This window comes from Phacochoerus africanus, chromosome 4 (assembly GCF_016906955.1).
Source record: "Phacochoerus africanus isolate WHEZ1 chromosome 4, ROS_Pafr_v1, whole genome shotgun sequence".
NCBI classification, from domain to species: domain Eukaryota; kingdom Metazoa; phylum Chordata; class Mammalia; order Artiodactyla; family Suidae; genus Phacochoerus; species Phacochoerus africanus.
The window spans coordinates 63571955-63639724 of NC_062547.1; the positions used below are offsets into that span (position 1 = coordinate 63571955).

A 67770-nucleotide genomic window follows, 5' to 3' on the forward strand; every position below is an offset into this window, starting at 1 on the left:
TCTAGCTTTGGAAGCATACCACAGTTAGAATATCACCACTGTTCTTTATTTCTGTGGGATTATAAGTAAGTGATGTCACTCCTTGAGTCCAAGTTTGTCTGCGAAAAGGCGTTGATAATTATTGCTGCCTTTCTCTCAAGATTGTTATTGTGCACCCTCTAACATCCCAAGTCTTGATTCTTTGTCTGAATGGGTATCCGGTACACTCTCAGTGCATCCCTCACAGAATGGCCCAGCTCTGAGGCAAAACTGCTTCAGTACAAAATCTTCTATCTTCCTTGGTCAGTCACTAACCTCTGCTTGGTCATTTCTGGTGGCGGGAGCTTGCAAATGACTTCTTTTGACAGCCTGTTCTGTGTTCTCTCTGTTAACCAATGTTATAGGAACAGAGATGGGTTGAAGGTCTCCATTTTGCTCTCCTTATCTGCCATTAGAGACAGGTTTACTCATTCCTGGCATGTCTTCTTTCCTTGATGATCTCAGTAGGGGTAACAGTGAAGCTCTTACTGATGTTCCTTTGAAGTTTTGCTCTGTTCTGAGATTTCACCATTGGACTCTGAGGCTTCTGCCAGTTGGCACTGAGGCAGTCTTTTTGTGTTCTCAGTGCCCGGAGTTTATGGACAACTCCTGGGATAAGTTTGAAAAAGAAATATTTAGGGGGTAGCCTTAGGGAGTGTGACATACATCATTTTCTCTTTCTTTCAGCAAATTTAGACACAAATAATGGGATTGAGTTGATCAGTTTTACCCTTCACAGTTCATCTTCTCCATCAGTACAGAGGTAACCCTTTATTTTTTAGTCTCTATTTTATTTCCCTCCACTCCTAATTATACATATTCATATTGTGTGTTCATTGAATTGACCATTTAAATTGCTGTATACCTGTTTGTATGTGTGTCCATGAGAATTAGTTTTGTTTAATTTGGTTTTTTAAAAAAATACGTAAATGATATTATGCATATATCTCTTTCCATCTTCTTTTTTCCATGACATCATATTTTCAAGGTCTATTAACAGCTGTATATGTAGAATTCATGTATTCATTTCAACGTGTACATATTATTGCATTGTATCCATGTGTCACATTTATTTTTCATGACACTCTGGATGGGTGTTTTGGTTGTTTCCATTCCTTTCTCATAATAAACATCTTAGGACACACTGTGGGGAGGTCAGCTTCAAAACAAGTACAAAGGAGCTTGGCTTACATTGTGTTCACAGAGATATTCCTGAGTTATCTTTGGGATCTTATTGCTATTATTTGTGAAAGCTACTTTCAGTTTAAAACCAAAGATAGGGAGAAACCCAACTAAATAGTGAGTGAGAGAGAGAGAAAGGGAGAGAGGGAGAGAGACAGAACATGCAAGCATGAGCCCCACTTTTGCTACTGTCCATGGTCTTGAGAAAGTGTTTTATCCAAAGAAATGATAGGACATTGGTTGTCTCTCATCCAAATTTTCTCAGAATTTTTTTGTTTTTTGGCCTCCCTGTGGCATATGGAGTTCCTGGACCAGGCATCAGATCCAAGCCACAGTTGTGACCTTCTCCTTAGTTGAGGCAACACTGGATCCTTTAACCCACTGTGCCAGGCTGGGGATCGAGCCTGTGTCCTGGAGTTGCAGAAGTGCCACAGATCCTATTACGCCACAGTGGAAACACTTGCCTTTTGTTTTGATATAATTTTATCAAAAAATTATCAGGTGTTATCAGAAAATAACATTTTTTTTTCCCCTCCTGAGAACTTGGTGTGGGGTAGGGTTAATCCTACACTCCTTTCTATTGCTCAGTTCCCTAGTCTGTGTCGGATTGGAGTCCAGTGACTGACCAAATTGGGAGCATCTTTATGTGTCTTTATATGGCACCAAGCCTGGTACTATTCTAGTTCATACTATCCTTTCAATGACTAAGATCCAAACCTCTACTGGAGTCTTGAGCTTCAGGCACTCTTCACTTATTTGTCTAAGCACATTTTTTTTTTTTGTCTTTTCTAGGGCCGCTCCCGCGGCATATGGAGGTTCCCAAGCTAGGGGTCTAATTGGAGCTGTAACCACTAGCCTACGCCAGAGCCACAGCAACGCGGGATCCGAGCCGCGTCTGCAACCTATACCACAGCTCACGGCAACGCCGGGTCGTTAACCCACTGAGCAAGGGCAGGGACCGAACCCGCAACCTCATGGTTCCTAGTCGGATTCGTTAACCACTGCGCCACGACAGGAACTCCACATTTTTTTTTAATCTAAATTTTTTTTTTGCTTTTTTTTTATATGGAAGTTTCCAGGTAGGGGTTGAATTGGAACTACAGCTGCCGGCCTACACTACAGCCACAGCAACGCCGTATCTGAGCCACATCTGTGACCTACACCTCAACCCATGGTAATGCTGGATCCTTAACTCGCTGAACAAGGGCTGGAATTGAACCGAAACCTCATGCCTACTAGTCGGATTCATTTCTGTCGAGCCATTCTGGGAACTCCCCTTGGTTTTCTTTCTTGATTAGAAGAATTAGAAGTCAATTCTTGAGGGTCCAGGGAGTGGCAGGGACCAAGTAAAATTGTCTTGATTTGGGCTCAAGGCAGGCTCTAGTAAAGGCTTGAGTACAGGTGGTTTATTGGGTGGGGAGTGGGGAAAGTGAAGCAGGGAAGGGAGTGTGTTAACAGGCAGATTGCCTCTGTGGGCTACAGGGCTCAATCCTTCAGGGACTCACTGAAATATCACACAGAGGATGCCTGAAGAATTATTCCTCTGAGGGAAGGGGTGCCTGAGTATTTACCACTGAGACTCTCATCTTTCATTTGTTGAAGGTGGTCCCTGGGGGTTTTAAGTCCCCTGCTGTTTGGCTTCTTCACATACTGGCCGGACAGACCATGTCCGGTCTCTAGGTAGAGAAGAGAGGCACAGAGTGTTGAATCCTCTGCTGCTGTTTGGAGAACTCAGACGTGAGCCCAGGGACCATGAGGAAGGGCATATGCAGCATCTTCTGGACCTCCCTCAGCTGAGGACAGGGGTGGATGTTTCTCTCCCTCTCTCCTATGGTAAGAAGACTTAACGTGAGCTCTATCTTCTTATATTTTTAGGTGCACAACACAGTATTGTTAATTATAGGCACAATGTTGTATATTAGATCTATAAAAATTATCTCACATAGCTGAAACTTTATATCCGTTGAACAGGAACTCCCCACTTTCCCCTTCCCCAGCTGCTGGCAGCCACCATTCTACTCTGTTTCTCTGAGTTTGACTTACTTAAGATGCCTCACATTAGTGGAATCATGCATATTTTTCCTTCTGTGGCTGGCTTATTTCTTCCTTTTTAAAATTTTATTGAAATATAGGGCTGGTGCAACCACTATGGAGAACACTATGGAGGTTCCTTAAAAAACTAAAAATAGAACTACCACACGGCTTATTTCATTTAGCACAACGTCCTCCAGGTTTCATCCATGTTGTTTCACATTGTTGGATTTCCTTATTTTTTAAAGGTGAATAATATTTCATTGTATGTATAAGTCATATTTTTTAAATCTATCAATGGACATTTATATTGTTTCTGTATCTTGACTATTGCAAACACTACTGCAGTGATCATGGGGGTGTAGATATCTCTTTAAGATCTTGATTTTAATTCTTTTGGATATATACTCAAAAGGGAGATTACTCGATTATATCATAGTTCTCTTTTTTACTTTTTGAGGAGCCTCCATACTGTTTTCCATAACAGATACATCATTTTATGTTTCCACTACAGTGAACAAGAGTTTCAATTACTGCACCTCTTTGTTATTTCTTTTTACCTTTATCTTTATTTTATTTTACTTTATTTTATTTTTGCTTTTTAGGACCACATCTGTGGCATATGGAGGTTCCTAGGCTAGGACTCAAATCGGAGCTACCGCTGCTGGCCTACGCCACAGCAACGAATCTGAGCCACGTCCTCAACCTACACCACAGCTCACAGCAATGCCAGATCCTTAAGCCACTGTGCGAGGCCAGGGATTGAACCTGAAACCTCATGGTTCCTAGTCAGATTCGTTTCCCCTGCGCCATGATGGGAACTCCTCTTTTATATTTTTAATAATAGCCATTCTAGCAGGTGTGAGGTGGCAGATATCTCATTGTGGTTTTGATTTGCATATCCCTGATAATTAGTGATGTAGTGATGTTCAGCATCTTTTAAAATATTTCCAGGAATTTCCTTATTTATCGGCATATTTATTAATTTGCATATTCATTAATCAATTAATTGTGGCAGAAACAATCATATTAATGACATAACATTCATGAAAGAACTATCTATATATGTAATTGGTCCCACTTCAATATCTGTCTCCTTTGAAATCAGAATCAATCTACATCTTCAATCTGCCAGTTCTTTATAGTTCTCTCTATTCTTAAAGCATAGCATTTGGGATATCTCACAGAAGAATGCATAAAAATAAATTTGAAAATAAAAATCATAATAATGGTTTATATAATTAAGTTTATGAAAGTGACTTGAGAGAATTTTTCCAATCCAGATGAATGAGGTTCTCAGGGAGTTAGTACTGTAAATATCTAAGTATGAGAAAATGAGCAAAAATGAAGTAGTCATAATAACTCCCTTAGGATTTATTTTGAATATCAAGGAATTAAAATGATCTTGGAAGAAAAGTAAATTCTAGAATATTATTGCACAATGATTTTGTTGAACATCTTTTGACATGCCTATTGTTCCTTTGTATGTCTTCTTTGGAGAAATGTCTATTCAAGTCTGTTACCCATTAAAAATCACTTATTAAAGTATGATTGACACATAAAAATCGTTTATATTTAATGCATACAACTCGATGAGTTTTGGGGCAGGTATACACCTGTGAAACTATCACCAGCATCAAGGTCATCAATATATCCATTCCTTTCAAAAGTTTCCTCCCACCTACTTTTATTACTGATACTATCACTACTAGTTCATTTTAAAAGTAGATTATTTGGAGTTCCCATTGTGGTGCAGCAGAAATGAATCTGGCCTTTGTGATGAGCTGTGGTGTAGGTCCAGAGGTGCCTGGGATCTGGGATTGCTGTGGCTGTGGCTGGCAGCTGCAGCTCTGAGTTGGCCCCAGCCTGGGAACTTTCATATGCCGCAAATGCATCCCTAAAAAGACAAAAAAAAAAAAAGAATAAAGAAGAAGTATGTTATTTGTTTTTGCTATTGAGTTGTAAAGAGTTCCTCATATATTTTTGATACTAACCTCTATTCAGACTTAAAGGGATGAGTGGTTTCTTCTTCCATTCTCACTTCAGGCTATATTTAGGCACTTCTTTGACCCCTTCAAGTTTCTATAACTGGACCCTGTATTAGTCTACTAGTGCTACTGTAATAAAATATTTCAAACTGCGTGGTTTATTTTTATTTATTCCTTTCTTTTTTCTTTTTTTTCTTTTTGTTTATTTTTAGGGCCACACCTGTGGCATATGAAAGTTCCCAGAGCAGGGGTCCAATTGGAGCTGCAGCTGCTGGCCTATGGCACAGCCACAGCAACAAGGATCTAAGCTGTGCCTGTCACCTGCACCACAGCTCATGGCAACTCTGGATTCTGTAACCCACTGAGCAAGGCCAGGGATCTAACCTGCATCCTCATGGATACTACTTGGGTTCATTATCCCTGAGCCTCAAATGGAACTCCTACATATATATATATATATATATATATATTTTGTTCTGGGTAAAGCATTTATTGCCATCACATGGTCCCACTAGGCCCACCTGCCCGCCCACCCGTCCTGGGCCTGCACTCACTCCACGAGGATGCACAGGGGGCAGGCGGGGGCCCGCAGCTGCAGTAGGTGTGCACACAGCTCCCGCACAAGGCTTGCTCACACTGGCAGCACGCTGCCTTCCGGTCCACGGCTCGCATGCACGACGAGCAGGCACCCTACGCGGCCCCAGCTGGCTCAGCCTCGGAGGCCTGGACTCGGCTCCTGGTCAGTCGGCGGTCGGGCCCATTCAGCGTCTGCCCCCGCTATGCCCGAGGAGGTTCCGTGGGACCCGGCTTCGGGGACTCCGGGAGCTCAACGGTGGCACAGCCTTCCCTCCACGCGTGGTCCGTGTATGTCTGGGCCCTTCGAAAGAGGAGCTGCATGATCTTCTGGAAAATCTCCCAAGTGAGGCGCTTGGCGCACACGCTGCAGCTCAGCTTCCTCTGGCCCACACGCACCTTGAGCTGCAGCAGGGCCGCCTGTGCGTCCTATTTTTAAATTTTATTTTATTTTTAAATTAAAGTATAATTGATTTATAATGCGTTAATTTCTACACAAAGTAATTCAGATACACACACATTTTAATGTTTTTTTCCCCATTATAGTTTATAGCAGGACATTGAATATAGTTCCCTGTGCTATTCAGTAGGACCTGATTGTTTATCCATTCTATATATACTAGTTTGTATCTGTTAATCCCAAACTCCCACTCCATCCCTCCCCCTTGGCAAGCACAAGCAGACAATGTGATTTAAAACAGCAGAAATCTGTTATCTTGTAGTTCCAGAGGCCGGAAGTCCACACATAACTTTCTAAGTCATAGCCATACCTGGCCTGAACAAATAGCTTCAATCACAGGAATGGCTCAAAGAAAGGAGAATCCTGGGAAAGAATGACTCTTGGGAGGGCTGTTAACGTCCTCCAACTAGAGATCACCTGTACCACTAGAAACCCGCCTGTGGTTGGACAGATAGGCTTTATTGTTCACTGCAGCGAGAGAGAATGCACAGAGTGGGGAACCATAGAGTCTTTCAGTAACAAGGTCTTAAAGAAGGACTTACAGGATTTGGGTTTGTGATAAGTGATTTTGTGGAGGGTTTAAGGAAGCATGGTTTTCTCAGACATTGGGATAATCCCCCCCCCCATGCTTGGGTGTCTTTTTTTTAGTTGAATTAAAAAAAATTAAAGTGTAGTTGATTTACGATGTTTTGCCAATTTCTGCTGTACAGCAAATTGACCCAGTCATACATATAGATGCATTCCCTTTCAGATATTGCCTTCCATCATACTCTATCCTAAGAGAGTGGATCTAGTTCCTTGTGCTGTACAGTAGGACCTCATTGCTTATCCATTCTAAATGTAATAGTTTTCATCTGCTAACCCCAAACTCCCTGTCTATCCCACTCCCTCCTCCATCCCCCTTGGCAAATACAAGTCTGTTCTGTATGCCTGTGAGTCTGTTTCTGTTTTGTAGAAGGGTTCCTTTGTGCCACATTTTAGATTCTACATATAAATGATATATATGATATGTATAATTAATCTCACCTGGAGGAGAGAAGACTAGAGCAAAGCTAAAGCTTTAATTGGTAATGCATCATTTACTCATACTTAACCAGGAGACAAGAATGTCTGGTCACTTTTGTGGCTTGGACAATGTTCCTGTTTTTTCTGTGCTTAGGCATGGTGATGAATGGGTCTTGTTTTCATTTTGCCCCATCATGGGGCTTATCTGAGGTTGGTGTTTGTGGAATTGTTTATGTTCAACAGGAGAACACCAAGGCTCTGCTGTGAGATGTCAAGGCTGCTTCTTTCTTTTCAGTGCTCACCGTTGACATGAGAGCATGCTATCTCCAGGAGAAACGTAAGGCAGAGAGGGCCAGGGTGACACTGACCCAGTTTCAAAGACATTCCAATGACTAACTTCTCTGGGGATGGCACAGAAATGCCTCAAAGGGGAAATTCAACATGTTTGTACTTTTCCAACAAGATCTTTGATACTTGCAAATATATAGGCAAGGATCCAAAACCTTGACACAGCAGCATTGTTTAATGACAACAGTGAAATCTGGGATCACTCAGGCCAGGTCCTGGGCTTTGATAAGGCTGAAGGTTGGGACATGTGCATTGTTTGTGGCTAATTAAGTCTCACCACAGCAGTGTGCATCCACCCAAACCAGGGCCAGTTTCTGCTTGTTGGTAGAGAATATTCATCACTCTGGCAGAGACCCATAAATAACGATTGACTTGAGACATACTCCCCAGATGGAAGGATGAAGATAGTACCTTGACAGGAGGAAGTTCCCAAAGATTCTTATGGCTTAATTTTCAGAAGCAGGAGCAACATGCTGTCTGGAGAAGAGCAGGGTGAAGGTGAACACTGTGAGGGAAGAGGGAAAAAGATAACGAATGGAGAATGGAGAGACCAAGTAGAACAGGACTTGAATCTTACCACCACCACTAACTCAGATGTGATTCTAGAAAGTTCATCCTTATTGATAATAAGAGGTGCCATTAGACTGAGTGATCGTGGTGATCCAGGCATGCTTCATCCTTTACCTCTAACTCTTATAATTGTTCCTCAATGTAGCTGTTTCTTTTTTCTTTTTTGCTTTTTAAGGGCCGCACCCATGGCATATGGAGGTTCCCAGGCTAAGGGTTGAATTGGAGCTGCTGCCTCCGGCTTATGCCACAGCCACAGCAACGTGGGATCCAAGCCGTGTCTGCGACCTATACCACAGCTCACAGCAATGTCGGATCCTTAACCCACTGAGCAAGGCAAGGGATGGAACCTGCAACCTCATGGTTCCTAATCGGATTTGTTTCCACTGTACCACAACGGGAACTCCTAAGTAGCTATTTCTAACACCCATTTTGCAAACACAGAAATGCAGGCTTGTTGAGATAAAGTGATGTCCAAGGTCATGTGACTGGGAATCGGAGGAGCCAGGTTATGAAATCCAAAGTCTGTCTGATTCTCAAATCTTTGTTCTCCTTATTGAATCTTACTCTTTAACCTCAATTCCCTCAACTGTAAAATGGGAGTGATAATAATGTCTATATTATAGGCTTGTTGGAATGATCAAGTGATAAAGAAAGGATAAGGAAAAAAAAGTGCTGTGAGAAACATGTTTTGTGGCTATTATAGTGTAAAGTGTATATTGTGTCATTCAGTTAGGTGATGCTTGTCACTGTATCTTGAAGTGGAATGTTTAGGTTTAAACTTGATTGTTTGGAGTTCCTGTTGTGGCGCAGTGGAAACAAATCTGACTAGGAACCATGAGGTTTCTGGTTTGATCCCTGGCCTTGCTCAGTGGGTTAAGTATCCAGCATTGCCGTGAGCTGTGGTGTAAGTCCCAGATGTGGGTCGGATCTGGCGTTGCTGTGGCTGTGGTGTAGTTCTTTTGCATCTACTAACCCCAAGCTCCAAGTCCATCCCCCTCCCCTCCCCCTCCCCCTTGGCAACTGCAAGTCTTTTCTCTATGTCTGTGAATCTGTTTCTGTTTTGTAAAGGATCATTTGTGCCATATTTTAGATTCCACGTGTGATATCATACAGTATTTTTATTTCTTTTTCTGACATTTCATTTAGTATGAGTATTTCTATTTGCATCCATGTTGCTGCGAATGGCATTATTTTGTTCTTTTTTATGGCTGAGTAGTATTTCATTGTGTATATGTACCACATCTTTTTAATCCCTCCATGTGTCAATGTACATTTAGATTGTTTCCATGTCTTGACTATTGTGAATAGTGCTGCTATTAAATACAGGTGCAAGCATCTTTTTTTTTTTGCCTTTTCTAGGGCTGCTCCCTTGGCATATGGAGGTTCCCAGTCTAGGGGTCCAATTGGAGCTGTAGCCGCCAGTGTATACCACAGCCACAGCAACGCATGATCCGAACAGAGTCTGCAACCTACACCACAGCCCACAGCATTGCTGGATCCTTAACCCACTGAGCAAGGCCAGGGACCAGACCTGCAACCTCATGGTTCCTAGTCAGATTTGTTAACCACTGCGCCACAACGGGAACTCCTGCATGCGTCGTTTTGAATGAATGTTTTGTCTGGATATATCCCCAGGAGTGGGATTGCTGGATCATGTGGTAGTTCTATATTTAGTTTTCTGAGAAACCTCCATACTGTTTTCCATAGTGGTTGCACCAGTTTACGTTCTGGAGACATTTTTTTTTGCCGTCACTACTAGCAGGCTGAGGGATGCTGCTGACATGTGATGTGTAGAGGCCAGGGATGCTGCTCAACATCCTACGGTACACAGACAGATCTCACCACAACAAATAATTATCCACCCTCAAATGTCAATAGTGCTGAGATGGAGAAACCCAGGTACAGAGTAAGGAATGATAGGATACACAGGAAAAATCTCTTTTTATCTCTGGCATCTGGGAATCTTGGATAATCTTGATTTTTATTCTTCATGAGAATCTATTTTTTTCTAAAATTTAAAAATCAGTTAACTTGTATTTACTTAATAATAGTTAATATACCCATAAGAGATATTTATGGGAAGAAATACATATGTTGTTCATGCAAGATATGATATGCCAGGTGGAGAACCAGGGGATTTGCACAAGCAGGTGCAAAAAGGCTAGAGTTTGATTGTCCACCAAGAGCACTGAAAAGAGAGAAATAATAATGATAAACACTCAACACATTTATTTCTTTTTTTTTTCTTTTTTTCCCCACTGTATGGCAAGGGGATCAAGTTATTCTTACATGTATACATTTTTTCCCCCCACCCTTTGTTCTGTTGCAATATGAGTATCTAGACATAGTTCTCAATGCTACTCAGCAGGATCTCCTTGTAAATCTATTCTAAGTTGTGTCTGATAACCCTAAGCTCCCGATCCCTCCCACTCCCTCCCTCTCCCATCAGGCAGCCACAAGTCTATTTTCCAAGTCCATGATTTTCTTTTCTGAGGAGATGTTCATTTGTGCTGGATATTAGATTCCAGTTATAAGTGATATCATATGGTATTTGTCTTTGTCTTTCTGACTCATTTCACTCAGTATGAGATTTTCTAGTTCCATCCATGTTGCTGCAAATGGCATTATGTCATTCTTTTTTATGGCTGAGTAGTATTCCATTGTGTATATATACCACATCTTCCGAATCCAATCATCTGTTAATGGACATTTGGGTTGTTTCCATGTCCTGGCTATTGTGAATAGTACTGCAATGAACATGCGGGTGCATGTGTCTCTTTTAAGTAGAGATTTGTCCGGATAGATGCCCAAGAGTGGGATTGCGGGGTCATATGGAAGTTCTGTGTATAGATTTCTAAGGTATCTCCAAACTGTTCTCCATAGTGGCTGTACCAGTTTACACTCCCACCAACAGTGCAGGAGGGTTCTCTTTTCTCCACACCCCCTCCAGCGTTTGTTATTTGTGGACTTCTTAATGATGGCCATTCTGACTGGTCAACACATTTATTACTACTTATTTCTGGGTGGCAACACCTACACCGTCTAAGTTGTTCTCACAACAATCCCTTTGGGGTAATTTATATAACTAGAGATATGGACAAAATGTAATGTGTAGGAATGTTCATGGACCTGCTTTTGAAAAGCTGAAAAGCATTTAAATGTCCACTGAAAGATTGGTTAAATATATTATGAAACACCAAAAAAGGGCTATTATTTGTCATAAAAGAGACTTAGAAATGGCAGGGCATATTTTTTACAGTTTTTTTTGCAGTATAGTTGACTTACAATGTTGTCTTAGTTTCAGGTATATAGCAAAGTGAATCAGTTATACATATAAACATATACTTAAAAATAAAAATTATTTCATTGTAAGCAGTGTATTAGATAACAACATTCCAAGACAACCCATATATGTATGTATATATTAATACAAATTCATGTGCAAGGTGATTTTTAAAATATGAACAGTAACTGGATAGCATTTCCACACTTTATTAGGACTGTGCCATAAATACTTTCTACTTTGATGCTACTCATATATTTTTGTCTCCTTGTCCCACTATATAGCTATCCCCTTAAAGTAATTATTATCAATGACATTGTGTGTCCTGGTGTTTTCTTCATATCTGAGATCATGCTATATATATTTCTCTAAGATTTTGCTCTTTTAAAAACTTGGCAGTGTGTACATCATAGAATTCCTCCAGGTGAATAGATAGACATCTAACTCATTATTTTTAATAGCTACATAATATCCCATGATAGGTGTGAAATATGATTATTCACCCATTCCATCTTTGAGGACTTGCAGGTTATTTCTAGTTTATCTGTTATTGTCACTATAAACAATTCTTTGGTAAAAATATTTCTATAGGGTGGAGTCCTAGATATGGAATTTCGAATAGATATTGTCATAGTAACTTTCCAAAAACACAATAGTTAAGTCATATTTCCACAAACAATAGGTAGGCGTGCCATTTTTCAACATATCTTTGCAAGCACAGGGTCTTATTTAAAAAAATTGCCCATCTGAAGAGTGCAAGTACAAGTCATTTTTTTTTGTCTTTTTTGCCTTTTCTAGGGCCGCACCTGCGGAACATGGAGGTTCCCAGGCTAGGGGTTGAATAGAAGATGTAGCCACCGGCCTATGCCAGAGCCACAGCAACTTGGGATACAAGCCGTGTCTGCGACCTACACCACAGCTCATGGCAACACCAGATCCTTAACCCACTGAGGGAGGCCAGGGATTGAACCCTCAAACTCATGGTTCCTAGTCGGATTCATTAACTACTGTGCTACGACGGGAACTCCTATTATTGCTTTTATTTCCATTTCCCTGAATGCTAGTGAAGTCGTATTGCTTTTCATTTGTCTATTTGATTTAAGATTTTCTTTTCTGCAATTGCCCTATTCACATATTATTTGCATATTTGTACACATTTGGGTTGTGTTTTATTTGCAGGACCTCTTTACATGTTATAGATATTGATCTTTTAATTGATTCAAGTGTTCTTCGATTCCAGAACTGTACAAAATGTTATTAACCCCACACAACTACAGTATTTTTAATTAATTAATTAATTAAAAAGGAATAAAATAATGTCATTTGCAGCAACATGGATGGAACCAGAGGTTCTCATAGTAAGTGAAGTAAGTCAGAAAGAGAAAGACAAATACCATATATCACATGGGAGGAATCTAAAATATGGCACAAACGATCCTATCTGCAAAACAGAAACAAATCATGGACATGGAGTGTAGACTTGTGGTTGCCAAGGGGGAGGCAGGAGGGAGTGGGATGGACGGGGAGTTTGGAAACAAACTATAATATTTGGAATGAATGGGCAATGGGCTCCTATGGTACAGCACAGGGAATGTGTGATTGGGTCACTTTGCTGTATGACAAAAATTGAAGAAACGTTGTAGATCAACTACACTTTAATAATAAAAAATAAAAAAATAAAAAATTTAAGTATAGTCAATTTACAATGTGTTAGTTTAAGATGTACAACAAAGTGATTCAGTTATATGTATATATATACACACACACATATGTATATATATTTCAGATTCTTTTCCATCATAGGTTATTACAAGATATCGAGTATAATAGGCCTATGCAATAAAAAAGGACCTGTACAGTAGATCCTTGTTGTTTACCTATTTTATATATACACACTTAACTGGACTCTAGACCTCCGATCATCCCCATGCTAATTGCACATTGCAGTTACCTAGGGAGCTTTGAATCCTGATGCGGGGGTCTTATTATATCCAGAGACTTGGATTTCCATCACTGAGGTGGGGCCCAGGAATCAGGATTTTAAAAGCATGATAAAATTCACTTAATATAAAAGTTGTCATTTAAGCCATTAAAAAATGTACAATTTGGTGACTATTGGTACAGTCACAGTGCTGTGCAACCACCACCTCTGTCTAGTTCCAGAACATTTCCTCACCCCAAAAGGAGACGCCATACTCATTAGCAGTCACTCTCCATTCCCCACCATGTAGCCTTTGGCTATACCACTAATCTGCTTATCTACGGGTTTATTTATTCTGGACATTTTACGTAAATAGAATCATACAATGTGTGGTCTTTTGTGTCTGGTTTCTTTCACTCAGGATAATGAGGCTCATGGATGTTGTAGCAGGTGCCAGTGCTTCTTTGCTTTTCTGGCTGAACAATATCCATTGCATATTAGTTAGTCAGATGGTGAAAGACAAACATCATATGATATCACTTATATGTGGGATCTAAAAAAAATGATACAAATGAACTTATTTGCAGAACAGAAGCAGACTCACAGACTTTGAAAACAAACTTGTGTTTACCAAAGGGGAAGGTGGTGGTGGGATGGACTGGGGGTTTAGGACTGGCATATACACAATGTGGTACACGGAATGACTAGCCAACAGGGACCTGCTGTATAGCACAGGGAACTCTCCCCAATATTCTGTGATAATCTATATGGCGAAAGGATCTGAAAAAGAATGGATGTGTGTATATGTTAAAAAAATAATTAAAAAAATGTCCATTGCTTGGATCACCACATCTTGCCTATGCATTTTTCTGTTCATGGGCATTTGTGTTGTTTCCACTTTTGGCTATTGTGAATAGTGCCTCTATGTATAGTCATATATAAGCTTTTGTTTGAACACCCACTTTTGATTCTTTTGGGTATATTCCTAGGAGTAGAATGGCTTGCTCATAAGATAATTCTATGTTTTACTTACTGAGGAACTGCCAAACCATTTTCTGCAATGGCTGTACCATTTTACATTTCCATGGCATCAGGAAATTTTAAAGCTCCCAAGGTGATTCTAACATGCAGTCAAGCTTAAGAACGTCTCTCTTAGTAAATTTTTTTTTTGGTCTTTTTAGGGCTGCACCTGTGGCATTCGGGGGTTCCCAGGCTAGGAGTCAAATCAGAGCTGTAGCTGCTGGCCTACACCACAGCCACAGCAATGCCAGATTTGAGTCACGTCTGTGACCTACACCACAGCTCATGGCAACACTGAATCCCTAACCCACTGAGTGAGGCCAGGGATTGAACATGCACCCTCATGGATACTAGTCAGATTTGTTTCTGCTGAGCCACGATGGGAACTCTTCTCTTAGTAAATATTCAATAATTTTCCCATCTCTATCACAGGAATCACACCAGTCATTTTTGGGTCAGCTTTGCTAATTTGTATTTTGTTAGGAAATCACCTATTTTATGTATATTTTCTTTCTTTTCTCTTTTTACCTGCAGCATATGAAAGTTCCTATGCTAGGGACTGAATTGGAGCTGCAGCTGCAGGCCTATGCCACAGCCATCTGCTATGCAGGAACTTGCAGCAATGACAGATACTTAACCAACTCGGAGAGGCCAGGGATTGAACCAGCATCCTCACAGAGACAGCTTTGGGTCCTTAACTTGTTGAGCCACAGTGGGAACTCCTATGTACATCTTCAAAAGTCTTGCCATAAGTTTTATTTAATATCTCTTTTTTTTACTCCTAATCTCATATGCCTTTGTTTTTCTTTAGCCAAATTTATGAGGCACTTATTTTTAATTGTTTGTGTACGTGTGTTTCTCTGTGTGTTGTTTTAGTCTAGTTTTAATCTTTTGTCTTTTTAGATTCCCACTTCTTATTGGATTATGGAATGGCCCATCTGTTTGGCATGAAATGTTCTCCTTTTCAATTTTTTTTGACAGTTTTAAAAAGAGGAATGAATAAAGAAGATGTGGTGCATATATACAATGGAATATTACTCAGCAATAAAGAAGAATGAAATAATGCCATTTGCAGAAACATGGTTGGACCTAGAGATTCTCACACTAAGTGAAGTAAGTCAGACAGAGAAAGTCAAATATCATATGATATCACTTATATGTGGAATCTGAAATATGCTATAAATGAACTTATTTACAAAACAAAACTGATTCACAGACAGAAAACAAACCTATGGTTACCAAAGGGGAAAGGGAGAGGAGGGATAAATTAAGAGTTTGGGGTTAGTAAATACTAACTATTATATATAAAATAACAAAATCCTATTGTATAGCATGGGGGACTATATTTAATATCTTGTTTTATATATATAGCATATAATGCCAATTTCTGATATACAGCAAAGTGACCCAGTCATATATATATATATATACACATTCTCTTATATTATCTTCCATCATGGTCTATCCCAAGAGACTCATTTACATCATGTAAATGAATGATGGTGACCGTGTGCCAATAAAACTGTTTTACAAAAAAGGAATTGGGCAAGATCTGGTGAGCCACACACAGTATGTTGACTCCTGCTCTAGGTCAATACCCTACTCAAACAGGAAAATTTCTGCAATACCCAAGACAGATGGAAAGATTGGGCAGGCATGGAACCACTCTTTTCCTCTAAAATTGCAGACACTAGCATGTGTGCACCCACACATCATCACATCACATCACATCACATCACATCACATCACATCACATCACATCACATCACAATCACATCACATCTCCCTGCCAGAACATGTAACAAAACCTAACTTATCTCCAAATTAAAAAATGGAGGAGTTCTGGTTGTGGTTCAGCAGATTACGAACCATACCAGTATCCATGAGGATGTGGGTTCGATCCTTGGCCTTGCTCAGTGTGTTAAGGATCTGGTGTTGCTGTGAGCTGTGGTGTAGGTCTTAGACAAGGCTTGGATCCAGCCTTGCTCTGGCTGTGGTGTAGGCTGACAGCTGCAGCTCTGATTTGACCCCTAGCCTGGGAACTTCCATATGCCAAGGGTATGGCCCTAAAAAGCAAAAAAAAAAAAAAAAAAAAAGGCAAAAAAAAAAAAATACGAAAGTGTAGCAGTTATTCTCAATGACCTGGACCTGTCCCCCCCTGCCCCTGGGGGTCACCTTCAGCTTTGAGGGATGAATCCTGTACATGCTGATGGCTTCTTACAGCTAACATCTGCATCTTTCAGCCCAAGAAGTTTCATCAGATGCTTAAGTGTCCTTGCTCTATGCCTGAAAAGAATTGCACATGCCAAGGGATTGAAACCGAAGAGAAACCCCAAACAATGATGAATGAGAGAGGATAGATAAATACTCATATCCTTTGCTGCCTGGTGGGACAATTATGAGGAATATTCTATTTAGTTTTCCACATGTCTCAGTAGGCTTGCGCCTCAATTCATTAACCTTCTCTTATGGGGTTGTTTCCCATCTCATCTCACTTCTCAGCTCTTTTATCAGTCTTCCTGGAACCACCTTGCACCCAAAGTCTTTTCTTAGCATCTGCTTTTGGAGGAATCCAAGTTAGCAAACCAAGGAACCCAGATCTCCACCAATTTAAGATGACTCTTTATTTTGGCAGTTTTATCTGTCCATTTCTCCATGAGGTCTACAGAAATCTGTGAAGCCCCTTCTCTGCAGATATATGTATAATTTGCCAGATATTTAATGAGCTCATAGCCTGAGAGAGAATACAGGCACATAAAAAAAAAAACAACACAAAAAAATACCACCTCTCCAATACAGTGAGATGTGTTATAATATGCATCTGAGTGCCAGGGGGAAGAGATTGGGTCTGGTTACTGCTGTATTTTCAGCTCTTGGAAGAATGTTAGTGTTCAATTGATATTTGTGGGATGAAAGAATAAATAAACAGAGGTCTCCAAAGTGTTAGACAATGGAGGAAGGGGCAATTCATATTATCCGAAAGGGCTAGGGAATGTAATCACAGAAGTGGTGAGGTGAGCCACGTGTTGAAGGAGAAGGGAGTGCATGTGTTCATGTGTTGTGTAGGCATATGTGTATGTGTGTATAAAGCTCCCCGGGGCTGCCATAATAAAATACCACAGAATGGGTGGCTTAAACAACAGTAATTAATTTTCTTTTTCTTTTCTTTTTTGTCTTTTTAGAGCTGTGCCCCCAGCATATGGAAGTTCCCAGGCTAGGGTTTGAATGCCACAGCCTCAGCCATGTCTGCAGCCTACACCACAGCTCATGGTGACACTGGATCCTTAACCCAATGAGCAAGGCCAGGGATTGAACCCACATCCTCATGGATACTAATTGGGTTTGTTACCACTGAGCCATGACGGGAACACCAGAAATTAATTTTCTTGACTTCTGGAGGCTAGAAGTTTGAGATCAAGGTGTCAACATGGTTGATTTCATCAAAGGCTTCTTTCCTTGGCTTATAGACGGCTGTTTTCTCTCTGTAACTGTGAACTAATCTCTTTCTCCTCTTCCTCCTCTTCTTCTTCTCATTCTTCTTTTATTTTTAAGGCTGCACCTGAGGCATATGGAAGTTCCCAGGTTAGGGGTCAAATTGGAGCAGCAGCTGCTGGCCTATGCCACAGCCACAGCAACACTGGATCTGAGCTACATCTGTGAGCTATGCTGCAGTGTGCTCTAATACCAGATCCTTAACCCACTGAGTGAAGCCAGGGATTGAACTTGATTCCTCATGGACACTATTTTGGATTCTTAACCCAATGAGCTACTCCCTAATCTCCTCTTCTTATAAGGACAGCAGTTATGTTGGAGTAGGACCCATTCCAATGACCTAATCTTAAATTAATGTCTTTAAATACCTTCTCCAAATGAAGACATATTCTGAGATATTGGGGGCTAGGACTTTAATATATGAATTTTTGGGAGGGCATTATTCACTCCATAACATGAATTTTGTTAAGCACATTAGTATCCATGTGTGTATGAATCTGTACTTAGGTGTGTATATATGTGTATGTGTGTCTATGCATTGGGAAGGCATGTTTATATATGCATATGCATGTGTACTTATATGTGTCTAAGTGTACTTAGGTATGCATGTACTTAAAGTATGTATGTGTACTTATGTGTGTATGTGTGTGAATGTGTACTTATGTGTATGAATGTGCATTGTGTAGACTTATGTTTATGGGTATATATAAGTGTATATGTGAATGTATGTATGTGAATGTATGCCTGTGCCTGTGTCTGTGTGTGTGAGAATATTCTAGGTATAGAAAACAGCATGTGCAAAAAAAACCCATGCTATAGTTGGAGAATTTTGCACTGTTGTTTTCCTTCTACACTTGGCCCGTATGCATGTGTATTTGCACTTAGTCGAAATGTATTGTTTTCCCCTAAACTCCTCTCACCTAACATTCTATGATCACTGTCCCCTCTATTGCCACATGTTTCCTAATTACCATGTCAATGGCTGATGAACATTCCCTATAGCACATAAATAATGACTGAAGTTTTTTGCTGCTTTTAAAGCAACTTTTTTGTTGCTTTTATTTTTTTCTTCTTTTATTGAATGATACCTTTATGACAAATTTTGGAATTACTGGGTCAAGGAAGAGAACATTTTTACAGCTCTTGGCAAAGCCAGTGCTTTCCAAAGGTGGTAATGATTTATGCCGCCACCAGGAGTTTTATTACTAGCTCATAAAACTCCATGCTAATTTGTTAGGGTTTTACAGGTCCCTGCAGCGCTGGTGGAATTTGCTTTCTTTTCACTGCTAATGCAGAGGCACTCTTCCTACGCTCTTGCACTTGTGTTCAAGAGTGGTAAGCCTCTTTTGGGGATGTTATGGGTGAGCTCTGTATAAATAGCTTTGGGGTTTAGGGTTGCAGGAAGGGAGATCTTGAAATTTAGAGCTGGATGGTTTCAATGGGGGTAGTTACAGTGCTAGAAGTTTCCTGAGGTTAAGGCAAGATCTGCTTCCTCAACATTTCTGCCTGGGGGTTTTCCTTGCTTTCACCCTAAAGTCACAAAGAGTGGTATTCTCACTTTTTTTTTGGCCACCCTGAGGCGTAAGAAGTTCCCCGAGCCTCAGTTGTGATCTATGCTGTAGCTGTGGCAATGCTGGATCCTTTTACTCATAGTGCCGGGTCAGGGATCAAACCTGTATCCCAGTGCTGCTGAGATGCCACTGATCCTGACTGCACCACAGTGGGAGCTTCTGGCCTTATCACTTTTAAAAACATAATGTTTTCAAGGTTCCTTTGTGCTATTGTGTAAATTGCCAAAAAATATTCTCCTGTCTGAATAACGGTTGACTTTTAAATTAAAAAAGAATTATTTTAAAGAAAAATAGGAGGAGTTCCTGTTGTGGTGCAGTGGAAACTAATTCAACTAGGAACCTTGAGGTTGTGTGTTGGATCCCTGGCCTTGCTCAGAGGGTTAAGGATCCAGTCACCGGTGAGCTGTGGTGGAGGTCGCAGACATAGCTCAGATCTGATGTTGCTGTGGCTATGACATAGGCTGGCAGCTACAGCTCTGATTGGACCCCTAGCCTGGGGACCTCCATATGCCACAGTGCAGCCCTAAAAAAAAGGCGAAAGACGCAAAAAAAAAAAATAAAGAAAAATATGAGTAGAATAATAGTTCAGGGCTCTGTATATGCAGGGTGAAGATAGTATGCAAAGACCATCAGATCTTCACATGGTTCTCATTCGCTCTTCCTTCAGCTATATCTCTGCTCAAATATCACCTTCCTGAGCATGGGGTTTCCTTTTGCGGGGAGGGTGTGAAATGATCTGGAACTAGATGTAGGTGATGGTTGAATGATATTGTGGATGTACAAAATTCCACTGATTCGTACGTTTAAAACTGGCTAACAGGGTACATTTATGTTATGTGTACTTTACCACAATAGAAAAGCATCTTTCCTCCAATTCTTTAGCCCCTTACAATGTTTTCCCCTCACCTCATTGCACTTGGCACCACCCCAAATCCTATTGTAGTGTTTATCAACAGTTTCCCCACCAGAATGTAGGTTACATGATATCAGGGGCTTTGTCAATCACATTATTTCCAGTCCCTAGAACAGTATTTGGCATCTGGTAGGGACTTGTTAAATTATTTTAATGCAACGAATGAGAGAATGCATGGAAAATAAAAATGCTCATGCCTTTTACCTAGTGATTCTGCTCTTGGAGAAATGTTTATACAAAGAGGCAAAGACCAGGATACTGGTCATGGTATCAAAAGGCAGTATGTGGACCTAATACTGGTGATGTACTGAAATGACTTTTGGTGGTTCATACACGAGCATTGAAATTTTTAATTTTATGTATGGATTAAAGACAGAGATATAATTGATATAAAGGATTGTGTAAGTTTAAGGGGTACCATGTATTGTTTTGAAACATTTATGTATTGCAGTACAATTACCACCACAGCATTAGAACACCTCTATCGCATCACATAATTATCATTTCTTTTTTTGTTGTGAGAGCACTTAAGATCCAGTCTTTTAGCAACTTTGAAGTATATAGTACAGTATTGTTGACTATAATTAATAAACTGTGTATTAGATCTCCAGGACTTATTCATTTTATAGTTGCAAGTTTATACCCTTTAAAACATTTCCCCAATCCCCCACCTCCTTAGCCCCTGATAATCACCATTCCACTCTCTTTGTCTGCAAGTTCGGCTTTTAAAGATTCCACATACACATATATACAATGGAATACTACTCAGCCATAAAAAGAACAAAATCACTCCATTTGCAACAGCATGGATGCAACTAGAGATTCTCATACTAAGTGAAGTAAGTCAGAAAGAGAAAGACAAATACCGTATGATATCACCTATACGTGGAATCTAAAATAGGGCACAAGTGAACCTATCTACAGATCAGAAACAGACTCACAGACATGGAGAACAGACTTGTGGATGCCAAGAGGGAGGGCAGAGGGAGTGGCATGGACTTGGATTTTGGAGTTGGTAGATGCAAACTACTACATTTAGAATGGATAAGCAATGAGGTCTTAATATACAGGACAGAGAATTATATCCAATCTCTTGGGATAGAACACAATGGAATATAGAGTGAGAAAAATAATGTGTATGTATATATGACTGTGTCAGTATGCTGTACAGCAGAAATTGGCACAACACTGTAAATCAACTATACTTTAATAAAAAAAGATTTCATGTATAAATGATTTCATAAAGTATTTGTCTTTTTCTGTCTGGCTTATCTCAGCAGAGTGTCCTCATGTTCCATCATCATTGCTGCAAATGCAGGATTTCCTTCTTTCTCATGGCTGAGTAATATGTTTATGCCTATCTCCTATACATGACAGGTAATACTGACTTTCTACTTATAATGGGTAGCCATTTCCTTTTAAAAATAACTTTACTGATATATAATTCACACATAAATTCACTTTTTGAAAGTGTAGGATTCAATGGTCTTAGTTGTATTCAAAGAGATGTGCAACCATTGTTACAATCACCATTTAAAAATCTTGGTTAAGGTAGTTTTATTCACTGCAAAGCAGCCATGTTATTATTATTATTTTTTAAAAACAGCTTTATTGAGATATATTTTACATACCATCCAATTTACCCATTCGAATTGTTCAATTCAGGAGTTTCTTGGTGACCTAGTGGTTAGGGATTTGAGGTTGTCACTTCTGTGGCTTTTTGTCACTGTGGCTTGGGTTGGATCCCTGGTGCAGAAATTTCTGCATTCCACGGGCATGACCAAAAAAATTGTTCAACTCATTGTCTTTTACTATATCACATTATTTTAAAAAACTTACTTTATTGAAGTACAATTGATTTACAATATTGTAGTAGTTTCTGGTGTATGGCAAAGTGATTCAGTTATACATATATAATAGTTTGCATCTGCTAAACTCAAACTCTCAGTCCATCCCTTGTCAACTCCCCGTCCCCCTTGGCAACCATAAATCTGTTCTCTATGTTTGTGTGTCTATTTCTGTTTCATAAATAAGTTCATTTGTATCATTTTAAATTTCATATTTAAGTGATATCATACAGTATTTGTCTTTCTCTTTGACTTACTTCACTTAGTATGATAATCTGTAGGTTCATGCATGTTGCAAATGGCATGCTTCATTCCTTTTTAAGACTGAGTAATATTCCACCATATGTGTGTGTGTGTGTGTGTGTGTATATATATATATATATTACATTATTAATTTAAAAAGTGTGATAATATATATATTTGACATAAAATTTGCCATTTTATCCATTTTAAGTTGTATGACTCAATGGAATGAATTACATTCATCTGCACAAACAACACCACTATTTCCAAAACTTTTTCATCACCCCAAACAGAAATTCTATAATCATTAAACAATAGCTCCTCACTCCCTGTGGCCTCCAGCTCCTGGTAGTCTCTAATCTACTTATGTCTATATGAATTTGCTATTTTGGGGACCTCATAAATGGAATCAAACAATATTTGTCCTTTTGTGTCTGGCTTATTTCACTGAGCATAATGTTTTAACATTTTATCCATGTTGTAGAAGTACTCAAGGTATTTTTTTCCAGGTCTGTCTAATTTTATTTTATTATTATTTTTTAAATTGTTAAATCTCTAAATTTTTTTTTTGTCTTTTGTCTTTTTGTCTCTTTAGGGCTGCACATTCGGCATATGGAGGTTCCCAGGCTAGGGGTCCAGCTGGAGCTGTAGCTGCGGGCCTACGCCAGAGCCACAGCAACACGGGATCTGAACCATGTCTGTGACCTACACCACAGCTCACTAGCAATGTCGGATCTTTAACCCACAGAGCGAGGCCAGGGATCGAACCTGCATCCTCACGGATGCTGGTTGGGTTCGTTAACCATTGAGCCACAACGGGAACTCCCCCCAATTTTTTTTAATTATAGTTGATTTACAATGTTCTGTCAATTTATTCTGTACAGCATAGTGACCCGGTTTTATATATATATAAAACATATATATACATTCTTTTTCTCACATTATCCTCCATAATGTCCCATCATACTCAAGGTATTTTAATGGAGAGAACTTAACATGAGCATTGATTAAACAGGTCGTGGGGGACTGGAAAGGCGAGAAGGCAATTTGAAGTTTAAAACAGGGATAGTTCTTGTGGGGAATCAACTGACCAGCCTGGGCTTGGCAAGCAGAGGGCAGAGCTGAGGTTATCAAATCCTAGAAGCTTAGAGGAGGGAGGGGAGAGTGCCATTTGGATCTGGCACCCATACCTCTGAGGAGGATTTGCTGACCAGCCTGGACTGGTGTATTTCAGGGGTCACAGTAATCCTGGTTATGCACATGGGGTAAAACAGTTGGAAATTGGAATGATCTGGTACTGCTGGACCCAAGCAGGCAGATTCAAGTCACATATCCCTTCTCCTCCTTCCTGTCTCCTTCTTGTGTCTCATCCAGTCAGAACAAAACAGAAAAACCCACTGGGCATAAGGAGTCCACCTGGAGGCCCTGGGTGTGGACAGTGGGCAAGGAGGTTAAATTAATTGGCCAAGATGAGGGTGACTTCATTTCCTATCATTGATCATCTGTTAGAACAATTTCATAAACCACTGAAATGTTTTATTCCCCAAATAATGCAACCAATCAGAATGAAGGCAGACCAGTTGGTATTCCAAGTTCTCAACACTAGACATCATGTGGCTTTTCTTTTCTTTTCTTTTTTTTTGTCTTTTGTTGTTGTTATTGTTGTTGTTGTTGTTATTGCTATTTCTTGGGCCGCTCCCGCGGCATATGGAGGTTCCCAGGCTAGGGGTTGAATCGGAGCTGTAGCCACCGGCCTACGCCAGAGCCACAGCAACGCGGGATCCGAGCCGCGTCTGCAACCTACACCACAGCTCACGGCAACGCCGGATCGTTAACCCACTGAGCAAGGGCAGGGACCGAACCCGCAACCTCATGGTTCCTAGTTGGATTCGTTAACCACTGCGCCACGACGGGAACTCCATGTGGCTTTTCTGGTGTCTTGTGCTGAGCTGGAGGAGCTTTTAAAATGGCTTAGGTCATTGATCTTGTGCTTCCCTTGCTGGTGGATACACTTTTTAAAAATTAAAAAAAATCATTAATTTTTAATAAAAGTTTTTATTAAAATTTTAAATAAAAATTAAACATTTTAATTTAAAAAATTCCAGCTTTATTGAAGTAGAATTGATATAACATTGTATAAATTTAAGGTGTACAAAGTGATGATTTGATACACACGTATATTGCAAAATAATTAAGTGGATAAACTTTTCACATGGTTCAAGGTAAACTACTCATAGATATAGAAAGTGGATTTGTTTTTATCTTATGGATTCTGTGAATTTCGTATTTGGTTGCTGGAACCCTTAGAGCATCTTTCATTATAATTTGCTTTTTTTTTTTTTCTTTTTAGGGCTGCACATGTGGCCTATGGAAGTTCCCAGGCCAGGGGTCACATCTGAGCTGCAGATGCTGGCTTACACCACAGCCACAGCAATACCAAATCTGAGCCACATCTGTGACCTATGCTGTAGCTTGTGGCAGTCCTGGATCCTAAACCCATGGAGTGAGGACAGGGATTGAACCTGCATCCTCATGGATACTAGTCAGATTCTTAAACTGCTGAGCCACAACAGGAATACCATAATGTGCACTTTTAACCTGATTCCTCCACTTTATTTGATTTTTATTTTTTATGGCTGCACCTGTGGCATATGGAGGATCCCACTCCAAGGCCTGAATCTGAGCGACAGCTGAGACCTCTGCCAGATCCTTTAACCCACTGAGCTGGGCTGCAGATCCAACCAGACCTCCACAGTGACCCAAGCTACTGCACTTGGATTCTTAACCCACTGCATCACACAGAGGGAACTCCTCTTCCACTTAAAAAAAAATTTTATTTTGTCTTTTTGCCATTTCTTAGGCTGTTCCCGTGGCATATGGAGGTTCCCAGGCTAGGGATCTAATCGAAGCTGTAGCCACCGGCCTGCGCCAGAGCCACAGCAACGCGGGATCCGAGCCGAGTCTGCTACCTACACCACAGCTCACGGCAACGCCGGATCGTTAACCCACTGAGCAAGGGCAGGGATCCAACCTGCAACCTCATGGTTCCTAGTCAGATTCGTTAACCACTGAGCCACGACAGGAATTCCTCCTCTTCCACTTTAGACCTTCAATATTTTCTGGTGTTTCATTCAGCATAGGTTAGATTACACTGCAATAACAAATGACTTATAACAACAGAAATCTAGTCTTAGAGCAAGTGGAAGAGCTAGATTTTAAATAAATAATCACAAAACTAAAGACATTATGTTACTTTATTTATTATTATTATTATTATTTTTTGTCTTTTGTTGTTGTTGTTATTGTTGTTGTTGTTGTTGCTATTTCTTGGGCCGCTCCCGCGGCATATGGAGGTTCCCAGGCTAGGGGTTGAATGGAGCTGTAGCCACCGGCCTACGCCAGAGCCACAGCAACGCGGGATCCGAGCCGCCTCTGCAACCTATACCACAGCTCATGGCAACGCCGGATCGTTAACCCACTGAGCAAGGGCAGGGACCGAACCCGCAACCTCATGGTTCCTAGTCGGATTCGTTAACCACTGCGCCACGACGGGAACTCCTACTTTATTTATTTTTTATTCTTTGCTTTTTAGGGCCACACCTGTGGCATATGGAAGTTCCCCGGCTAGGGGTGGAATCAGAGCTTCAGCTGCCAGCTTATGCCACAGCCACAGCAATGCTGAGTGAGGCCAGGGATCGAATCAGCATCCTCATGGATACTAGTTGGATTCGTTTCTGCTGTGCAACAATGGGAACTCCTAAAGACATAATTTTAAAGTATGACTATGGTTTGAAGAAAAAATCTCAAAGAACAGTAAAAACAGATTTTGTATGGGTTAATGGACAAGGAAACATCCCTGAAGAAATGATATTTGAACTGTAATATGAATGATAGAGAGGTGACTGGGAGGAATGATCTAGACAAAGGGACTTGAGGTGGAAAAGAGTCTATTTGGGGAAAAAGGAAGGCCAAAATAACGGGGGCAGAAAGAGGGAAAGACAGCATGGGACCTAGGGGTCAAATTAAGATTTTTTTTTTAACTTATCCAAACAGCGCTGGGAGGCCACTGAAAGATTTTAAGAAGATGAGCAGCAAGCTAGATTTTAATTTTACTTCTTATTTTTTAATTTATTTTTTATTTTATTTTTTGCTTTCTAGGGCCTCACCCATGGCATATGGAGGTTCGCAAGCTAAGGGTCAAATTGGAGCTGTAGCCGCGGGCCTATGCCACAGCTACAGCAATGCAGGATCCTTAACCCACTGAGCAAGGCCTGGGATTGAACCTGCATCCTCATGGATGCTCGTAAGATTCATTAACAGCTAAGCCATGATGGGAACTCCTAGATTTTAATTTTAAGTTACTGTTCGTACTGCTGGTAGAGAATGGCTTGGAGAACAGGTGGTGGACAGAGGTGGATTTCCTATAATAGGAACACAGCATAAGTTGTAGGACCCTCTCTTTATAGGTCCCTCCAACACCCTGAGAGAGACCTGACAGTGTGCTCACATGGCTGTACTAACTCTGTGTGAATATTTTTGTATTTTTCTTGAGGAAATACACCTCCTGCATCAATCATAAGAATCCTCCTGTAGGAGGGATCAGGAGCTTGGGGTTACCAGACACAACTTAGAATAGATTTACAAGGAGATCCTGCTGAGTAGCATTGAGAGCTATGTCTAGATACTCATGTTACAACAGAACAAAGGGTGGGGAAAAAATGTGTACATGTAAGGATAACTTGATCCCCTTGCTGAACAGTGGGAAAAAATAAATTAAAAAAAAATAAAAGGCCAACTATATGAAGATAACCTCCAAAACAAACAAACAAACAAACAAACAAAACAAAACAAAACAAAACAAACTGAAAAGAAGAAAAAAAAAAAAAAGGAGAATTCTCCGAAAGCTGGGTCTTCTGACACGCAATAGGAATAAACTTCCAGGATAAACTTTCAAGCATTTACTAAATAATTTCAGGAAAGTGTGAATCTGGGATCTTGAAGAATTAAGCCATGATTCTCAGCCCCTTGTTGTCTGTTGTATCAGGCATGGTTCTTGGTGGTGGGCAGCTCTGGCTGACTTCAGTAAAATGGGAATTTGTTGGAAGGATATTAGAGCAGGGGTTGGCACACTTTTTCTGTAAAGGGTCAGAGGGTAAATATTTTCAGCTTTGCAGGCCATGGGTTGTCTATTGTAACTACTCAAGTCTGCCATCGTAAGGTGAAAGTAGCCATTGACAATATGTATTTTTATTTATTTTTAAAATTTATTTCTGCCTTTTAGGGCTGCACTCACGGCATATGAAAGTTCCCAGGATAGGGGTCCAATCGGAGCTAGAGCTGCTGGCTTACACCACAGCCTCAGCAATGCCAGATCTGAGCCGTGTCTGCGACCTATACCACAGCTCATGGCAATGCCGGATCCTTAATCCACTGAGCAAGGTCAGGGATCGAACCCACAACCTCATGGATCCTAGTCAGGTTCTTTAATCACTGAGCCATTATGGGAACTCCCCACTGACAATATGTAAATGAATGAACATGACTGTGTGCTAATAAAACTTTATTTATAAAAATAGCCTGCAGGCTAGATTTGGAGGGTAGCCCACAGTTTGCTGAGCGCTGTGTTCAGATACTCTAGACTCTTGGGCCACTGTTTAGACCACAATTTGCACATGGGTGGGGGCTCAGAATTCATTATATCATGTACATTGCCCCAGATCTACTTGATTGTACACTCACCCTTGTCTTAGCCCCTTGCGCTGCCATTCCCATGAGCAAAGCCCTGACTACTGCCATGGCTTTTACTGCACCACAGAATGAAGAGCTCTGGGTCTACTACTTAAGAACTTGGTGACCCTAGACATGTCACTCCCTAATGAAGGGGTTCAACTGGATCAGGAATGATCTATGTTTCCTGAGGGGCTGCGAGGAGAAAGACTGGCTATACTCGAGTTTGGTAGGAAAGATGGTGTGATTGATGAGTTATGTCTGCCATGGGCACCAAGATATAGAGAGGTAGCCACCAGCCAGAATGGCCATCATCAAAAAATCTACAAACAATAAATACTGGAGAGGGTGCTGAGAAAAAGAAACCCTCTTACACAGTTTGTGGGAATGTAAATTGGTGCAACAAGTATGGAAAACAATATGGAGGTTCCTCAAAAAACTAAAAATAGATCTGTCATATGATCCAGCAGTCCTACTCCTGGGCATCAATCTGGAAAAAAACATAATTCAAAAAGATACATGTACTCCAATATTCATTGCAGTACTATTTACAAAAGCCAAGACAAGGAAGCAACCTAAATGTCCATCGACAAGGGAATGGATGAAGAAAATGTGGTACATATATACAATGGAATATTACTCAGCCATAAAAAGAATGAAATAATGCCATTTGCAGCAACATGGATGGATTTAGAAATTACCATACTAAGTGCAATTAGCCAGACAAAGACAAACATCATATGATATCTCTTATACGTGGAATCTAAAAAAGGATACAGGAATTCCTGTTGTGGCACAGCAGGAACGAATCTGACTAGGAGCCATGAGGTTGCGGGTTCAATCCCTGGCCTAGCTCAGTGGGTTAAGGATCTGGTGTTGCTGTGAGCTGTGGTGTAGGTCGCAGATGTGGCTCGGATCTGGTGTTGCTGTGGCTGCGGTGTAGGTTGGCAGCCGTAGTTCTGATTAGACCCCTAGCCTGGGAACCATGGGTGTGGCCCTGAAAAGGCAAAAGACAAAAATAAAATAAAATAAAATAAATAAAAAAAGGATACAAATGAACTTATTTGCAGAACAGACTCACAGATTTTGAAAAACTTGTGGTTAGCAAAAGGGACAGGTGAGGGTAGGCAGGTTTGGACGAGGAGGGTGGGTTTGGGATTAGCTTATGAACACTGAAGTATATGGAATAATTGTCCAATGGGGACCTGCTATATAGTACAGAGAACTTACCCAATATTCTGTGATAATCTATATGGGAAAATACTGTGAACAAAAATGGATGTGTGTAGATGTATAACTGAATCACTTTGTTGTACAGCAGAAATGTTCAAAGCTTTGTAAATCAACTATACCCCAATAAAACTTAAAAAAAGAGAAGTTGTACACTTGCTAAATATTTGCGACCCTGTATTTGTGATCTCCAATGTCCCTTAGGGTTCTGAAAAGCTGTAGTTCTGTGTCTGGGTACTTCCTTGGGGACATTCTGGAGGTGGAACAGGGACATAAAATATTGTCACTTGGCATGGAAGTGTGGTCTCTTACTTTACAAATTCCCAACACGTCTGTTTTTTTTTTAAATTTAAAATTAAATTTTTTTTTTTTTTTTTTTTTTTTGCTTTTTAGGGCTGCACCGTAGCATATGGAAATTCCCAGGCTAGGGGGTCCAATCAGAGCTGCAGCTGCTGGCCTATGCCACAGCCATGGCAATGTGGGATTTGAGCCACATCTGTGTCCTAAACCATAGGTCACAGCAACATTGATCCTTAACCCACTGAGCGAGGCCAGGGATTGAAACTGCATCCTCATGGATACAAGTTGGGTTTGTTAACCGCTGAGCCACAATGGGAACTCCACACCTGCTTTTATGAAAGGAATGAAGCTTCTGATTCTCCACTCATGATAGACATACCTAGGATACAGATGGCTGTCAGGAAAAATAAATTAAATCATAATGCCTTTCACATCAGTTTTACTATTTAAGCACAAAAGAAAGATTCCAATACATTTTTTTTGCTTTTTTTTTTTAACAGCTGAACCTGTGGCATATGGAGGTTCCCAAGCTAGGGGTCCAATGAGAGCTACAGCTGCCAGCCTATGCCACAGCCATAGCATCAGATCTGAGCTGCGCCTGCAACCTACACCACAGCGCACAGCAAAGCCAGATGCTTACTCCACTGAGGGAGGCCAGGGGTCAAACCTGCAACCTCATGGTTCCCAGTCAGATTCTTTTCCACTGTGCCATGATGGGAACTCCGTCTAATACATTTTTTTTTAAAGTTTAACAACTGTTTATTGAACATCCATTATGTTGATCAAAGACTTTTTCCCTGCTCTGGAGAAATTGTAATTTATGTGTCTTATCCTGGATGAGAGAGTAGAATCAACTAGAAAGAATATTAGGAATGGCTTTCTGGAATAAGTAGGAGTAGGAGGTAGTAGAAAGAGGTGAAAGAGAGAGAGGTGGGGTACTCAAGCTTGGGGAAATGGTCATGGCAAAGGCTTAGAGGCAGAGATCAGTGAGACAATATTAGTTTTGATGGAAGAGTGAATTCATGGTGGGGAAGGTGGGAGAGGAGTTTAGCTGATTTCTAGTAGGGGGTGGGATTGTCAGGGTGTGAGTAATCAAGATATGGAGCTTGGCCTTGATCTCTATATAATGAGGCACTGTTGTGTCTTCTTGAGTATTCTAGGGAGATCAAGAATTGTGGATGGTATGGAGGACAGAGGAAGGATGAGATTGGCAAGCACAGAGGCAAGGAAGGGAATGTGCAAAGATGCAGACAGGAGAGGATGAAACTAGAGAGTGACATGTAAGGGAAGAGAACAAATTCAAAGTGGGCCTGGGCTGGGCATAGTGGCTGGTGACCACTGAAGAATGCAGGAAGATGGGAGTCATAGATAACTGCAGAGGTTTGAGGTTGAGGGCTCCAGGGAACACTTGAAAGATGGACCAGGAAGAAATGACTCATCTTTAGCAATGAGTTTTCAATGATGGAGGATATGACCACAGGTTATTTCAGTGGGAAAGGTCAAATATACATGTGCCATAGACTTGGAATTCTCTGATCCAGCTTCCAACCTAGGCCCAGCTTATGGAGGTAACCTGCCTTGACTCCTGTCATTGAGCATTTTTAGAAGTCTTCCAGTGAGCTCCTACCTCCAAGGTAAGAATAACTTTATTAGTCAGCTCCTTCAATTAGAAAAGAAATTTGATGGATCAAGGTTTAGCAGGCAGTGGAAAGGGGGCTGAACTGGAAGCCAGAACTTGACTATGTCACTGACTTACTGTGTGGTATTTGACAAGCTATTTTTAACCTCTCTGGACTTGCATCAGATTGTCTGAAAGATAATAAGGCAACACTAGGGTATCTGCAATAGCTCCAACATGCTCTGATTCAGAGTGGTTGAAAGTTGAAACTCTGAGAATGGGTGAATGGATGGATTATTTTGGACAAAATGATAGAACCTAGTGCATTATGTGGGGGGCTGGCAGCATTAGTTAGAAGGGAGAGACCAGAAAAGGAGGAAGCAGCTCTATTAGCCAGAGAGAGAGAAAGCCCATGAGGAGAGTGGATCAAGGAAGAGGGATCTTGGAGAGAGAACAATTCTTGTCTCACTGAATTTCCAGAGGTTGAGAAGGAATCACTGGGAGATGGGAATGGATATGGTTTTCAGAGGAGAAGTTTGTAATTTCAGGGGAAATTCCAGAGCCAGTGAAGATCTGATTAGGGTGGGAGGTGGTGAGTGGGCATTGATTTATCAGTGGAAGATCTTGAGTATTATTCACTTACATTTGTGGGAGCATGATTCATGGCAGAAAGAAGAGGGCTTCAGCTGAGCATGGGAGCAGAGAGTAGGATAAGTGAATGCCCTCTTAGGTTGCATTAATAGAGGTAGAGAGGCCAGCCTGAGGGAGGTGATGTTAATGTTACCACCATGCTTTGTGCTCAGTTTTAGCTGGCTTGCTCTAAGAAGGACAGGGATAGATTGAAGGAGGACCTGCATGAAGGGTGTGATGAAAGAGGTGCTAGATGCTGTTTAGCTTTTGGAAGAGAAGATTTTGGAGAAATGATGAGTGCTGCCTCTAAATATCTGTGGGACAGAGAGAGCACTGGAAAGAGAGCCCCTCCCTACCCTTTCTACTTCTATTGCAGATAGAGACGTTTCCGAAGGGTACTGTAGATTTCAGGGTTCACTTTCCTCGGCTTCCCTTCCTGGAACAGCTCCTCTTCTGCCATCCGCCGGGTCACCTGCAGCAACAAGTGTGGTCAGCTTGTGGCTGGGCCTTTGGAGGAATCTTATTGGGAGGTTAAAGAGCAGGGCAGGTGGGTCTACATGTCCTAAAATGGGAGACTTTTGTCTCATCCTATACCATAATCTCTATACAATCATTGGTCGGATATTACTGTTATATGTTTTTTTTTTCTAATCTGCCATAATAACATATAACCATCAGATTGCCCCAACATTTCCTAAACATTGGTGAAACTCAAGGGCTTTGTTTACAGAAATTTATCTGAATATCATCTAAATTATCTCACATACCATGGGCTTTGGAATTCCCTGCATTAGAGAAGGTCATTGTTGGGAGAAGGGCATCTTAGTTTCTACGTCAGGACTCAGGTTGGACTTGGAGCTGGGGTGCAGGAGAGGGGGGAAATGCAGTTTGGAAGAGGCTCAGCCCACTCTACTTGCTCCCTGCTTAGGCTGGGTGAGGGTTCCAAGGACCTTGTTCCAACTCACCTCTGTCAGAAGCTCCAGGATAGGTCCTCTTCTATTCATGAACACATCAACAAGGGTTTGGATGAAGTAGGAACCTTCCTGGTCATGTCTATAGGCAATGTACCCTGGGAATTTCAGAGAAGGGGGCTCAGGGGAGCTCCAGTGGGTGTGTATGCGTGTGTGTGTGTGTGTGTGTGTGTGTGTGTACAAGAGACCCTGGGCAAGGGTGGGTCCTGGAGGAGTGTCTCAGGGGTCAGGATGGGTGGGCAAGGCAGAGGAACAGGCCACCTTGGGTCAGCTGGGAACTCATACCCTCCACGGTGGAGTATACATGGAGGATGTCTGTGTATGTGGGAATGGTTTCAGGACCGCTTTTTGCGATCATCACAAGATCTTCTCCACCTATTGGTTCACCGGGGTCCCTTTGTTCTGAAATATCAAGAAGAGGAAAAGGCAAAATTACAGAGAATTATGAGGACAGGAGAAGGCCAGAAGACAGATGGACAAACCTAGGCTTAGCTGGATCTCTGGATTTGGGATGGGGGCTCTGTGCTCTTGGCTTTGTCCGTACCTCCTCGACAGGCCTGCACGATGTACACCTTAGGCCTGGCTCTCAGGCCCCGGCAATTCTTGTTATTAAGCACCTGGAAGAGGTCCTCCAGATCCACCATCTTGCCATCTTCTCCTTTGAGGCGACCTTCTAACCCATGTGCCATGAGCACCACAAAAGCGCAGCTGACAAAGTCTTCCCGGGCATCTATGGCCTGCTGAAATTTTTCCAGCTCTTCATAGAATTGCTGGAATGAGAGAAATGGCCAGACTCAGGTGTGGCCCCAGAGCCCACCTTCCTGTCCAGTCCCCTCTCCTGCTGGCCTGGAGCTGGCAGCACAGTACCTGGGCAGTGGGGTCCTTCTTCATCGTGCTCTCAAACCTCAGCTGCTGGAACATGCTTTCTAGGGCATCCAGGTCTGCCTGTGAACCTTCCCGGGCTTTGGTGACACACAGCGTCAGGGCTAGGCGGGCACCTGACATGTCATATGCCTCCTGGGCGAAGAGATGACAAATATCATCAAAGGAGTAGGAGGTTAAAGAGATGAAGGAGATGTAGTCCAAAGAGTTTAGGGTTGCTGAGTAAAATATAAAATGCCAAGTACACTCATGTTTAAGATGAAAAAAACCCAAGGTTTTAAAAATTTGTTTGTTTTTTGTCTTTTTAGGGCTGCACCTGTGGCATATGGAAATTCCTAGGCTAAGGGTCAAATTGGAGCTGCAGGTGCCAGCCTATGCCAGAGCCACAGCAACGTGGTATCTGAGTTGCGTCTGCAACCTACACTGCAGCTGGCAATAATGCTGGATCCTTAACCCACTGAGTGAGGCCAGGGATAGAACCTGTGTCCTTATGGATACTAGTTGGATTCGTTACCACTGAGCCATAATGGGAACTCTCAAAAAAACCCAAGTTTAAGAAAATTTTTTTTTATTTAATGGCTGCACCCGTAGCATGTGGAAGTTCCTGTGCCAGGGATTGAATCTGAGCCATAGCTGTGACTTGGCAATGCTGGATCCTTTAACCTATTGCTGGGAATCAAACCTATGCCCCTGCAGCACCCTGAGCCACTGAAGTCAGGTTCTTAACTCACTGTGCCACAGCAGGAATTCCCCTAAAATCCCAAGTTTTAAAGAATAAGTATGTACCCAATGTTGCATGAAATATACTTACACCAAAAGATTATTTATTGTTGATTTGAAATTTATATTTAACTGGGCATTCTTCATTTTCATTTGCCAAACATGGCAACTCAACTTGGAGGGTTTCATCTCTGTTTTAGCCCTGTGTGAACTTGGGTAAGTCACTGCTCCTATTTGAACCTCAGTTTCCCAAAGAGACAATGAGTGTGTGTTTATGTGCGTGCTTTTGAAAGTCCTTTCCAGTTGTCACATTTGGTGGCTGTGTCTCACTCTCCATCCTTCCCAAGAATTGAGCGTTACTTCTCACTTGCAGAAATCTCAGACTTTCTGAAACTAATTCTGAGATTTTATCTTGTCCCATCAGAGGGAGGAGAATATTGGAGCCACAGTTCTTTTAAGAAGAGAAGCAGGACACTGAGTACCATAGGATAAGAGTTTTCCATTTGGGACAAATGTAGCAGGGGTGCTCCTTCCTTCCCCTGGTTGTCACAACTTGGGTTCCATCTCGGAGTCTTTTCCCCCAACTGAATGACCATAAAGCATGCTCTAGTTTTGAATTCATGTCATGATTTTTCACCCCTCCACTGTGTCTGAAGCAATAAGCTCCTCACCTCCCCTCTTGCCAGATGCTCCCATCCCTCTCTCCCAGCTTACCTCCTCCAAAGGTTGGGGATTGCTCATGTCTTCTGATTTGGAGTCTGGGTCTCACCACCCTTGGCTGATCCTAGTAGGAGAGGGTCAAGAGAAGATAGGTTGAAGGTCTTCAAAGGAAGGTAGAGGAGCTCAGGGGATGGGCTAGGTTGTCTATCTGGATTTTTTTAAAATTAAAGAATAGGTGATTTACAATGTTCTGCCAATTTCTACTGTATAGCAAAGTGACTAAGTCATATACATATATACACATTCTTTTTTCATATTGTCTTCCATCACTGTCTATCCCAAGAGATGGGATAGATTTCCCTGTGCTGTATAATAAGACCTTGCTTTTTTCCATTCTAAATGTTATAGTTTGCATCGACTAACCCTGGACTCCCCATCCATCTCTCTCCTTTCCCCCTCCCTCTTGGCAACCACATGTCTATTCTCTATGCGGTACAAATATACAATGGAATACTACTCAGACATTAAAAGAACAAAATCATGTCATTTGCAGCAATATGGATGCCAACTAGAGATTCTCATACTAATTGAAGTAAGTCAGAAAGAAAAAGACAAATACCAAAATGATACCACTTCTATGTGGAATCTAAAATACAGCACAAATGAACCGATCTACAAAACAGAAATGGATTTCTTTTGGATTTTTGAGACTGAATAGGGGGCAAGAGATGATAGTCCATGAAGTATATCTTCTCTAGTTTGATACTCTGGGGATAGAGGCACCCTATGTTCACTGCAGCATTTTCTTCTGGCTTACATTAAATTTTTTTTCATTAGAGTATAGTTGATTTACAATATTGTGCCAATTTCTTCTGTACAGCAAAGTGACCCAGTCATTCATATATATTCCCTTTCTTGTATTTCTTTCTTTTTTTAGGGCTGCACCTGCAGCATATGGAAGTTCCCAGGCTATGGATCAAATTGGAGCTGTGGCTGAGGCTGATGCCACAGTCACAGCAACACTGCATCCAAACCCTACCTGCAACCTATGCCACAGCTTGTGGCAATGCCAGATCCTTAACCCACTGAGCAAGGCCAGGGATTGAACCCGTATCCTCATAGAGATTATTTTGGGTTCTTAACCCACTGAACCAAAATGGGAACTCCTGCATTCCCTTTCTTATATTTTCTTCCATCATGGTCTATCCCAAGAGACTGGATATAGTTCCCTGTGCTGTACAGAAGGACCTCATTGCTTATCCATTCTAAATGTAATAGTTTGCATCTACTAACCCCAAACTCCCAGTCCATCCCACTCCCTCCCCCCTCTCCACTGGCAACCACAAGTCTGTTCTTTATGTCTGTGAATCTGTTTCTCTTTTGTAGATAGGTTCATTTGTGCCATATTTTAGATTCCACAAATAAGTGATATCATATGATATTTGTCTTTCTTTTTCTGACTTTACTTAGTATGAGAATCTCTACTTGCATGCATGTTACAGCAAATTGCATGATTTTGCTCTTTTTTTTTTTGTCTTCTTAGGGCTGCACCACCTGGGCATATGGAAATTCCCAGGCTAGGGAACTGTAGCTGCTGGCCTTTGCCACAGCCATAGCAACACAGGATCTGAGCCGCATCTGTTACTTACACCACAGCTCATGGTAACGCCAGATCCTTAACCCACTGAGCAAGGCCAGGCATCAAACCTGCCTCCTCATGGATACTAGTTGGATTCATTACTGCTGAGCCACAATGGGAACCCTGATTTTGTCCTTTTTATGGCTGAGTAGTATTTCATTGTGTATATGTACAACATCATCTTAATCCATTCATCTGTTGATGGACATTTAGGTTGCTTCCATGTCTTGGCTATTCTGAATAGTGCTCATTGCTCATTATTTAATGGTAGCTAAGATGTGGAAGCAACTTAAGTGCCCATGATAAATGACTGGATAAAGAAGATACATATATTCACAATGGAATATTACTCAGCCATGAGAAGAATGAAATCTTGCCATTTGTGACAACATGGATGGACCTAGAGGGCATTATGCTAAGTGAATAAAGTCAGACAAAGACAAATACTGTATGATTTCACTTATATGGGGAATTTAAAAAAACAAAACAAATGAACGAATGTAATAAAACAGAAATAGTTATAGATGCAGAAAACAAACAGGTGATTTCCAGAGGGATGGGTTGGGAGATAAGAAAAATAGGTAAGGGAGATTAAGAGGTATAAAATTCCAGTTGCAAAATAAATGAGTCATGGTTATGAAATGTACAGTGTGGGGAATATAATCAATAACTATTAATATCTTTACATGGTGATGTATCATAAGTAGACATTGTGGTGATTGGTTTGAATTGCATAGAAATATTAAATCACTATGTTGTGTAACAGCAACTAACAGTGTTTTAGTTTAATTGTACTTTCACAAACAAACAGACTCAGAAAAAGGGATTAGATTTGTGGTTTTTTGGGGAGGGGGAAATGGATGAAGTCAGTCAAAAGTACAACTTCTAAAAAAAAGGTACAACTTCTAGTTATAAAATAAATAGGTACTAGGGATGTCATCTACAACATGATAAATATAATCGACACTGCTCTATGTTATATATGAAAGTTGTTAGAGTAAATCCTAAGAGTTCTCACCACAAGAAAAATTTTTTCTGTTTCTTTAATTTTTTATCTGTATGGGATGTTGGATATTCACTAAACATTGTGATAACTGCTTCATGGTGTGTGTAATTCAAACCATTATGACTGTTAAATGTATTCATCTATGTGTGTCAATTATATCTCAATAAAACTGGAAGAAAAAATAAAATGAGAATGTCATCAAAGTGGGGAATCCTACTTTGAAACTGCCCCAGTAGTTCTCAAATCTGAACAGATAATTTTGCCTCCTTCCCTCTGCTTTGAGCCTGAATGTCTGTCCAAGTGTTTCATTCTCATCTCTGAGTTCTGTTTTATACTCTGGCTGGACAGAATGACTTCTGCCATTTTGCCATTTTTCCAATTCTATATATTTTCTTACCTTGTTCTCAGCATAGAGTGTTCTTTAGTCAAGACCCTGCTCTGCCAAGTTGTGGGGGTGTATAGGTCTGCTATGCCTCCTCCAGTCCATCCATTCACTCATCCATCCATCTACCCACCATCAATCCATCCATCCATCCACCCACTACCCATCTATCCATTCATCCATCCATCTACCCAACATCCATCCCTCCATCCACCCACCATCCATCCATCCACCCATCCATCCACCTACTTATCCATCCAACCAGTCATATATCTATCTACCCAGCAAACATTTCAGAGTGTCTATTATGTGCAGGGCATTGGGAATACACTGTATATGACAGACACGATCCCCGCCCTTATGTAGCTCTAGTCTATGACAGAAATGGACATTAAATCTCTCTTTCCTCCTCTGCTACACACACACACACACACACACACACACACACACACACGCACGCAGGCACGCACGCACGCACGCAATGGAGCCCGTGCTATAAGGAAAGAAGACTCAAATACACTGAGAGAAAAAGTGGAAGGAGCATGGATTCTGGAGCTGATTCAGAATCAAGTTCTCTCAAGTTCTCTCTTGGTCCCTTCCCAGCTGTGTGATCTTAAGGATCTCACTCTCCTTTGTGAGACTAAGTTTTCCTGTCTGAAAAGGTCCTGGAAAGGGCACTAGATGCTTCATAGCAATGGCACAGCTAGGTGGGGTTTATGATCTGTGTTAGCCCACTGGAAATTGCCTCTCCCTTCTCTGGATGCCCATAGCTCTTTTGATTTTTATTCCAGTGGCTGAATGGGCAGATATATTTTTAGGACAAAAGCCTTCCTTCTTTATCTCTGTCTCCACCCGCCACTAGTGTGGGAATGGGCACAGAGCTGGTGTCAGGGAGAATTTGTTGACTAAACAAACAAAAAAACGAACAAATAAAAGACAGCGTGATAATTGCATAAATGGTTGGAAATTTCTTTAGTTCTCCTCAAACTGGCCAGAGCATCCACTTATTTAGGGAGAAGGGATAGAAAGAGAGGGGGATGGAGGTGGGGGGAAGAGCGACAGACAGGGAGAGAGACAGAAAGACAGACACACACAGAGAGAAAGACAGACAGACACATACACACAGAGACAGAAACAGACAGACACAGAGAGACAGAGAGATAGATGGATGATCTCTCTCTCTCTCTCTCTCTCTCTCTCTCTCACACACACACACACACACACACACACACACACACACACACAGAGGGAGCGAGCGAGAGAGAAAACTAATATTTGCCAAATCACTTACTGACTCTAGAAGAAGCTGTTCCTTGAAGCCAGGCTGCCTCAGCCCTCTCCTAGCTGCCAACAGATCTGGGGCACCAAGGAAGGGTTAGGACCTACTTGCTGACTTTGGAGAAGGGTCTGCTGGCTCGAAATCTTCCCAGGTTTCTCCTGAGAGGTCTATGAATTAAGCAGCACAGCTGTCTTAACCTTTATTGCCAGCAAGTTTTCTATTGCTCAAGAAACCTTATGACAAGAGGGATACACCCTTGACATAGCCTTGGTGAGGAAATAGAGCCAAACGCCCATGAGTGAGGGCAAAGCTGAGCTGACAACCCCTGGTTAAGGAGGCTGAGGCAGAGCATTCAAATTAGCAAGGGCTTTTGTGCCAGCCCAACCACAAAGCACCCCCAAAGCCCAGCTCATCCAGCTATATCACTGATGCATCACTTCCATCAGCATTACACCTACTTCCATCCCTTCCACATGTGACCAGGCAGTTTGGTATCTTACAGAATCCTCAACTGCCCTAACAGATCCGCATAGTGGCTCCCACTTTATGGATGATGAAACTGAGGCTCACAGAAGTGAAATGACTCCCAGGCCAGTAATTGACACAGTTGGTAATCAAACCAGGGAGGGTCCAGCCTCAGAGGGGGGTCCATTGCCTCAATTGATGCTTCACAGCTGATTCGGTCTCTCCCTTCTCTTCCTCATGATCTTCCTCCTCTTTTTCTTTTATTTTTTATTTTTGTTTTTTGTCTTTTTAGGGCCACACCTGTGGCATACGGAGGTTCCCAGACTAGGGGTAGAATTGGAACTGCAACGCCACAGCCACAGCAATGCGGAATCTGAATCTCATCTGTGACCTACATCACAGTTCATGGCAATGCTGGATCCTTAACCCACTGAGCGAGGCCAGGTATCGAACCTGTGTCCTCATGGGTGCTAGTCAGATCCGTTTCCACTGAGCCATGGCAGGAACTCCATTCATCATGTTACTTTTTACTTTCACTTTTTAAAAATGGCTACACCCATAGCAGATGGAAGTTCCTGGGCCAGGGATTGAATCTGAGCCACAGCTGTGACCTGTGCTGCTGCTGTGGCAACACCGGATCCTTGAATCCAGTGCTGGGGGCCAGAGATTGAAACTGCACTTCTTAACCCACGGTGCCACAGTGGGAACTCCTCAATTTACTTTTATTTTATTAAAATTAAAAAATTTTCAATACAATTTTAAAGATTGCATTCCACATCTAGTTATTACAAAATATTGGCTATGTTCCCCGTGTTGTACAACATATCCTTGTGGCCTATCTTATACCCAACAGTTTGTACCTTCCACTCCCTCACCTCTGTATTGCCCACCCTCTCTCCCCACTGGTGACCACTAGTTTGTTCTATCTGTGAGTCTGCTTCACTTTTTGTTTGTTGTATTTTTTAGATTCCACATATAGATGATATCATACAGAATTTGCATTTCTCTGAGTTATGTTAGCATGATGCCCTCCTTTTATGTTAACAGCTTTAATGAGATATAATTCATGTACCATACAATTCACTCGTTTAAAGTGTAAAATTCAGGATTTCTCATTATGGCTCATTGGAAACAAATCTGACTAGAATCCATGAGGATGCAGGTTCTATCCCTGGCCTAGCTCAGTGAGTTAAGGATGCGGTGTTGCCGTGAGCTATGGTGTAGGTTGTAGATGTGGCTTGGATCCGGCATTGCTGTGGCTGTGGCATAGGCCAGCAGCTACAGCTCCAATTTGACCCCTAGCTTGGGAACCTCCATGTGCCATGGGGAGGCCCTAAAAAGACAAAAAAACAAAAACAAAAACAAAAACAAAAACAAAAAACAAAACAAAAGGTAAGATACAAATTTTTTTTTTTTCTTTTACAGCATTCAGAGTTGTCCAACCATCATCACAGTCAATTTTAGGACATTTTCATCACCTCAAAAAGAAATGTATCCTTTAGTTATTGTTCTGGATTCCCTTCCCACCTCCCACATTCCAGCCCTAAGAAACCCTTTCTCTACTTTTTGTCTCTAGATATTTCTCTGTTCTGGACAGTTCACGTGAATGAAATCATGTAATATGCGTCTTTTGTTTTGGACTTTGTTCACTTAGCATAATGTTTTTAATTTTTTTTTAATTTTTATTTTTTTGTCTTTTTGCCATTTCTTGGGCCGCTCCTGTGGCATATGGAGATCCCCAGGCTAGGGGTCGAATCGGAGCTGTAGCTGCCAGCCTACGCCAGAGCCACAGCAAAGCAGATCCGAGCCGCATCTGTGACCTACACCACAGCTCACGACAATGCCGGATCATTAACCCACTGAGCAAGGGAAGGGATCGAACCTGCAACCTCATGGTTCCTAGTCAGATTCATTAACCACTGCGCCACGACAGGAACTCCAGCATAATGTTTTTAAGGTTTATCCATGTTGTAGCAGGCATCAGTATGTCATCTCTTTTTACGGCTGTATAAAAAATGGTATATCCAGTCTACGGATATGCTTCATTTTGTTTATCCATCCATCCATTAATGGATGTTTGGGTTGCTTCCACCTTTGTCTATTATGAATTGTGTTGCCATAAACATTTGCATACAAATTTTTGCGTGTGTGTGTGTGTGTGTGTGTGTGTGTGTGTGTCTTTTTAGGGTCACACCTGCAGCATATGGAGGTTCCCAGGCCAGGTGTCGAATTGGAGCTTTAGCTTCCAGCCTCTGCCACAGTCACATCAAAGCCTGATCCAAGCTCCGTCTGCAACCTACACCACAGCTTACGTTGATGCTGCATCCTTAACTCACGGAGTGAAGCCAGGGATCAAACCTGGGTCCTCATGGTTACTAGTCAGATTTGTTTCTGCTGAGCCACGATGGGAACTCCTGGTTTGCATACAAATTTTTGTGTGGATGTGTGTTTTCATTTTCTCTTGAGCTTATCCCTAGAAGTGGATATTCTTACAATACTGAAATTTCCTCCCAGATGCTGTAGTTAATATAGAAAACAGTACAGTGGCTCCTCAAAAAATTAAACATAGAACTGCCATTTGATCCAGCAATTCCCCTTCTGGGTATATAGACAAAATGATTGAAAGCAGGGACTTGAACCGATATTCATACACCAGTGTCCATAGTAGCATTATTCATAATAGCCAAAACGCAGCAACGACTCATGTTCAGGGATGAATGCGTGGATAAAAAAATGTGGTCCATCCATACAATGGAATTTATTCAGCCTTAAAAAGGAAGGAATTTCTGACACTTGATATGACGTGAATGAACCTAAAAGACATTGTGCTGAGTGAAACATGCAGACATAAAAGGATAAATATTATATATGATTCCACTTAGATGAGAATATTGATGTTAGGAGAAAAAGAAAGTAGCATGGTGAGTACCATAGGCTGAGGGAGGAGGAAATGGGGAGTTAGTGTTTAGTGAGAACAGAGTTTCAGTTTGGGACGATGACAAAGTTCTGTAGGTGGGTGGTAGTGATAGTTGAATAGCAATGTGAATGTACTTCATGTCACCGAACTGGTCACTGGTCAAAATGGTAACTTTTAGGTGAAGTGTATTTTACTACAGTTACAAAAATTAAAAAATGGAAACATTCTCATCCCCCCAGTTTTCCCCTTTGTTTTGAGATACCTCAGGCACAGGGCTGGGCAGTTTTTCTGCAAATCTCCATTTTTACCTTGACTTACACACTTGCAGCTGTTCTATATGTGGGCTCATTCTACCAAATTGTTCTTTCCCTGCTTTTCCTTAATTATAGGTCCAAGTCATCTTTCCATGTCAGTCCATATGGAAAAATTCATTTATTTTTATTTTGTCTTTTTAGGGCTGTACCCACGGCACATAGAAGTTCATGGGCTAGGGGTTGAATTGGATCTGCAGCTGCCGGCCTACACCACAGCCGGAGAAACACAGGATCCAAGCTGCCTCTGCGACCTGTACCCCAGTTCATGGCAACGCTGGATCCTTAACCCACTAAGTGAGGCCAGGGATGGAACCTGAGTCCCCATGGATACTAGTGGTGTTTACTACTGCTGACCCACGATGGTAACTCTTTTTTTTTAAAAACTGAAGAATAACTTACATGGAGAAAAGAGCACACATCCTAACTGCGTAGCTCAATGAATTTTCATTCACTGAACACACTTGTGCACCAGGACCTGATCAAGGGAAAGAATGTGACCAGCTCCCTGCCCCTGGATTTCCTCCCTAAACGACTCTTTTTTTTTTTTTTTTTTTTAAGGGTTGCACCCGAGAGATATGGAAGTTCCCAGGGAGGGGTTGAACTGGAGCTGTTGTAGCCTCTGGCCTATACCTCAGCCACAGCAACACAGGATCTGAGCTGCATCTGTGATCTACACCACAGCTCATGGCAATGTGGACCCTTTAACCCACTGAATGAGGCCAGGGATTGAACTTTTGACCTCATGGATACTAGTCAGGTTCTTTACCGCTGAGCCACAGTGGGAACTCCCCTCAAACAATCTCTCGACAGAACATTGTTGATAAACTTAACCTGGCTTTTGGCACTTTATATGAGTGGAATCACACAGTATACTCTCCTTTGTGTCTGATTTCATTACCAGATATTGAATATAGTTCTCTGTGCTATGCAGTAAATGTTTTTTGTTGATCTATTTGATATGTAGTGGTATATATCTGTTAATCCCAAACTCCTAATTTATCCCTCCCCTTTTTCCCCCTTGATAACCATATGTTTGTTTTCTTTACATTTTTTTTATTGGAGTATAGTTGACTAACAGTGTATTAGTTTCAGGTGTACAGCAAATTGAATCAGTTCTACATGTATACATATATGTTCATTCTTTTTTCCCATATGGGTTAATACAGAATATTGAGTAGATTTCACTGTGTGATATATCAGGTCCTTGCCATTTATCTAGTCTACACATAATAGTGTGTATATGCCAATCCTTTCCCCCCAATTCATCCCTTTCCCCAAAAGTTTATCCTTTGGTTTGTTCTGTCTGTGAGTTTTTTTCTGTTTTGTAAAGAAATTCACTTGTTTTATTTTTTTAGATTCCACATATACAGATATCATATAATATTTGTCTATCTCTGTCTGGCTTACTTCACTTAGTATGATAATCTCTAGGTCTATCCACGTTGCTGCAAATGACAATGTTTCATTCTTTTTTAAATAGGAGATTCGGCTTTTTTTTTTTTTACATGCATCCATAGATCATCAATCTTATCACTTTTTTTTCTCAATCCTTTAAAATTTTTGTCCCTCCAGAAACCATTTTAGACAGTTTCCTGAATTGCCCCTCCATGAAATTTAATATCACAGATATACTCTATCTATCTATCTATCTATCTATCTGTCTGTCTGTCTGTCTGTCTGTCTGTCTATCTCTCTCTCTCTATCTATTTATCTAATCTATTTATATATCTAGTCTACCTATCTATCAATGTCTATTTTTATCTATATTGTATGTATATCTGTATATTTTTTACTCCCCCAAATCAATTTTTTGCCTTATGGAGGCAAAAGATTTCTCCCATTGGAGACGTATGCTTTGTAGTATTCCATTGAGTAAATATACCACAATTCATTTACCCAAGTGACAGAAACTTGGGTAATTTCTGGTTTGATTTTTTTTAAGATTATGAGAGATGGACATCAAGTGAATTCCATTTAATGAATACGTGTACACATTTCTGTTGTGTACACATATAAGTGGATGGCTAGATGACAGGGAATGCATATGTACAGTTCTAGTAGCTATTGCCAAACCATTTTCCAGAGGTTTGTGTCCTCCCACCAGCAGTGTATGAGGGCTCCAGATCCATGAAAACACTTGCTATTTTCCATTTTTTTTTCCATTTTAGCCATTCCAGTGCATGTGCAAGACATTGGTTTTATAAGTTTCACAATATCCTGTTGAATGGATGTACAGTCATTTGTTTAGTCATCTCCCTGTTGATGGACATTTCACATGTTCTCAGTTTTTCACCCTGACAAGTAACACTGCCATGAGCAACCTTGCACATTCCTCTTTAGGTACAGACTTGAGTGTTTTCCATAGAGGCGGCTCCTTAGAAGTGGAAATGTTGGTTCAAAGGGCATAGGCATTAACATTTTTGATAAATTCTGAATTCCAACTTTCCTTCCCAAAAGGCTTTAGCAATTTACTTTCCATCTCAAACAATATGTGAGAGAGTACCCCTTCCCCTTTCCTTGCATCCCCCAAAGCATAGGATATTCCCACTAAGCCTCAGTTTCCTCATGTAGCAGAGGAAGACCTACCTTCTAGAGCTGCTGGGGAGATTCGGAGACATATTCTATATGTAAGACACCAGCAATGCTAGTTCTTGGCAAATAGGAGGATGCTAGTTTTGCTTCTTTTCCATCTCTCCCTCTTCTTCTTCCTTGTCCTCCTCTTTCTTTCAATTTATTCAACAAATATTTATTGAGTACTTTTTCTGATGCTGGATCAAAACCTGATCTAATCCCTATCTTTGTGAGGATTACAATCTCATGTCATTGCCTTCTCTTCCTTCTTCACTGTCACCAACAGCACCCACAGATTCTGCAAAGTGCCTCCTTACCCCTCGCACTTTTACAAGTATTAATTATAGACCATGTCCCAACCTTAAGTCTCCTGCGCAGAAGTAGGGCTTGGGGGCTGTTGGGCTGTGTGTGAGAAGCATGTAAAGAAGCATCCCTTCTCATGTTTCCTCAAAATGACCATTCCAGGAGAGGATAGGGCAACACAGTGGGAGTGCATAAGTGCACAGAATTATCTACAGAGTTGGGAAGCATGATGTCACTTTGTTCTGCAATGGTGTAAATAGCACACACTGTTTGCTGGAAGAGAAACAAAAACCAAACTGGACTCATCATCCAATCCTCATCCCCTACCAAACATTTTAGTTAAGCTATACTTCTTCCTTCTTGAAATCTTATTCTTTCACAGGGTCTGGTCTGCTAAGAAGACTGGATCTTTGGGGAAGGGACTGGGAATGTGGGTGCTTGCAATGGTGCACTGGAAAGTGGTTAATGACTGGCTTGCTCTAAACAAATAACACAAAGCCAAGAACAAAAAATTCTGATCTGTAGTGTTTGCCAACCCCCAATGTGTAAATGCTTCCAGGATGGCTGATTTCAGTTTACCAATATGGTGTCACTGAATGTGGAGTTGGGAAGAGATAGCTACAGCACACCACTGAGAGTCTCAGAGAAAGGTCTTAAGAGGGTCCAAACCCATGTGCACATGGTTGAAGAGGGTATTTCCTGAGGTAACCTTTCTTCAGAAAAGCAGGTGGGTCCAGAGAGACCAGTCCCTGGATGGGGACTGTGTTCACTTAGAGCCATCGTAGTTCACAAGAAGGAAGAGCTGGGTGGATGAATGTGCTGGTGTGTCCAGTCGTCTCCTGGAAAGGAGGGTGGCTGAGAGGGTTCCTCATCAATTCCTCCTCTTTTCATCAATGACAAGACTTCAGAATGTCCTGGCTTCTCTGATGAGACACATACTTTCACAGTGTCAATGTGTGAGGGAAGGATGTGTCACTATAGGCTGGAGTAACTGTTAATTAATTAATCTAGTTAAACTGATTAATTATATTAATCAGAGTTAGCTGACAATTAGGCAGAGAAAGATAACTTGGTAAAAAAAAAACACAAAACAACTCCATGGAGGGATGCATGCATAAGGTTATAGAGTTGCAGGCTGGGTTCCCAGAGGAGTTGGCATTTCATCTGAGACCTGAGGAATGAGTAGGTTCTTTCTGTGTGGGCACTGGGGGAGGTAGCCCCTGCAGAGAGCTCTTGGCATGGGCAACAGCAGAGGTGAAGGAGAGACCTCAGTGGCTTCAAGATACCATGCCTGTTTCCACGTAGTTAGAGAATAAAGTGTACATGATGGTGGTGAGAGGTGGGTCCAGGTGAGAGGTGAGTTCAGGTGATAAGCGGTGAGTCCAAATAGTGAGACGAACGTCCAAATGGAAACCCCATACCCGTTAAGTAGTCCATTGTCCCCTTCTCTGAGTCCTTGGAATCAGAACTCTGGATTAATTCTGTCTCTCCACATTTATCTATTGTTAGTCACAACAGCCTAAGGGTAGAAGCAACCCTAATGTCCATCAGTGGATGAATGCATTAACAAAATGTGGTATATCCATACAATGGGATATTATTCAGACACTAAGAATGAAGCTCGGATATATGCAATGATATAGATGGACCTTAAAAGCATCATGATCAAGTGAAAGTGTTCAGACACAAAAGGTCACTTAGTGTACGGTGCCTCAGGACTTTTAAAAAGCCCCCAGATGGCCATGACATGCCGCAAAACTTAAACCATTGCCTTATTCCATACTGGGTTTCAATCCCTAAAAGACTGATATTCAGGCATGGGTTGATGTTGTTCACAGTGACAGTCAATGATGATATTCCAGACCTGAAACAGACTTATTTCTTAGGTAGATGTAGGGTGAGGACACCCAGTCCTCAAGCTGCTCAGTCTCTCAGTCTGTTTTGCAGAAAAGTAAGGGGAGATGCTTCATTGAACTTGCATATGCTTCCTGGGCACTACTTTTCTGTAAGTTCACAGGCATGGTGGCTAGGTCCTGCTTTCACACGTGGCCAGAGAATGGCCATGCACCCAAACAGCTCACACGTACCCCCCCCAGGGCACATCCATGCATTTGTCTTTGCAGCAACAGAGTCCTTTTTATGCTCAATTCCCCTATTCACATATGTGACACCAGCCCATGGTTCCATTAAAACCTCAGGTCCTGACCTCTGGTGCCTCCTTTGCTTTGTCGGGAGGTTCAGTGGTAAGATGTCATCGTGATGAAAGGAGGTGGTGTTGCTCAAAGACTTGGCAACTTCTTGTCGTCCAAGTCTCCCTTGCAGGGTAAATAACCCACAGGTGCCCGACAAGACTAGACCAGACTGAATCTCGTCAGGCAGGATTTTGTCACCATGGTTGGGGAAGACGCCCATGTGCCCCAGGCGCTTCTTCCCTCCCCAGTATATCCAAGTTTTGCAGGTCACTGAGCTTGCAATACAACAGGGAGCAGAATTAGGCAGATGTCTTTTCTCAGGCACTCACTTGGAGCATTTGAAAAATGGGAACTTGAATCCTCACAACAACTGTGGGATTGCTGAGACAATACTGAGGTTTAGAAAAGTTAAATAAATGGGCTCAATTGTGGTGCAGCTGAGCTCAGAGGGCAGCTGCTTCAGCCCTTGAGTCCTCTTATTTTCATTCCTTCATGGCCCAAGGGTCAGATCAATGAAAAAGAAATCAAAGAGGGAAAAAAATTCCAGCCTAAGAAGGTCACATAAACTCAACAGAATAAATGAATTAGCCCAAGCAGCTCAGGGAGACTTAAAGCAGGCATGGCAATCAAAGAAGTTCTTTCTCTGATCTTGACTGAGGACACCCACTCTGCAGAGCCACATTCTCTGGCTTGGTCCACCCCTTGGATGTCTACGTGTCTCCATTGGTCCTATCCCTGAGAATTTGCCTTAGATATGGGAGTATGTGTGTGTGTGTGCATATGTGTGAGGGGGTGTGGGTGGAACAGATGCATATAAATAGGCAAACTTCACTCTACAGTAAGCAGATAGTTGAACAGAAAGCACAATAGCATAATGATAAAAGATGTGGGCTTTGGCATCAAACTGTCTGGGTTGGGGGCCTCACCCCAGTGACTTGAATTATGTAACTTCCTGGTGGCTCTGAGTTCTTGCCTGTGAATAAGAGATAATAATTCCCAACTTATTTGAGTGTTGTGAGGGGTTACTATATACAAAACACTTAGAAAAGTGTCTGTTATTTAGAAAGCACTCTATTTTACTTCCTAAATGCTTCTTTATTTTTATTAGAGTATAGTTGATTTACAGAGTAGTGTCAATTTCTGCTGTACAGCATAATGACCCAGTCATACATATATATATCTTTTTTTTTCCTCATTCTGTAGTCCATCACGTTCTACCCCAAGAGACTGGATATAGTTCCCTGTGCTAGACAGTAGGACCTCATCGCTCATCCATTTACAATGTAAAAGTTTTCATGTACCAATCCTAAATTCCCAGTTTATCCTACTTCCTCTCCCTCCTCCTTGGCAACCACAAGTTTGTTCTCTATGTCCATGAGTCTGTTTTTATTTTGTAGATAGGTTCATTTGTGCCATATTTTAGATTTCACATATAAGTGATATCACACGATATTTGTCTTGAATTTATCTTTTTCTCTCCAATATCACTTCCTAGTTGAGATAGCCAACATTCATGACCTGGATGGCAGCTTCAGACTCCTACTCAATTTCCACTAGCTGGTTGTGTTACCAGGACAAGCCCCTCCCACACCCTAGTACTCCTGTCTCTTCATTATATTCGAGGAAATCGACTCTGGTTTGCCAGCTGGCATTTTTTTTTCTTTTGTCTTTTTAGGGCTGCACCGTGGCATATGGAGGTTCCCAGGCTAGGGGTCTAATCGGAGCTACAGCTGCCGGCCTTCACCACAGCCACGCCAGATCTGAGCCATATCTTCGACTTTCACCACAGCTCACGGCAATGCCAGATCCTTAACCCACTGAGTGAGGCCAGGGATGGAACTTGAACCTCATGGTTTCTAGTTGGATTCGTTTCTGATGCACCAAGATGGGAACTCCTGCAGCTGGCATTTTAGAAGCAGCATGGTGTGTGCCCTGTATATCCTTTTCATGATGAGGGTGGAGGAAAGAAAGGAAAGAGGTGGTCATAAAATGATACTATCAATGGATTGAGCCAAGTCTTCTGGGGAGGGGCCAGGTTCACACCACTGTGGAAAGCAGTGACTTAATAGCAATTAATTACTGCTGTAATGATTGTGCTACTAATGAAGCATAAGATGAAGATAAAAAGGAGTAATTATCATGTATTAGTGTCACGAACAAGCAGAAATGGCAATTGTGGTTACTCTTGAAATGAAGAGTCACAAACGTGTTTTCATGTTCAGAAATGGGTGAGGAAAGACATAGAAACAAATGAGGGAGAGACAATTCCAGAATGTACATGAAAGAGTGCTTGGGTGGATAATTATTTCTGGGAGAAGGATTACAATAGAATTGCCAGCACAAGGCCATTTCCCCACAGAGGGACAGAACTGAAGACTCAATACTGTCAGTTCCCTGTCAGCTGAGAAAACATCTTAAATCTCAGAGGGATCTTTTGATGGGATATTGAGTCCTTCTTGGGCTTTTCTACCAGATGTGGAAAATGTCTATATGAAATCAAATCTTCCACATGCTGACCTCATGAAAGACTCCTGATTATGAGCAAGACATAGAGCTCCTTCTGCCAGGGGGATGTTTAATAGTGTTACACAGAGAGTGTTTCTCTACATTGGGGGGGAGGACCATTTTTAGGTAGCACATCCTTCCTTCCTTTCCCTCATCCTTTTTTCCTCCTTCCCTCCCTCTCTCCCTCCTTTCTTTCTTTTCTCTTTCCTGCTACATTTTTTTTTTTTTTACTGTTGAGGCTGGAATTTTATTAGAGTCACCCATTTGATAATGCCCTCTACTGAGGAAGTCAGATCTGCATTCCTTCCTGCTACATTTATTAACTGCCTTCTGTGGCACAGTGAATATAATGGAGAAAAATCAGATATGGTCCATGCTGCTATGGATGTTATATTTACTGGATGGAGACAGTCATTAGCAAAACAATCACACTAATGAATACATAATCACAAGCTGAAATAAGTATGCTGAAGGAGAGAAGTATGGTTCTTTGAAAACTTAAAGAGACAACTGAGACTACGGAGGGAGGGGGGAAGAATTCCCTGAGGAAGAGATATGCTTGAGTGGAGATCTTCTGGGCAGATGTGCAGGAGTAGATGGTCATGAGAAACAGTGGCTTAGGTGAGGAATCGATGAGGACAAAAGGCCCTGGGAACGTGAAGAAGCCAAGGGGTGGGTGATGGGGGCGTGGTCTAGGATGTGGATGGAGGGAGAGAGAGAGAGCCAGAGGCCAGCCCTGCAGATTTAAGTCCCAAACTGACTCTTTCCTCTAAATGGAATGGAATAGGATCTCCTCCCCTTGACCTCCAATTTTTGCAGGTGGTAGTGTCAGAACTCAGAAAGGTAGCTCCAAGATCACCCAAATCAAACCCAGAGAAACTGCTCCTCAATTTATGAGGCTTTAAGCCAGGCACTTTGTTAATTTTTGGTTTTTGTTTTTAATTGAAGTATAGTTTATTTATGATGTTGTGATTGTTTTAGGTGTACAGCAAAGTGACCCCCCCATCTGATTATGATATTTTTGGGTAAACATGCATGGAGAGGTTAAATAAATTGGTTAAGGTCTCCCAACTAATACTTGGCAGCACCAGAGTTTGAACTGAATTCTGTCTTCCATGTTCTTTTACTATTTTCTGCAGCATAGAAGGATAAGGGATAAAGCTGGAGGATTACGCAGGGTCTTCTCAGAGCAAGATGGGTCTGCTATTTCAAGGCCACCCTGATACTCAGAGCTTAACCCACAAAAATGGGATCATTAAGCCTCATGGTAGTTCTCACCAAATAGGGATATGTGATCTGCAGGGAAATGTAAGGATGGAGGCAGTAGGTGACTCAGGTGATGAACTGGGGAAAGTGGGAGCAGTTAGCTACTTAGTGGTGCACGGCTATGACTTTGGAGGAAAGAGACAAAAGGGGCCCTGGATCTGCTAACACAAGTCGGGAACGGAAAGGAATAATATTTTTAAAAGTGTATTATTTAGAAATTGTTTGGCTATAGTAACCGGCTTAAGAAATAGAAGGTCATTTTTTTCTTCATGTTAAAACATAATCTGAAAAGACATATGCACCCCAATGTTCACTGCAGCAGTAAAATGGATAAAGAAATGTGGTATAGCAACCTAAATGTCCATCAACAGAGAAATGGATAAAGAAGATGTGGTATAGGAGTTCCTGTTGTGGTGCAGCGAAAATGAATCCGACTAGGAACCATGAGGTTGCGGGTTTGATCCCTGGCCTCGCTCAGTGGGTTAAGGATCCGGCATTGCTGTGAGTTGTGGTGTAGGTTGAAGACACGGCTTAGATCTAGCATTGTGGTGACTGTGGTGTAGGCTGGCTATTGTAGCTCTGATTGGACCCCTACCCTGGGAAACTCCATATGCCACAGGTGCGCCCCTAAACATAAAAAAAAAAAGAAGATGTGGTATAAAAAAATGTCATTTGCAGAAACATGGGTGGACCTAGAAATTATCATACTAAGTGAAGTAAGTCAGATAGAGAATGATGAATGTCAAATGATATTACTTACATGTGGAACTAAAAAAAGAGATGCAAATGACTTATATACAAAACAGAAATAGACCCACAGACACAGAAACCAAATTTATGGTTACCAGAAGGGTAAAGGGTGGGGGAAAGATAAATTAGAAGTTTAGGATTAACATAAACACATTACTGGAGTTCCCACTGTGGCACAGTGGGTTAAGAATCCGACCACAGCGGCTCAGACCGCTGCAGAGGCATGGGTTTGATTCCTGGCCTGGCACAGTAGGTTATAGGATCCAGCATTGCTGCAGCTTCAGTATAGGTTGCAACTGTGGCTCAGATTCAATCCCTGGCCCAGGAACCTCCACGTGCCATGGATGCAGCATACGTATATGTGGTATACACACACACACACACACAAACACACACACACACACCTATATATAAAATAGATAACCAACAAGGACCTACTTATTATAGAACAGGAACTATAATTTTAAAATATTTTTAAATAACCTATAAGGGAAAATAATCTGAAAAAAAAATAATTGAGTCACTTTGTTGTACACCTAAAACTAACACAACATTGTAAACCAACTATGCATCGATAAGAAGGTAAATAAAAAGAAATGAACTTGTTGATACATTAAAAAAAAAAAGAAAGAAAATAGAGATGGGATGGAAGTCCAGCAATCACCAGGGAGCCAAATTCCCTCTCTTTTGTTGCTCTGCTTACCTCAATATGCAGCTTGTTTATTGTGGCCCAAATTGGCTACTCAAGCTCCACCATCATGTCCCACATTCCAGTTGGCAGGAAAGGGGAAAGGATCAGGGTAGGGCATGTTCCTCTCCTTTAAAGGAATGACTGAGATCTTTCTTGCACATATCACTCTCACTAACATCTCATTGGTCAGAATATAATTCTAGAGCCATACCTAGCATCTCTTGGTTCTCCATGTCCTTCCAGACCATCCTCAGCTGAGATCTTCCTTCTTAAGTATCTAGTGGTGTCCTGGTTCCTCCACATAAAACCGCAGCCTCATGGTTTGCTTTCTCAGACTGAGGCTCTAGAAAATGAATGGAATTGTGAAAAGAACACTCAACAGGTAGTTAGGGGACTATGACTCTCACCCCAACCTGCTGTAGGCTCAGTGTGAGACCTGTACCCAGTTACTTCTCCTTTCTGGGTATCAGCATCTCCATTTGTAAATGAGATGATTGAATTCCTTTCTATGTATTCTGTTATCTCCTTCTAGGTTCCAGAACATTCCTCACCATCTTCCACAGAATTCCCTAGAATATGTTGAGCTGACTAATGTGGGCACACTGGTAGGCCTGGCTTGCCCTTGGACCACTTGGTTGCCTAGGCCTGCCTAGGGTGGAGGTTGCCAGGTGCCACTAGGCAGGATTGGATCCCAGCATGGATGAGTGCATGGCCAACTGCATGGCTGACTGCATGGCTTGGCAAGTCTCGGTCCTGGTGTCAGGCTGTTGGTGAGCAGGCGTAGGGTGGAGAGGGTCCTGCACTGGTATTGGCCCATCAGTGGGCAGAGCCAAGTCCTGGGGTCTCTGGCTGTAGAGCCTGGGAGTCCTGTAGCTAGTGTTGGCCTGCTGGTGGATGAGGCATCATTTAAGGGCTAGTGATGGCCCACTGGTGGGTGGGGTCTGATCTTGGCTTGGCTTGGCTGTCTGAGGGGACCAAGGAGTCCTGGAACTGTTGTCTCCCTTAGTGGCTGCCTTGAAGACCCAGGCTCTCAGGGCTCATTTCCTTCTTCATTTCTCCTTCCTGCTGACCTGATATGTGAGAAGGAGCACTGGAACAGCCATTTGGAATACAAGGTGAAAGCCATAGCAAGGTAATCATGGAGACCCCATTCCTACTCAAGGCACACTTAAATTTGAGCTTGCTACTGTTATGTTGGGCTTCTATGTTTAATATAGAGTTTTTCTTTTTACAGCCACACCTGTGGCATATGGAAGTTCCCAGGCTAGGGTCAAATCAGAGCTTCAGCTTCCAGCCTATGCCACAGCACAGCAACTCTGGATCTGAGCTGCATCTGTGACCTACACTGCGGCTTGTGGCAACATCAGATCCTTAACCCTCTGAGCAAGGCCATGGATTGAACTTGCATTCTTATGGACACTGTCAGGTACTGTTGAACCACAATGGCAACACCCAAGGATCTCTATGTTTGGAAAAAAAACAAAAACCAAACGAATCTATAATATAATATAGAATTTGGCACCAGGAGAATATTTCCTCAATAAAACCCCAAATATATGACATTGACTTGGTATAGTGATTCTCAATCATCAACAGTTCTGCAATTCTGCCCTTCCACTTGGGACAGTTGGCAAAGTCTGCAAACATTTTAGGTTGTCTTCAGTTGGAGGGAGATGTTACTGGTGCCTATTAGGCCAAGGATGCTGCTATATATCCCAGAATACACAGGAAAGCCACTCAAAGCAAGGGATTATTTAGCTCAAAATATCAACAGTGCCATGGTTGAGATTTTGCAGGAAGTAGTGAGGACACATATGTCTATGCTGGAAATCTGGTCTCTCGTGTTCTGCTATGATAAAACATTTGGGAAGGTTGTTTGTTACAATATGTGCAGAGCTTGTGGCACTAGAGGAAATGGTGTTTTAAAATTTTGAATGTTGGAGTCTGTGGACTGCTTCTTGCCACTGTCATTAAAGTTGTATAAAAACAAAATGGGGACTCACAGTCGAATGAGCCAGTGTGCTGAAGGAGAAAACACCACACTGAATGAAAGAAGCCACACACCAAAGGTCACACGCTGTGTGATTCCTTTTATGTGAAATGTCCAGAACAGACCAATCCATAGAGCCTGAAAGTAGATTAATGGTTGTCAGGGGCTGAGAGGGGTGGGGGTGTGGAATCTGTAGTGACTGCTTAATGGGGATGGGGTTTTATTTTGCAGTGATGGAGATGTTTTGGAAGTAGATAGTGGTGATGGTTGCAGCGTATTGGGAACATGGGAGTAAAAGCTCTACTGAAAGAGCGTTTGATGAGGGAGTTAGGGGAGTGAGGGAGAGAGAGGGAAGAAGGGAGAGAGAGAGAGGAAGAGATGAGGAAAGGAAAAGGAGGGGGGAAGGAAGGAAGAGAGAATGAATCAGGGGCCATCTTGAAGGTTTAGGCATATTGCACATATTTAGATGAACTTATTGGCTATAGTTATTCCTTACACATGGAACTGACCAGAAATCAAAAGACTGGCAGCCTACTAACTTTTTAAAGATAATTTTTTTCCCCACTGTGCAGCATGGGGACCCAGTTACACATACATGTATACATACTTTTTTTCTCCCATTGTCGTACTCTGTTGTAAGTATCTAGACATAGTTCTCAGTGCTACACAGCAGGATCTCATTGTTAATCTATTCCAAAAACAATAGTTTGCATCCATTAACCCCAAGTTCCCAACCCCTCCTACTCCCTCTCCTTCCCTCTGAGCAACCACAAGTCTATTCTCCAAGTCCATGATTTTCTTTTCTGTGAAAAGGTTCACTTGTGCTATATATTGGATACCAGATATGAGTGATATCATATGGTATTTGTCTTTCTCTTTCTGACTTACCTCACTCAGGATGAGAGTTTCTAGTTCCATCCATGTTGATGCAAATGGCATTATTATTATTTTTATGGCTGAGTAGTATTCCCTTGAGTATATATACCACATTTTTCTAATCCAATTGTCTGTTGATGGACATTTGGGTTGTTTCCATGTCTTGGCTATTGTGAATAGAGCTGCAAGAACATCTGGGTGCATGTGTTTTTTTGAGAATAGTTTTGTCTGGATATGTGCCCAAGAGTGGGATTGCTGGGTCATATGGTAGTTCTGTGTCCAGATTTCTAAGGTACCTCCATACTGTTCTCCATAGTGGTTGTACCAGTTTACATTCCCACCAATAGTGCAGGAGGGTTCCCTTTTCTCCACACCCCCTCCATCAATTGTTATTTGAGGACTTATTAATGACGGCCATTCTGACTGGTGTGAGGTGGTATCTCATGGTAGTTTTGATTTGCATTTCTCTAATAATCAATGACATTGAGCGTTTTTTTTCATGTGCTTGTTGGCCATCTGTATGTCTTCCTTGGAGAACAGTCTATTCAGGTCTTTTGCTCATTTTTCAATTGGGTTTCTGGCTTTTTTGCTGTTGAGTTGTATAAGTTGCTTGTATATTCTAGAGATTAAGCCCTTGTCAGTTGTATCATTTGAAGCTATTTTCTCCCATTCTGTAAGTTGTCTTTTTGTTTTCTTTTTGGTTTTCTTTGCTGTGTAAAAGCTTGTCAGTTTGATTAGGTCCTATTGGTTTATTTTTGTTCTTATTTCTGTTGCTTTGGGAGACTAAAGAGAATTTTTATTATTGAAGAAATTGTAAGCATTGCTTGTGTCAAAAGCCTATAATTGTTCAACCCTGAAACATCTCTGTCTCTAAATCTATACTAGCAGGAAATGGCCTTTGAAATCTGCACTCTCTCTCCTCAAGCCTCAGTCTTATATGCTGCCTTATTTCCATTATTTTTGGCAGAGATGGACAAGGAAGTCTCTCCCAGAGGCAAAGCCAGAGGTCATGGAGGACAATGAATAAGGAAATTTCTTTAGAAAGAGAAGAATGAAGTGAGAGAGTGAAACATTCAACCTACCATGAGCTTCTCTCTTTTCCCTTCATGGCTAAATGTGCACATTGCATAGTACAGTCAGGAAAACACCTTGCAACTCCTACATTGCACTTTGTCTTTTCTTAACTCGCTCAAGTTTCACTTGGCACTAAACCTAAAATAGACTAAATATTGGGGCCTGGGATAGGCAGCTTCTGACATTGTCCCCAAACCAGGTCCCCACCTCCTGGTATGCACTTCCTTGTGTAACCTGCTCACCTTGACTGTGGTTAGACATAGTGACTCAGTTCTAATGAAGAGACTACCTTGCAAGGAAAGGTATGCCACATCTGAGATTAGGTTACAGAATATGTGATTTTCATCTTATTCTCTCTGACTTGTCCTACTTGCCTTGCTTTTCACAATTTTAATGACATGTTGGAGAGGACTCTGGGTCAAAGAACCAAGGGAGGTCTCAAGCCAACAGCTTGTGAGGACAGAACAGTACCAGAATCTTGTGGGTAAAGCTAGATGCAGAGCCTCTTCCAGCAGAGCTGTCAGATGAGACCACAGCCCCAGCTGACAAATTGACTTCATCCTGGAGAGACATTTTGACAGAAAACTGAGAGATAATAAAATATTTTAGGCCACTGAATAATTTATTACATAGCAGTAGATAACAAATACAACCATAGATTGCTGCCTCCTTAAAAGAAAACATATTGCTGATTTTTAATTTTTTTTGCTGGCCTTTGCATATCACTGCAGTAAGAATATCTGTATTTTCCCAAACAATTAGAATACTGAACAAAATAACCATAATTTTGTAGATTTTGTTTTAAAATATATATTAAATTTTAATTCTGAGGTCTAGTTCTCTGAAGGTGTGACTCTCTTGCAAGTTAAAAAAAAGTTCTCAGCTCTCAAACTTAATCCAGAGTTTTTCCTTTTAGCATTAGAAATTGAGATAGAATTGACATCTAACATTATGTAAGTTTAAGGGGCAGGAGATACTGCTTTGATACATTTATGCTGTAATGTGATTGCCAGGGTAGTGTTAGTTAACTCCTCCATGGGTAGCATCACATAATTAAAATTTCTTCTAGTAGTGGGAACAAGGAAGACACATTCTTTTAGCAAATATAATGCTTATAATACAGTTGTCTATAATTACTATACTGTGTATTAAGTCTCTAAGACTTATTTATCTACTAATTGCATATATATACCCTTAAAGAACTGAGTTTTTCTTGAACAAAAGGAGCTTACTCTATTGCCAGAGAAGGAAGTCTTTAATATTGGAGGATATATGTAACTGGGTAATTATGTTGTACAGCAGAAATTGACATAACACTGTAAACCAACTATACTCTAATTAAAAAAATAATATTGTAATAAAAAATATTTTGCATAGAAGAACTTGCCACTTGCTGATGACCAGGGACTGCTCAGTGTTAACTCTTCTCCCCATCTCATAGTGGAGGGTTTTAAATCACCATTCTCCTCTTTGAATCCTTACAGTGCTATTTGATGTGTACAGGGCAGATAACCCACTGTTTGGTTTACTTACAGCAAGACCAAGAATCACCACATAAATACCTGAAGGAGAGAGCTGCTCACTGACTAGACGTTCTAGAGTTTGAGGTAGAAGTATTTATGATGAGATCTCAGGGTGTTAACCTACATGGAAAGAAGGGTGAACTGAAATAACCACCCATACCTGTTATATTTCCTTCCAGGACTTGCACAAGAATTTTTAGCTTTGCAAATTCGTGGGAGCAGAGAGTAAAATGGTGGTTGCCATGGGCTGGGGCGGGGTCGGGGGGGAGGAAGGAATCAGGGAGAGGTTGGTCAAAGGATACAAGGTGAATAAGTTCCTGAGATCTAGTGAACAGTGTGGTGACTATAGTTAATAATACTGTCTTGAATAATTGAAAGTTGTTAAGAGGGTAGATCTTAAATATTCTCATCACATATACACAAAAGAGGAAAATAGTAACTCTGTCAGGTAGTGAATATGCTAATTATGCTAATAGTGATGATCATTTTACAATGTACACAAATAACATTAAGATGTATTATCACAAAGATCCAAAAAAACCCCAAAACCAAACCAAACCAAAACAAAAAGATGTATTCATTAGATAAACTTTTTACTTTTTTAAAATGTTTATATTTACATTTTTTGTTACTCAATGAACTTATTACATTTATAGTTGTACAATGATCACCACAATCCAATTTTATAGGATTTCCATCCCACAACCCCAGCACATGCCCACACCCCCAAATTGTCTCCTTTGGAAAAGTCTGTGAGTCAGTATCTGTTCTGCGAAGAAGTTTATTGTGTCCTTTTTTCAGATTCCGCATGTCAGTGACAGCATTTGATGTTGGTGTCTCATTGTCTGAGTAACTTCGCTTAGCATGATAATTTCTAGGTCCATCCATGTTGCTAAGAATGCCAGTATTCATTCCTTTTAATGGCCAAGTAATATTCCATTGTGTATATGTTGCCACATCTTCTTGATCCACTCCTCTGTCGATGGACATTTAGGTTGTTTCCATGTCTTGGCTATTGCAAATAGAGCTGCAATGAACATCGGAGTACATGTGTCTTTTTGAATCATGGTATTCTCTGGGTAGATGCCCAGGAGTGGGATTGGTGGATCAAATGGTAGTTCTATGTTCAGTTTTCTGAGGCATCTCCATACGGTTTTCCACAGTGGTTGCACCAATTTATAATCCTGCCAACAGTGTAATAGGGTTCCTTTTTTTCCACACCCTCTCCAGCAATTATTGTTTGTAGACTTTTTGATGATGGCCATTCTGGCTGGTGTGAGGTGGTACCTCAGAGTGGTTTTGATTGCATTTCTCTAATAATGAGTGATGTTGAACATCTTTTCATGTGTTTTTTGGCCATCCATATGTCTTCTTTGGAGAACTGACTGTTTAGATCTTCTGCCCATTTTTTTGATGGAGTTGTTTGTTTTTTTTTGGTATTGAGCTGAAGAAGGTGTTTATAAATTTTGGAGATTAATCCCTTGTCAGTCGATTCATTTGCAAATATTTTCTCCCATTCTATGGGCTTTTTGTTTTGTTTAGAGTTTCCTTTGCTGTGCAGAAACTTTGAAGTTTAATTAGGTCCCATTTGTTTATTTTTGTTTTTACTGTCATTACTCTAAGAGGTGGGGCTGAGAAGATGTTGCTGTTGTTTATGTTGGAGAGTGTTTGGCCTATGTTTTCCTCTAAGAGTTTTATAGTATCTGGTCTTATATCTAGGTCTTTAATCCATTTTGAATTTATTTTTGTGTATGGTGTTAGGGAGTGTTCTAATTTCATTCTTTTCCATGTGGCTGTCCAGTTTTCCCAGTACCACTTTCTGAACAGGCTGTCTTTTCTTCCATTGTATATTCTTGCCTCCTTTGTCATAGATTGGTTGGCTGTAGGTGCATGGGTTTAATTATGGGCTTTCTATCCTGTTCCACTGATCTATATTTCTTTGTGCCAGTACTGTACAGTTTTGATGACTGTTGCTTTGTAGTATCGTCTGAAGTGATGGTGCCTGATTCCTCCAGCTCCATTTTTCTTTTTCAGGATGTCTTTGGCTATTCTGGGTCTTTTGTGCTTCCAAACAAACGTTAAAATATTTTGTTCGAGTTTTGTGAAAAATGTCCTTGGTAATTTGGTAGGAATTGCATTGAATCTGTAGAATGCCGGGTAGTATAGTCATTTTGATCATGTTGACTCTTCCAATCCAAGAGCATGGTATGTATTTCCATCTATTTGTGTCATTTTTGATTTCTTTTGTCAGTGTCTTATACTTTTCAGAATACAGGTCTTTTGTCTCTTTAGATAGGTTTACTCCTAGGTATTTTATTCTTTTGGATGTGATGGTAAATGGAATTGCTTCCCTAATTTCTCTTTCTGATCTTTCATTGTTAGTACATAGAAATGCAGTCAATTTCTGTATATTAGTTTTGTATTCTGCGACTTTGCCAAATTCATTGATGAGCTCTAACAGGTTTCTGGTAGCGTCTTTAGGATTCTCTAGGTATAGTTTCATGTCATCTGCAAAGAGCGATAGTTTTCGTCTTCCTTTCCAATTTGGATTCCTTTTATTTCTTGATGCTGTGGCTAGGACATCCAAAACTATGTTGAAGAGTAGTGGTAAGAGTGGACATCCTTGTCTTGTTCCTGATCTCAGTGGGAATTCTTTCAGCTTTTCACCATTGAGAATGATGTTCGCTGTGGGTTTGTCATATATGGGCTTTATTATGTTGAGATAGGTTCTCGTTATGCCCACTTTCTGAAGGGTTTTTTATCAGAAATGGGTTTTGGATTTTGTCAAAGGCTTTCCTGCATCTATTGAGAGGATCATATGGTTTTTATTCTTCAGTTTGTTAATGTGGTGTATCACACTGATTGACTTGTGGATATTGAAGAACACTTGCATCCCTGGGATAAATCCCACTCGATCATGATGTACAATCTTTTTAATGTATTGTTGGATGTAGTTTGCTAGTATTTTTTTGAGGATTTTTGCATCAATGTTCATCAGTGAAATTTGCCTGTAGTTTTCTTTTTTTGTGGTATCTTTGTCTGGTTTTGGTACCAGGGTGATGGTGGCCTCATAGACTGAGTTTGGGAGTGTCCCTTCCTCTACGATTTTTTGGAATAGTTTCAAAAGGAGAGGTGTTAGCTCTTCTCTAAATGTTTGATAGAATTCGCCTGTGAAGCCATCTGGTCCTGAACTTTTGTGTGTTGGAAGTTTTTAAATTACAGTTTAATTTCAGTGCCTGAAGCCATCTGGTCCTGAACTTTTGTGTGTTGGAAGTTTTTAAATTACAGTTTAATTTCAGTGCCTGCGATTGGTCCATTCATCTTTTCTACTTCATCTTGGTTTAGTCTTGGAAGATTGTACTTTTCTAAGAATTTGTGCATTTCTTCTAGGTTTTCTGTTTTTTTTTTGGCTTTTTTTGGCATTTCTTGGGCCGCTCCCACAGCATATGGAGGTTCCCAGGCTAGGGGTCTAATTGGAGCTGTAGCCACCTGCCTATGCCAGAGCCACAGCAACGCAGGATCTGAGCCGCGTCTGCAACCTACACCACAGCTCATGGCAACGCCAGATCGTTAACCCACTGAGCAAGGGCAGGGATCGAACCCGCAACCTCATGGTTCCTAGTCGGATTCGTTAACCACTGTGCCACGACGGGAACTCCTAGGTTTTCTGTTTTATTGGTGTATAGTTGTATATAGTAGTCTCTTATGATCCTTTGTATTTCTGTGATGTCCGTTGTTACTTCTCCTTTTTCATTTCTCATTTTATTGATTTGAGTCCTCTCTATTTTTTGCTGCCTAGGGGTTTATCAATTTTGTTGATCTTTTCAAAGAACCAGCCTTTCATTTTGTTGATCTTTTCTATGGTTTTCCTTGTTTCTATTTCATTGATTTCTGCTCTGATCTTTATGATTTCTTTCCTTCTACTAACTTTAGGTCTTGTCTGTTTTTCTCTCTCTGGCTGCTTTAGATGTAAAGTTAGCTTGTTTATTTGAGCTTTTTCTTGTCTCCTGAGGTGGGCTTGTATTGCTGTAAACTTTCCTCTTAGAATGGCTTTTGCTGCATCCCATAAGTTTTGGAGTGTCGTATCTTTGTTATCATTTGCTTCTAGGTATTTTTTAATTTCCTCTTTATTTTTTCAGTGATCCATTGGTTGTTTAGTAGCACGTTGTTGAGTCTCCACGTGTTTGTGTTTTTTTGCAGTTTTTTTCTTGTTGTTGATCTCCAGTCATATAGCATTGTGGTTGGAAAAGATTCTTGATATGATTTCAATTTTCTTCAAGTTACTGAGGTTTGGTTTGTAGCCCAGGATGTGATCCATCTTAGAGAATGTTCCATGTGCACTTGAGAAGAATGTGTGTTCTGTTGCTTTTGGCTGGAATGTCCTATAAAAATCTATTAAGTCCATCTGGTCTGATGCTTCACTCAGGGCCTGTGTTTCCTTATTGATTTTCTGTCTGGATGATCTGTCCATTGCTGTAAGTGGGGTGTTAAAGTCCCCCACTATGATTGTGTTATTGTCGATTTGTCCTTTTAAGGTTGTTAGCAGTTGCCTTATATATTGTGGTGAATCTAGGTTGGGTGCGTAGATATTTAAAATTGTTTTATCTTCTTCTTGGATTGATACTTTGATGATTATGTAGTGACCTTCCTTGTCCCTTAAAATATTCTTCATTTTAAAGTCTATTTTGTCTGATATGAGTATTGCTACTCCAGCTTTCTTTTGATTCCCATTTGCATGGAACATTTTCTTCCATCCTCTCATTTTCAATTTGTATGTTTCCTCAGAAGTGAAATGGGTCTCTCGAAGACAGCATATATATGGGTCTTGTTTTTGTATCCATTCAGCCAGTCTATGTCTTTTGGTTGGGGTGTTTAGTCCATTAACATTTAAGGTAATTATTTGCGGGGAGCTGAGAAGATACAAGGAGCCAAGGAAGGGAGCTTGCCTGAATAGTGCAAAACTGAGTGCAGGTTCCTAATCAGAAAAAAGGACCTTGCCTGATGGCAGAAAAACCTGAAGGCAGGTTCCTAACCAAGGAAGGGAGCTCACCTGAATGGTGCATGCCAAAGATGGGCTTTTGGTCAGGATAAAAGCCTGCTTAAACGGTGCATGCCAAAGGTGGGCTTCTGGTCAGGATAAAAGACTGCCTGAATGGTACAAGCCGAGGGCAGGCCTCAGGTTACATGGCTCTCATGTTGATGTTGATGGCGAAGAATTGGGGCTTTCCTGGGAAAACAATTTCCATGTTTGTGCCAGGGGACATGGATTGTTTCTTGGATGACCTAGTCTTTCCTGTTGTTTTATTTGTTATTCAGTTTTCCTCAGTCTTTCCTGATTATTTGCTTATTATTCTTATTTCCCACTCTTATTTTCCTGTGGTGATTTGTGATTTAACAAAATTACAATAATAATATAATAAGAATTTCATCCTAAAGGACTTTCCCCTATTTAAATCCAACCTAATTAAAACATAGTATTTATCTACTAACTAGTTATACAGTAAACTTTTAGAGTTAGCATTTTAATGAGGTCTATAGAAATTAGACATATAGTATTCTTGATCAAAAGAAACCCAGCTGTGAGTTTTGTCCTTGATTTTAGAAACTTTTAGTGGTAGCTGGCTAAGTTGATTTGTATTTTCTCATACTGTTTCCCTGCCAAGGACACTTTGAAGATGGACACTAGTCTGAAGACAGGAGTTTTTTGTGTCTGTAACTTCTTCAGCTTGTGGGAACTGGCTGGCCATGAGATGGTTTGTGCTGGGTCTCCTCTTTACCACATGATATGCTGTGCCTGTTTGTCCTTGAATTGTACTCACTAAATTTAGTTAGGCTGAAGATTTTAAAACATGACATATTGCTACTGCACCATGTGATCAAAAAACAAAGCCTAATAGTTAACCAATGTACTTTTAACACTGCGATGTAATCTGTAGTGAAAAACTGTCTATATAATCAACCATTTATGCCAATAAAGTTTGAGTGTTCCATCGCCCTGAAAGAAGGGACAAAGAGGCTGTCTCTGTGTGCATCTACCGACACTGTCCATGCATTGTCCCTGCAGGAATACCCTGGCTGCTGGAGCTGGACTCTGGCAATTATTGATATGTATGTTCTTATTGCCATGTTATTAATTGCTTTGATTTGTTTTTGTTGCTCTTTTTTCTTCCCTTCTTCTCTTGTTCTCCTCTCTTGTGGTTTGATGACTATCTTTAGTGATGTATTTGAGTTGATTTTTCTTACTTGTGTACCAATTGAAGATTTTTGGTTTGCAGTTATTATGAAGTTTTGATATAAGTGTCTATATATATATACAAGATTGTTTTAAGTTGTTGGTCTCTTAATTGCAAGTGCATCTCCAGTGACCTGCAATTGTACCCTCCTCTTCTCACGATTTCTGATTTTGGTGGCATAATTGTACGTGGATGCTTTTGTATATTTACTGTATATATACCTTTACTGGTAAGCCTTGTCACTTGTAGTATTTTTGTTTCTGGTTGTGGCCTTTTCTTTTCTGCCTAGAGAAGTTCATTCAGGATTTGTCATAAAGCTGGTTTAGTGGTGCTGAATTCTTTTGCTTATCTGTGAAGCTTTTGATTTCTCCTTCAAATCTGAGTGAGAGCCTGCTGGGTAAAGTAATCTTGGTTGGAGGTTTTTTCCTTTCATCACGTTAAGTATATCATGCCACTCCCTTCTGGCCTGCAGAGTTTCTGCTGAAAAATCTGCTGATAACCTTATTGGGATTCCCATGTATGTTATTTGTTTCTTTTCCCTAGCTGCTTTCAATATTTTCTCTTTGTCTTTAATTTTGGTCAGTTTGATTAGTATGTGTCTCGGAGTGTTCCTCCTTGGGTTGATTTTATATGGTACTCGTTGTGCTTCCTGGATTTGAGTGAGTGATTCCTTCCCCATGTTGGGGAAGTTTTCGGCTATTATCTCTTGGAATATTTTTTCTGTCTCCTTCTCTCCCTCTTCTCCTTCTGGCACCCCTATAATATGGATGTTGGTGCGTTTCATATTGTCCCAGAGTTCTCTGAGACTCTCTTTGTTTGTTTTCAATCTTTTTTCTCTTTTCGGTTCTGCATCCATAATTTCCACTAATCTGTCCTCCACCTCGCTTATTCATTCCTCTGCCTCCTGTATTCTGCTGTTAGCTGCTTCTAGTGAATTTTTTATTTCAGTTATTGTATTTTGCATCTCTTCTTGTTTAAGTTTTATATCTTGTATCTCTTTGGTCAGTGTTTCCTGTAAGTTATTCATCTTTGCCTCCAGTTTATTTCCAATGTCTTGCATCATCTTCAGCATCAATAGTCTAAAGTCTTTTTCCTGGAGGCTGAGAATCTCCTCATGGCTTAGCTGTTTTTCTGGGGTTTTTTCTTTCTCCCTCATCTGAATTAAAGTTCTCTGTCTTTTCATTTTTATAGGTTTTTGGTGTGGTGACCTTCTTACAGATAATAGAGTTGTAGCCTCTCTTACTTCTGATGTCTGCCCCCCCTGTGGCTGAAGTCAGTACAGGGGCTTGGTGTAGGCTTCCTGATGGGAGGGACTGGTGCCTGCCCACTGGTAGGTGGAGCTGATTCTACTCCCTCTGGTGGGTGGGACTTTGTCTCTGGATGGGATTAGAGGTGGCTGTGTGCCTGAGGGGTCTTTAGGCAGCGTGTTTATTGATGGGCGGGGCTGTGATCCCACCTGGATTGTTGTTTGCCCTGGGGCTTGTCAGTGCTGATGGGCGGGGCTGGATTTTCCCAAAATGGCCACCTTCAGAGAAAGGCAGCTGCTAAATAGTCCCAAGAGCTTTGCTTCCAATGTCCTTCCCTGACAACAAGCCACATTCACTCCCATTTTCCCAGGAGGTCCTCCAAGAACTGCAGTCAGGTTTGACTCAGATTCCTATGGAGATTTTGCTTTGCCCTGGGACCCAGTGCATGTGAAAGTCTGTGTGTGCTTTTTAAGAATGGGATCTCTGTTTCTCCCCAATCCCATGGAGCTCCAGTGCACAAGCCCCACTGGCCTTCAATGCCAGATGCTCTGGGGGCTCTTTCTCCCAGTGCCAGATCCCCACAAGTGAGAGTTTGATGTGGGGCTCAGAACTCTCACTCCTGTAGGTGAGTCTCTGTGAACCAGTTACTTTCCAGTCTGTGGGGCTTCCCACCCTGGAGGTTTGGGGTTGTTTATATCACGAAATCACCCCTCCTGCCTCTTGATGTGGCCTCCTCTTTGTCTTCTGGAGTAGTATATCTTTTTGAATGTTTCTGATCCATTTGGTCAAAGATTGCTCAGTATTTGGTTGTAAATTTTGTTGTTTTTAGGAGAAAAGTTGAGCTCTACTCCTTCTATTTGCCATCTTAATCCCATCTCCCTTTACTTGTTAATTATATTTCAATAAACCTCTTTTTTTCCTCTTTTTTTTGATGGCCACACCTCTGGCACATGGAAGTAGCTGCAGCTGAGGCCTACACCACAGCCTGCAGCAACACCAGGTTACCAGCCCACTGAGCAAGACCAGGGATTGAAACTGCATCCTCATGGAGACAATGTTAGGTCCTTAACTTGCTGAGCCATAGTGGGAACTCCAATTAAGTTCTTAAAAGGAAAGACTTTTTTTTTTTTTTTGTCTTTTTAGGTCCGCACCCTCAGCATATGGATGTTCCCAGGCTAGGGGTTTAATAGGAGCTGTAGCTGCTGGCCTATGCCACTGCCATAACAATGCAGGATCTGAGCCGTGTCTGTGACCTACACCACAGCTCTCGGCAATGCTGGATCCTTAACCCACTGAGCAAGGCCAGGGATCGAACCGACAACCTCATCCTTCCTAGTTGGATTT

At 41.2% G+C, this 67770-nt stretch overlaps 1 protein-coding gene and 1 pseudogene across 2 annotated transcripts; both read right to left on the minus strand.

The window, feature by feature from the left end:
- Nucleotides 1–5769: 5769 nt before the first annotated feature.
- LOC125124603 (apoptosis regulatory protein Siva-like) lies at nucleotides 5770–7568 on the minus strand (annotated as a pseudogene).
- A 22858-nt stretch (nucleotides 7569–30426) lies between these two features.
- CASP14 (caspase 14) lies at nucleotides 30427–39720 on the minus strand. Of its 2 annotated transcripts, none has more exons than XM_047774388.1 (7): nucleotides 39617–39720; nucleotides 35258–35327; nucleotides 33809–33958; nucleotides 33486–33711; nucleotides 33227–33343; nucleotides 32936–33039; nucleotides 30427–32442 (listed from the first exon to the last, which is right to left on the minus strand). In XM_047774388.1, exons 2-7 carry the CDS (start codon nucleotides 35282–35284, stop codon nucleotides 32338–32340), a joined length of 729 nt encoding a protein of 242 aa, XP_047630344.1. In that variant the 5' UTR covers nucleotides 35285–35327; nucleotides 39617–39720; the 3' UTR covers nucleotides 30427–32337. The 2 variants fall into 2 exon arrangements, with proteins under 2 accessions (XP_047630344.1, XP_047630343.1); XM_047774387.1 differs by having other exon boundaries at nucleotides 39522–39720.
- Between the last annotated feature and the right edge of the window lie 28050 nt (nucleotides 39721–67770).

Coding starts and splice junctions, on each gene's coding strand:
- CASP14 (XM_047774388.1), bottom strand. CDS start 35,284: ATGAGCAATCCCCAACCTTTGGAGGAG. Junction 33,959..35,257: donor ATCCCCAACCTTTGGAGGAG/GTAAGCTGGGAG, acceptor CTCTTCGCCCAG/GAGGCATATGACATGTCAGG. Junction 33,712..33,808: donor AGAAGGACCCCACTGCCCAG/GTACTGTGCTGC, acceptor CTCTCATTCCAG/CAATTCTATGAAGAGCTGGA.